Source organism: Falco biarmicus, chromosome 8 (genome assembly GCF_023638135.1).
Source record: "Falco biarmicus isolate bFalBia1 chromosome 8, bFalBia1.pri, whole genome shotgun sequence".
Taxonomy (NCBI): domain Eukaryota; kingdom Metazoa; phylum Chordata; class Aves; order Falconiformes; family Falconidae; genus Falco; species Falco biarmicus.
In genome coordinates, this window is record NC_079295.1 from 20,541,509 (window position 1) to 20,613,597 (window position 72,089).

At 39.5% G+C, this 72,089-nt stretch overlaps 1 protein-coding gene across 5 annotated transcripts; it reads left to right on the forward strand.

Annotated features, from left to right (window-relative positions):
- The first annotated feature begins 7,188 nt into the window (after nucleotides 1–7,188).
- On the forward strand, nucleotides 7,189–44,179 carry SP3 (Sp3 transcription factor). 5 transcript variants are annotated; one of them, XM_056350439.1, is made up of 7 exons: nucleotides 7,192–8,085; nucleotides 8,410–8,534; nucleotides 8,713–8,829; nucleotides 19,170–20,532; nucleotides 32,906–33,098; nucleotides 39,937–40,133; nucleotides 42,420–44,179. In XM_056350439.1, exons 1-7 carry the CDS (start codon nucleotides 8,079–8,081, stop codon nucleotides 42,734–42,736), a joined length of 2,319 nt encoding a protein of 772 aa, XP_056206414.1. In that variant the 5' UTR covers nucleotides 7,192–8,078; the 3' UTR covers nucleotides 42,737–44,179. The 5 variants fall into 5 exon arrangements, with proteins under 5 accessions (XP_056206412.1, XP_056206414.1, XP_056206413.1 ...); XM_056350438.1 differs by lacking the exon at nucleotides 7,192–8,085 and having other exon boundaries at nucleotides 8,325–8,534; nucleotides 19,170–19,260; nucleotides 19,366–20,532; XM_056350437.1 differs by having other exon boundaries at nucleotides 7,189–8,534.
- The last annotated feature ends 27,910 nt before the right edge of the window (nucleotides 44,180–72,089 follow it).

The window sequence follows — 72,089 nt, forward strand, 5'->3', positions numbered from 1 at the left end:
TAATTAGCAGTTAAAAAAATGTCTGTTGTTGTTTGTCAGCACCATCACTGTGTTAATTATTGTAATTTTCAAGCCTCAAATGTGCCTCTTTCAGACTTAAGCTGAAATAGACTGATGATTCTTTTACTGAGGCATTTCTTAGATTAATTTTAATCACTGTCTTCCCCCCCGAAAACAGTTTTTTCTATGACCAGCCAAGAATTGTAAAATCTCACTCAGTTTTCTTTTCCTTAGCATTTGTGATGCAATTCCACTTATCTGTGGTATCGCAGAATGGTAAGGTGAACATGTTACCATGGTCTTGCCCAGATTTTAAATTGGGCAAACACAGACACAGAAAAACCTGAAATGAATCCCAGAACTTTCCACCTCCTCTTTTAAAGTTAATAAGTAGAATGGCATACACCTCATTTGTTCCGTTGCTCTTAATGCTTTTGCCTACTTAAATGAAATTATGCTTGTAGGAAAAGCCGCAAAGGCTTTATGTGCCACCATGGACACGCCAGAACTCTGCTCCCACAACCGGGGTTCCTCAGAGGGGAGTGAGAGTGGATCAGGCACCTCGGGGGCATCCAAGCCAGCCAGTCTAGAGTCCCCTACTGCCAGCTGAAACAAAATGCTGAGAACTGCTGCAAGGTCAGGTTGCTCCTGCAAACACCTCCTGGGAAGGTTCTCCTGCCACACATGGCCCTCAGCCCTCTTCTGGAAGTCGCTGCCCACAACTCCTCTTTAATAAAAAAGAGCCTGTCAAGGGTTTGTTGTTGTGTTGGGGTTTTTTTTAAGAAACAAAAAACCTCCCTCACCTAAAGATACCTACGAATTTAGAGCTGTCATCCAGGTTTACAAATCTCCTTAAGTAGACATGCATTTGATCCCTTGCTGCTCAGACCACTTTAACCCTGTGGCCTTTAGGCTGCTGGAAGGAGGCTTGCCAGCGCGGAGCAGGGATGTGGTTTGGACTGCAGCCCCAGCCTTCCTTCTCCTAGAGGGAGCCACGGAGTCCTGCTTGCTCTTGCTCTGGTAATGGGAATTCCTTCCGAGATTCCTAAAAATAAGTCACTTCACCCCTCTAAAAATATTTCCTTTCAGAATATGTTAACTCCTGCTATCACGTTTTCAATTTTTCAGTAAACATATGTGCATGTATGTAATTTGCCAGTCTCTTTCATTTCCACAATGCCCTACTTTTTCTATCAGTACTATTAAAAGTAAAATGCCAAACTGGGAGAAAGACAGAATAACGCTAGACAAGAGTACGTAACAAGACACATTGTTTTTTCTTGCAGATGAACTTATCTATGTATCTAATTATTTCCATTCCCATTTTGTGACTGGCTATGGAGAAGGATCCTTAGACGCCATATTACTGATTTTGCGTGTCATGGTTATGCACTTCTTCCTCTCAGCAATTTTTCTAACCTTACCTAAAGGATCTATGATTTTTTCAATTATTACTATAATTAAACTGCATCTGTTGTGATGACCTTGAAGGGTAGGAATTCAACATAAACAAAGAGGATACGGAAGGGGCCCAAAGGCAGTAACTTTTAGGAAGCTTGAAAAAGAGAGATACTTATTTCTCATTTAAGCGAGGTGAAATGAAAGAGCTGTCTACAGTGATTTACCTGCTAAAGGGGAAGTTTGCAGCTATGTATGTGTCTGCTTTTTCTTGCCACCTCTCTCCAAATGAGAGAGATCGGATGAATTTGTTTTCTCTTTGTAAGAAACAAGATTTTCTTAATGAAAAAAGTTCTTACTTAGATGGAATAAGTTGCCAATTGAATAAAACCCACGTAAATTTTACAGGGAAGATATAACTAATATACTCTTTATTTATTTGTATACACAACTAAACACAAAACAATACAATTAATGGGAAAAAAACCTTGTGCAAGTACACTGAAATTCTTCCCCTCTTAGTCACGTAGTCTAGCATGAGAAAGAAAACCCAGCAGAATTAGTTTTCTCTAACATGTTATTAAGGAAAGAGCCTGTTTACCAGTTAAATATCAAGATGTCCCCATGGAATTTGACAATTTGCAAAATATACAAAAATATATCACCCAGGGAGAGTTGCAGCTGTAACAAATGAGGAAGAATTTCTGACTAAAAAGGAACATGACTTATTTTGCCTCAATTGCTTAAAAAAATTCATAAATACAATGACTAGGCTAGAAACAATGTTCCAGTGGACTGTCCTCACATACTGGCACGTGTAGAGCTTGGGCAGACTTTCTGTTGGCCCCATTCCTTGAAGATCTGTCATCTGTATTGGTGAAGAGTCACAGCCTTTAGATTTGTGCGCAGACTGGGCTGTTAGCCTACTTACTCAGACGCTCTTCCTCTTACTGTGGCTAGGTTGCATATCTCAGACCTCCAGTCAAGTGCAGAAAGTGTCTGGAGCTGGCATGTTCCTGCTGTGACTGCAGCGCTGCCCGTTAGTTCACTAGGCCTTTCTTTATCCCATGAGCAGCTTACACTGGACATGACCAGTTCAGTGGAATCAAATGTCTCCCTGCTAACAGCTGGATCCAGGTACCAGAGATTTCTTTGACTTCCTTTAGTGGAGCTGTTTCAGGCAGAAACTAGTATTTTTAGAATTGCTTTTCCATTTAAAACAGAAAAATTGCTCTTCTGCAACCCAGTTTCACTTATAATACATATTGCCTTTTATATCATTACACTTGGATAGCATCGTATTTGTGCAGCAGACTATACAAATGCCTTCGTATTTCAGATGCTCTCGAGTACTGTTTGTGCTCTAGAGGCTAGAAATCCCAGGCTAGTGCCAGGCACTTTACACAAACATAGCCAAAAGCAAGTTCCAGTGCAGTCTAGCAAGCTTGACACCCTGAATTAATCTACTTGCTGCTGCTGAAGGGAGTCTTACCTCTCCTCATCTGCTCCCACCCATGGAGCCCGGTCCCCCGCTGTGTCTAGTTTGACTCAATTTAGCTTGCAATGTGGGGAACAGTACTTTTGCGGGGTTTGTTTTCCGGCAGTTGAGTAAGTTGATTAAATTATGGTGAGGTCAATGAGCTATTAGGTTGGCTCAGCTGCTTCTGGTCAAACCACACCCACTGCTCAAGCCTGCTCCCGCCTTGCAAAATTTGTGCTCTCATAGCCACTCATCTCGGAATAGGGAAGTGCTTTCTGGGGGATGACAACATGATGCCTGCCCACACCTTTCTCTGACCACTGCTGCTTCCTTGCTGATTTTACACCAGGTAAGGACTAATTTCTGTTATTTCTAAAAGGATGAACTCAAGTCATGCAACCATCTCCAACTGCTGTGGGCTGATGCAAGAAACCTCACAGATCAAACTCCTGTCAGTCCTGCCCTACGTAAAGATCTCCCAGTATCCTTGGGCAAATAGGCACATAGGTGACGCAGAAATGAAGAGTGCAATGGCCAGGGCTAGCAGCTAGTTTATTTTTCCTGTTTCCTGAGACTTAACAAATTGGAAAGGAAGACAGAAATTCATAATGAAGTTGAATTCTTGTAAGTTGAATAGGTCTCATTCAGAAACTTGTAATTATCTTGGCTTTTGTACTACCAAGTAAATGTTTGGCACCTAGAAACCAAAACATATGGCCCTCCAGGTTCTACTGAAATTTTGAACAGATGACTAAATTAAAAGGTACCTCAAATTTAAAAGAATACCTCCTCTGAATTGTTGTCCTAGTTGCTTTTTCAACCATGAGATTTACAAATAATTCTGTTTGTTGCCCCTTCAGTAAAGACTGCATTTTAAGGTTGAATCGAATCCCTACTGATTCTTCGATGACATTTAATACCCAGCCTTTCAAATTAAAGTAACCTGAATCTGCGTTTTCCCAGTGGTATGGAACACACCACCGCAGAATGTGTTCCTGCCCGTCTTGTCCAGTTGCATTCTGGGCTTGGCATGGCAACACCACCACTCTACAGAGGAATAGAGTAACATGGATGTGAAAACTGAACCGGACCACATACCAACGACCCTTAAATAATATGTTCCTTTAAATAAACACAGGGTCAGCAACAGAAAGGGCTACAAAAGACAGAAATAATATGTTTTTAAGTTAGAAGTTTCAAAGGAGTATATAGACAGAAAAGACATTTCCAAGTGTAGCAGGCACTGTACTGGATGGAAGTTGTGTCAGGTGGTGCATTTCCTTCTGAATTTGTACTGAACCCATATCCTCACAGATACTGAGCTCCAAGACTTAAACCAAGGAGAGATAAAAGTTACAGTGACCAAATGCAGCATTAAGCTTACAACTGAACTACAGGGTCGATGTTAAGTTCTAGCGTTCTTTACATTTTACTTGATCTTTCAAAACCTTCCCTGAAGCTTCGTCTGAAGCTGTTAGGTGTCACTGCCTCTCCTGAACTCTACTGCTACTTACTGCAAAGGCAAAATAGCTGTGTTTTTCTATCTGGTGGAAGTAGTCTCATTATGTATAGACGAGTGTTGCTTTCTCTGCATCTACATAGCTCAAATTACAACACATAATTTTCAGCAGATGGATTGAGAACTCATCCTGGGACCTGCAGTTTACCACAAGCAGCCTAGAAGAGGCAAAGCTCTTTAATAACGAACGGGTCATGGTTAGTTTATTCAGATTACATACTGATACAGTACATCTGGTGGGTAATCTCAAGAAAGAGGAAACAATGGCTCCTCTAATTGGGCATGGAGCTCAATCTCAAAGGGGAAATCAACACAGTGCTAATTCAGCAGGAAGACCAACACCTAGCAGAACTTCCATCCAGTATGGATACAACGATGTTCCCGAGATATCCAGGACTTTTCTATTGAATTTTGCTGTTCACGTGTTCTTGATCTCCACTGGGACATGGTAAATAAACACATTTTATTATTATTGATCAGTTTAAATTTAACATTTCTGACCGAGTCTCTTCTTTACACCCCTTTTTCATAATAGCGTAACTTTTTTGCAACTTTCTTGTAATTTATCTATTTTTCAGAGTTATTTTTAATAGTCTATTAATATTCTATTATGGTTTGCTTTTTTATCTGAATTTAGAATTACCATCACAGTGTCCCCCTAATTTTAGGTACATGACTAGAAAAAGTGCTCCCCAACTAGTGTTGCGAAGCCTATTTACATCCAAGCTTTACTGCACTGAAAAACTCCTTAATGTTTAAAACCAATCTCATTATTGATATTTCAAATCCTTCTGTCCTAAAACATTGCAGTTATGTCCCAAGCCTGCAATCAGATCCATACAGGTAAACTACTCCATTGACATCATCTCACTGAAGTCACAGAGCTCTCAACATATATTTAATTACAAAAGAAAGACCATCTTTCATATTTGGTTCAAGTCCTAGACATTATCTTCCTAAAGCAAAACGCCATTGATGATAATTGGCAATACCATGCTAATCAGCAAGGGCCAAGTTTTTAATGTAATTCGCACCTTCCCAGCATACGAACAGGAAATATTTCTCTTATGCATCAATCTTTATATGAACCATTTCTAGGTTATCTGAAGCCCAAAGTCATCTGTAATAGCTCTGGTTCCAGGATGACAGGCTATCATATATTTCACTAACAACCTGTGATATTTGAAAAATAAATCACAGACTTTATACCAGGATTGGTTTTTTTTAGATACTATAGTAGTCTTATGGATTGTGATCTTGCATTTTCATTTTTCTCCTGAAATTTGCTTATGTATATAAACTGACTCATTTTAAAGGTTTTACTGGCTAAAAATTATTTCTGGCATTATTATATTATGTCAAAATAAATAGAAATTCTGTCCCTAGTTACAAGTTCTGCTTCTCTGAGTGTTCTGTTATTAAAATAAGAAAAGAATTGCAAAAAAGTATTTTCTTTTAAGATTTAATTTCCCAACAACTGATTCTAAAGTAGAATCACAAGAGACTATGGAAGTGAGGTTTGGGTTTTGGTTGTTTTTTGGTTTTTTGTTTTGTTTTAAAAAAAACGAGTTGTGATAAACAGCTCTGGGATTAATTTACTATTTATTATTAAAAGTCACCTGAAGGCACTCTCAACACACCAGCAAAAGTAAATGGGCTTAAAATAAGACTATACCTCACACAGTAAGAGCAGTCTTCTATGGACAGTAGAAGATATTGCAGTCTTCCTCATAACTTCCTGATACTAAATTCACATTTTCTCAGTCCATTTTTTTCCTGTTCTGTAATAGTTTCTAGGCTAAGCCTGGGCACTTACTGCAAGGTCATAGTCCTGGACTGATTAAAAAGCGCTATTTATCCTCTGCTCAGAGAGGCTCTTGAAAATCCTGACCGTGTTTCTAGGTTTCCTAGTTACTAACTTCTCCTGGGGTTTATCTGGGCAGCCTGTGCCCTCAACTACTTAGGACAGCTATGGACATACAAGACTAGGCTCCCCGTACCTCCTAGGTAATTCTCAGTGACAATCACATTACAGTTACTGGAAAGTAGGTTTGAGTTCTTCAGTCCAATACTTTTCAGCCTCATTCACAAACTCGCTGGAACACCAAACAGAAGGTAACTCAGAAAAATTCATTCATCTGGGGGCTTTACAAGCTAAGGGCCAAAATCGCCACCTCACCCTACGCATACCGGTCCTGCCGCCCTGCACATGCCTTTGGATGCAAGGACAGGCGGCCGTTCCCCTTCACCGGAACCCTCTGCAGGCCCCGTGGTGTAACAAAGAAACAGGTCCCACCAATAACCGTTTCTGTATCTTGTATATAATGTTTTAAACATATTTCCTGTCTTCGTTTAGCAACCCCAGGGCTCCAGCTTTCATTTGTGTTGCATAATGCGAGGGCCAGGGCAGCAAGCCGGTGGTGAGGGGAATCTCAGTAGCTCCCCTTAAGAGGGCTAAAATAAAACCTGCTGGCATAAACGCTCGATCCGTGCCAATGCTTGGCTCCCCGGCCCCGAGCACAGCACGTTGTCACCACCGACACTCCCGTCGGAAGGCCGGGTCGCCTTAAAATCTCACTTGCGGCCTGACTCTCCAGGGGTTTTGTTTCAGAGAGGAGGCAATGGCGCTTTTCAGCCTCGGCCCGCCGGGGCAGCCAGGTGCGAGCCCGCCGCAGCCAGCACGTTACGCAACGGCCGCGGGCCGGCCACCGAGGCGTGGCGCCGGGCCGGGACGCGCCGCCAGCCAGGGGCCGCCGCTGACCCCAGCCCCCGTCCCGCACCGGGGGGCGGCCGCCAGCCACGGCCTGCCCGGGCGGCCGGCTCCCCTGGGGCAGGCGCGCCGACATTTTAGCGCCGGCGGGGACAAAGCGCGGCGGCAGCGCTGGCGGCGGGCAGGGCTCTGCGCGGCCTCCCCCCCGGAGCCGCGGCTGTCGCCACTCGTGAGTGATACCCCCGCCAGGGAGATTTCAAACGAGCGCGGCTCCAGCCCGGCGCCTCCCGGGCACAGGCGCACCGCGCCGCCTGCGCGGCGGGGGAACGGGGGGGGGCGGGGGAGCGCGCCGCCGCGCAGCTGTGCCTCTGCGCTGACCCCTGCGGCGCGGGCGGGCGGCCAGGCCCCGGCGACCGCGTCGCCCCGGCGCAGTGGCGGCGGCGGGGTAGCGCGGCGGCTGGGCCGCCTCCCCGCGGCGCGGGGCCCGCGCGGGCCCGGGCCGGAGCAGGCCGCGGGCTCTCGGCGGGTCCCGCTCATTGTTCCTCGCACAAGCCCTGGCAAACAGGAAGCCGCCTCGGCATGGGGCGCCCCCACCGCCCCTGGCGGGTGACTGGCAGGCCCGGCGGCCAGTGCGAGCGACGGCGGCGGCGAAGCGCAGCCAATGAGCGCGCGCGCGCGCGGGCGTAGGCGGGAGTTCCGGGCTGGCAGGCGGGCGGGCGGGCGGCGGTGTCGGCCGGGCCCCCTCTCCCGCTGCAAGCCCCACCTTTCGGCTTTCCCGCACCGTCAATCAAAATAGGAAAAAAAACCCCGGAGTAGGCTCGGGCCGCCGCCGCCGCTTCAGCCCGTGAGCACAATAAGCATGTCCCCGGCGGCAGCCGCCTAGCCCCAGCCAGCAGGGCCTGTGTGCGAGCCAGCCAGCCTGCCTGCCTGCCTCCCGCCCAGCCAGCCAGCCGGCCGCTCGCACTCACACCATGACCGGTACGTACGCACCGACCGAACCGCCCCGCGGGGCTCCCTGCTCCTGCTCCGGCCCTGCGCGTCCCCGCTCCGGCCCCGGAGCGTCCGTGTGCGAGCGAGGCGAGAGCGGCACTGAGAGCAGCAGCAGGAGGAGCAGGGGGAGGAGGGAGAAGAGGGGCAGGGGCAGCAGCACGGGGAGGAGGAGGAGGAGGAGGAGGAGGGCTCCGTGCGGGAGGGCGGGGGGAGCGCTGGGGTTAGGGGGGGGGGGGAGGGAGGGAGGGAGAGGGAGGGGGGTGATCGCTCCCGTCAGTGACTCTCCCCTCCCCCTCCCCGCTGTGCCCGCAGCTCCCGAGAAGCCCGTGAAACAAGAGGAAATGGCTGCCTTAGACGTGGACAGCAGCAGCCACAGCGAATATCTCCAGCACGGCAACGGCGCCGCCTCGGCCTCCGCCGGGGCGGCCGCCCCCCAGGTAAGCGCAGGCCCGGCCGGGCCCCTTCCCCCCCTCCCCCGGGTGACACGTTGTGAGCGGGTGCGGGAGCCGGTGCCGCCGCCGCCGCTTCCTGTGTGCGCGTCTGCGAGGAGCCCGGTCGCTGTCCCGCACTAACCGCCACCCACTTTCTCTCCCTGAACCCGCCCATTGTGGGTAGGACGCTCAGCCGTCACCGCTCGCTCTGCTGGCGGCCACCTGCAGCAAGATCGGCCCGCCGTCGCCGGAGGAGGATGAGGCCGCCGCCGCCGCCGCTGCCTCTCACTCTGCCGGAGCGGTGAGTGCCCGCCCCGCCGCTCTCGCACGGCCTGCCGGGGGGAGAGACAGCACAGCCAGCCAGCCCGCCCGCCCGGGGGGAGGGACGGGACACGCGGCACTGCCCGCCCGGGGGGAGGGACGATAGCAGGGCCGACCTGCCAGGAGAGGGGTCCCCGGGCTCCCCTGCCTCTCCAGGAGGAGCCGGGCTCCCGGGAGGAGGAGGGAGCCTAGCTCCCCCCTCCCCCGCCATTGGGAGCGGCGCCTTCATTTACTTTCAAAAACGGGGGGGAGGCGGGAAACCTCCCTCCCCCGGCTCTGGCACCGGAGCGGCTCGCTCGGCACCCGGCGAGGCTGGGAGGCATCTCACCTCCACCTGAGCACACCCCCGGTATCCTCTCCTTAGCTCCCAGCCTGGAGCTGCGCACCCAGGCAGGAACACAAAATGAAGGCTGGCTGTAGGGAAGGATGTAGTTAGAAGTAAAATGGCTGTTTAGGAGCGAACGCGGTGGTGGAAAGCTGCTTCCTCTGTCGACGCTGTTTTTTCTAGGTGCAGTTATCGTGCAGTCCCTCGTATTGCAAACCTAATTTCTGTCCTCTCTCATGTGCTGTCGGCTCTGAAAGGAGCCTTGATGACCTTGTGACCTTGTGTGATGAGATGGATCTTGCAGACTAGAAATGTATTCTTGTTGAAGCGAGTTTAACAATCTCCATAACAAAAGCCTAATGGAAGCTCACATGTTCCTTAATCGGTCTAGCTAAACTCTCTTGTTGACATATGCTCATAAAAATAAGAGATGGTGCGTTTCTAAATAACTGATACCTAAAAATATCGGTATTTTAAAAGGGAGTTCCAAAATGTGTTTTAAAATGACATGATGAAGTCTTTTTTTGGCCTTAGTCTTAGATGAAGTCTTTTTTGGCCTTGGTCCTCGGGAGAGCACATATATTACATCTACAATTCTATTTATTTATGTATTTTTGCAAAAAAGTTTTAAAATGAGCAAAACCACCCTGTTTCTTGTTTGTTTGTTTGTAAATCTTGGTTTTTAAATTTCCTGTACAACCACCTTGTATGCTTTTAGGATTCTGCAAATAGAAAGAAAAAATGCAAAGCATTGCACTGGTGGACAAAGTGGCTTTGGCAAGCTTTTTAACAAGTGTCAAAAGGTTAATGTTAATGTTAAGTTCACTAAATACTTGACTGCTAAACTTTAAAATACTTTGCGTCTGTACATTTCATCTTACTTTACATAAAGGGAAGCTGAAGCGAAATAGTTGTCTAAGGTCACGCAGCAGGTTGCAGACTAATGACAGAGCTCGAAAATTATTAAGATTCTGACCCCCTTTCAAGTGTCTTTTTTGCGGAACACATTTATTAAGCAGTATGTTTTTAAAAATCTTTCCAGACGTTAAATGCCTGATACCTCTAAGATTTCACTGGTAATACCAGATACATACAGTGCTGAAAATTGGAATGTTGGATCTGTCTCTTGCATAAACATACATACTGAGAAATGAACAATGCTTAAATGATAGCTTGCTTTCCTATTTCTGCCTTAAGGTTCTTCTTGTTTTAAAGCTGGAATTGTGCATCTTGTGGATGGGTTGGTCACCGAGCATGAGCATTGCTAGGTCTGACAGGGTACTTGGGTGCTAGTACAGGACAAATGGTTCTTGATAGTTCAAAATGGACAAAGTGATTTTGAAATAGAACTTCTTTATTACTGTTAAATTCATCTGTTGTAATGTTTATTTATAAGGGGCTTTTCAGGGCAAGGCGGAAGCAATTCAAGAGAAGCCAAAATCTTAGTTAAAACAGAATATGAATATAAACTCACTACTTTTCATACATACAGCTAGGCCCCTCCTACATATCTGCTGTGAGTTAGCTTATAGCATTCTGGTAATTTTTACACTCTTACAACATAGCTCTTGAATGATTCAGAGTATTTAGGGTGGAAACTAAATATAAATTTTAGAAGATACTTACAGTAGCTGAACTAGACACTGGAGTTAAGATGACCTTAATAAAGGGAGGGAAAGGACTTAAGTCCCTGAAATATATTCCTTGTGAAAAACAGAATGCCAAAAGGGATTTAGTGCAATAAAGATATTTTTTTTTCTGGTCCTGTTAGTGTATCTTATCGGGGGGTGGAAGAAGGAAGAACTAAAAAGGTTTAAATTGGAAGTACCTCATAACTCATATGGAAAATGAAATCTATATGCCTGGACACAGGCATGTTGTCTTCCTGGGGTTTGTGATGCTCATCCCTTTCTCAGGAGTATAGCTGAATCAGTGTGATATTTGTGTATGGGTGATGGTGCCTAATGCAGTGATGGGGAGGCGGCCCTATCCCAGTATCTTCTATACCCAGATTGCAGTTCTGACTGCTGAACGTCTGGTAGAACTCTCAATCCATATAAATGGATAGTAGAAGTTAAACTAGGCATTTCCTTTTAGAAGCGTTTGAAGAGCTTGCATGTATAGGGGTAGTGATGCTGTGTTTTTCGGGTTATTTTGTTAATGCTTTACTGACATTTGCTTGGTAGGAACTGGCAGGGCTGGAGCCAGTATACTAGGCTAGCCAGTTATTGCATATTGCTCTCCTGGCTGAAATGGTATGCTGCAGCTGCTCCCCAAGGACCAGCAGTATGATTTAAAAGCAACAGCAACAACAAAACTCCCATAGGAACACAGGGAATATTGCATGTCTGGGATTTGGGGAAGAGCTGGAGCAAATCTGATTGTGTTTGCTGCAATCTAGTTGGCCCTGCTTTTAGCCCAGGGGTTGGGTCAAATGACCTTCAGAGGTCCTTCCCAACTGAAATTATTCTATGATTCTGTGTTGGTATCTGAATGCAAGCCTGCTGTTGAAGTGGATGCCACTTTATGCCAGTGAAAGTATTAGTGTGAAAATAAAAAGAGTAATGAAAGTGGCAACTGCTTGGTATGGAAAGCAAGTGAAAAAGGCTGTTGACAACTAAACTCAGCCCTCTCCTTCCTTCCATCCTGTCAATGAACTGGGCGGGCTGCCTGTAGTCCACAAGGTTTTCAGCTTGGCTGTGGATTCTAGTTAGAGCTGTATTTACTTTTGGATGACAAAGTACTAGCAGCCATTACTGCTGATGTCATCTATGTATGTTGATGGAGATTGCAGTCTTTTAGCTTAGGCTTTGACACAGTGATTTATTTGCCTACAATTACCTGACAGGTGCTTTGTGTTTTGCCTGCTGGTGTTTGGTTTTAATGTAGGTGGCCTTGAGTTTATGGCTTCCTTAGCTGAGAATCTTTTCCTCAGTTGCCATACTGCTGCATCCATGGTTGGTTCAAACACTTGCCATGGAAACTTCCCCTTGAATATTGCTGCCAGATGTTATGTGTTAAAGCCTTGCTGGGATGATATGACCTAGAATGACTGCTCGTATGTTTTGACTTCTCTGGATGGCTTTCTTTCTCTTGGGAATTTAAAGTCTGAGAAGTTTTAGTTTGGGTCTTGCTTTTTCATTGTTTGCCATTGACTAATAATTCTACTTTAAAGTTTCATGTTTAGGATTCTTTTTCGTCTAGTTATAAATATTCTGTAGTTTCATTCCAGTTTAAACATCAGCAAAGATTTTAGCATTTGGTAAAAAGAAGCAAAGCAGAAGATGGCAGAGCTGTGCGTAGGGGAGAAGACAGAAGAGGAGGATTCTGAAATTTAGGTCAGAGTCTTGATGGTCAGTTATACGGTTGTCTCATGGTCAGATGACTGTTTAAGAAGCTACAAAGTTGAGATGATAATCAGTTATTTATGTTCTCTTCATTGCAATGCAAAGCTAAAGACACTGTCTTAACTATCATGCTCCAGGGGCCATTCTTGTGCTGGGCATGACTTGCATAGGTGAGGATACAGTGCAAGACTCATGTGAGGATGGGGTGGGAGGGCTGGAAGGCGGGTGAATTGTGAAAAGTGGCAGGCTGGCTGAGAAAGTCGAAGAATGGGAACTGTCAGAAGTGACTGCCCCAGTTGTAGTATGTAGTTGCATCTAGTGCACTGCAGGCTGCACTGATTCTTTAGTCTTAAAAAAAAAAAAGTGCAAAAAAAGCAGGGGGGAATGAATATTGCTTACCAACTATATGTGGAAAACATTTGGAGAGGTTAATAACTAGCAATGCGCGGGGAAGATGAGTATCGTTTCTCTGCTGTAGACAAAGCATTTGTATCTTTTACAAATAAAGGTTGAGTGTTGTAAAACTGCTTTGGCATATCTGGAGCTTTAGAATTTAGTTTCAGTGCTTCACGGAATTTAATGAAAATGTGGGATTCCAGTTTGTTTATGCTTCAGAACAGTGCTTCAACCATCTGAGATGCAAGTAGCTTAACCTCAGTTTAGGTGGAAATGGTAATAGTGCTGATAGGACAGAGAAGTATGAAGGCATTTTAAATTCCATGTTTTCTGCTAGGCAAAAATATGGATGAATGCCATGTGTCAGGGTTGTCCATACTTCTCAGTTCTCTGGCCTGTATGATGGTTTTGAGGAAGCTCAGAGTTACTCTGACATCTTTTTTCTCCTTTATGGATGATAATACAGCTTCCTGATGCTACATTTCTGGATGTGAACAGATGCACCAGAGTGTGTTCAGCCACCATTGAAAAGTCTGCCTGGTATTGTCTTGCTTCTCTGTTTTATACTTTTGCAGAACAGAGAAGTTTCAGGTTGAATGTAGTGCCTAAGTATATTTTTCCTGCTGCTGTCCAGAAGCTCACCTTTTAAAATGTTCTTTGATTTTTGCATTCCAATTATGTCTTCCTAGGGCTGGATCAGAACCAAGTGTAGAAGTTCTTTTACAGGTGCTTTAAGAATGTCCTTAAAAATTTCTGTTTCATTTCTTGTTACAGTTTTAGAGAAAGTAAGAAAATATATGTTTTAAAACACTTACGTATGTAAAGACAGCATAAACCAAAAAGTTCTCTTTCTGATATTTAAACACTAGTAAGTGTAAGATACCATGGAACAGTTGAGGCTAGTAAGAATCTCTGGAGATTGTCTGGTCTAACCCCCTTGCTCAAAGCACGATCAACAAGAGCAGGTTGCTCAGGACTTTGTCTTGTGGGTTTTGAGTATCTCCAAGGATGGAGAATTCCACAACCTCTCTGGGCAGCCTGTTCCAGTGTTTGATCACCCTTACTGTAAAAAAAAATAATAAAAAAATTTCTTCTTATGTTATGGGGGCAGGTTCAAAAGCCTGACTAAAGTAGTAGTAAATAATATCCCCTGTCTAACCCCATCTACCAAGTCAGTCATCTCATCGTAGAAGGTTGTCAGGTTAGTTAAATAAGCATTATTTCTCCTTCCCAAGTCTAGGCTGACTGCTTCTGATCACCATCTTTTTTTTCTTTTTTTTTTTTTTTTCCCCAAGAGTTTTTGGAAGTTATTTTCAAGGTTATTTGTTCCATTGCCTTCTCAAAGATCAAGTTGAGGCTGACTGGCCCCAGGTTCTCTTTCTTGTTCTTCTTGATGATTTGGTAGAGCCTTCTGCATCTGACTTGAAGGCACAAGGAAAATGAACCATTTCACACAAAACTCTATGCAGAATTATAGTTTGGTATGCAGTTATATGGGGATTAATACACATATATAGATTAATAATTAATAAATGAAGTTACTTACAATACAGTTAAAAGTGCCCCCTTGTTTTCATGTCTCATTCCTTAATATTGCATCTTTCTTGTTTCTACTAATGTCAGGGATGTTTTATAGTCTTAATTTATAGACATGTTCTGAACTTCTGATTAAAAACAAGCTATTAAAGTTTTGGGTCCAGTTGTCCATCTCAAGCAAAAAGATGTAGACATTCCTTAAATGAGACACAACTAAATTTTAAATATATTTCACTGGATTGGAATTGTCTTGTAAAATAACATTTTAAGCAGCCCCAGGTAATACTTTTTACCTGAAACATTCTTTGATTCTCTCTAAACTTTTGATTTGGGCAAGTGTATTTCTCTGAATTAAGTGGCTTCATTGGCAGAGGACTGAAACATGCAACAGAGTTAATTTGCCTTAACAAGCAGCTTTGTGTCATCTGAACCACAGTGACTGATCTTGAACATGTTTTTAACTTGTGGCAAATACAAGATAGAATGTATTAGCTCATACCTTAATGAGAGAGTTGAAGCAAGTGCATTTTATCTTACATCTGTAATGACCTAAGAATGCACAGATAGTTTACTGTAGCTTAGTAAACACATGGTATTAAACTCATGCATTAGAGCCCTAACTCTTTCATAAAACAACAATTTGGATGAGACACTGGCCAATCTTCTTCATTAGGTATGTGATTTTTAAATGTTTAGGAGCTCGTGACTCATTATCTGGCCACCTCTGCTTGTTTTGCTGATGCTTTTGCTCCAGGACTAAATGGGGCAAAAGTGACTTTCTGAAAAGTGCAGCAAAAAGCAGTCCACAATAGACCAGCACAGATAAACGTGTGGTGGTTCTTTAGCAATAAAATACTGATGGGTAATGGCATGTGTCCAGTTGATCACATCTGGCATGTTGAAATGTAGGTGCCTACAACATATACCAGTTCTTACAGGGGTGTTTCTCCCCTTTCCTGTTTTGCTTTGGTGAAGGATGTTTTATTTTTTTCAACTCAAGTCTCATCCCTCAATATGGTTTAGATCACTTTTTAAAGGTATTTTATCTTCTGTATGCATTCCTCTTATATCCTTCCACATTTGACTTAATGTTGCTTTAATTTTCTCTGAATAAAGTGAAAAAGACAATTACTAGATTTTTTATTTATCATGACCCCTTATTCTTCAGGGATGGGAATTTTGGCTTAGAGAGATCTTATTTTACCCACTGGAAATTATACAAAGCCTGCTAAAGAATCAAAAGACAGGCTGAAGGGAGGTGGTTGTTTCCACTCTTTGGTGGTACTTAACTGTTCTTCAGGTGGTGGTATCATTTGATTTTAATTCTTCCCATGCCTTGTGCCAGCTACTCTCTTTGCTTTGCTCCCGTCTCTCTTGTTTCCTGATACTGCTTCCAGTGAATTCCTCATTGCTTCCTGTTCTGTCCTCCTTGGCTGAGTACTGCTAAAGCTGAACTTTCCTCAGATCTTTGTCCCCTCCTCTTGACACAGAGCCTTTGGATTGCAACCGTTAAGCCATTTCTTAAAGGAGCAGTTTCCAACTAACTGTTGTCTGAGTATCAGTTGATAAGGAAAATAGCTGTTGCTTTATCTCTGACCTCTTAAGTATTTTTCACAGATGGCTGGGAGACAGCAAACAAACTCTGGTCTACTACAACTGTGCTTTAAAGATCAGTAAGTGAGTGGGCTGTAGATGTTGCTGCTTGTACATCAGTGGTAGAACTTCGAGTTGCTACAGCAATGCTTAATAGCTTGAGGACACAGCGAAAGGTTACTGCTTGTTTTAGTAGGAAAAGGAGTCTAAGAAATGTCCTACTAGCTCAGCAGACTTTGAGAAAGAGTGTAACAGTCAAGCTTGTTATGACAGGTTGATGAGAGTTTAGGTTGAGACCATCTTCAAATATTCATTACCATACAGGGGTTTTCATGCTTTAATACTAGTAATTTTGATAGCTGCCAGATAGCTTCTTGGAAGACTCACCCTCTTTTTGCCCCTCCCTTCTCATGATTCATCTGGTAGTGTCTGATACAGCCAGCTGTAAGAGCAACATGTGAGTAACAGGCATTTCACGTACCATGTGTAGCAATAGCTTCATATCCACATGCATGACTACCCTGAACTTCTCCATGGACTGGCAAGTGCATGTACTAAAAGAATGGTCTGTTGAGCTAAAACCCTTACAAAGCATGATTTGAGGGAAGATGTCATTAGATCATAAAAAGGTGAGGAGAGATGGGTGTCTGACATGAAAAGGGCAAAAGCCATTGAGTGGCAATATGGAAATCAACATGTGTTTGGGGAGGGAGGACAATAATCATGTAGGTCTATCATGAAGGAGACAGGTTGCCTTTGAACTATTTCTGTGGAGGATACTCATGTATGTATGAGTAGACATACTATTGCGTATTAGGTCAGTCCAGGTATAACCTAAACATTCAGCATTTGCTTGTACATAGTCTTAAATCAGTGAGAAATTACATCAGACTTGTAATGGTTCCCATTACTTTCAATTTCTCTCTTGTTCTAACAGATACTATCAGCAAATTATATTATACATTTATAATGACACACATTAAGCATACAACAATCACATTTTTGCTTTTGGTATTTTCTGATTGATGTTTACCCATGACTTTTATGGGTCTTTTGATACTTTATAAAACCTTCAGTTAATAAGTATTTATATACTAGTGAATTGAGTACTTAACGAACTTTCTTAGCAGCATTTCAGCAACCAGTACTTATGTGTAAACAACATTAAACACAAGTGTCTAAAGCTAATGTGGTAGCAGAGGAGAATGGAATTTTTTGCCTTTTACTAGGTAAGATGGTATGATATGGAATATTGCATTTTTTTCTAATCTCATAAATTATAAGATTGAAAGACTGAAGGATTTAAATATGTTATTTAAATCGAAAGGCTAAAGAGGAAAAGAAAATAATAAAATGGAATTACTGTTACTCCTTTTTATCTTTCTGATCCTTGAAGCATTAAGGCCATACAATTTGTTTTGTTCTGGTGATGCTGTATCTATTCACTAATAAACTCTAGCTGAAAGATTATATCTTTGAGGGCAAAAGAAGGCTAGCATGCTTTTTTTATTTGCAATTTTTATTTGTACAGCTTTTGAGAGGAATTTAGAACCAAGATATGTGTTTCCTTATTGGAATTGAAGCTTGCCAAGCACAGTAAAACTTTCTCTAATTAAGTACTCAGACTTAAAAAGAGTATTTTTCTTGTACATGTAAACATTTTCATGTCACAGTTCCTAAAAGGAAAGTGAAACTAGCAAAGTCCCAGCCTACACTGTGAACTGAATTCACTCAGATGCATGCCTCAGGATGGATTCATTCAGGCTGGTTACGTCTCAATGCCATGTTAGGGAAGAATAAGCTGTGTGCTGTATTTTGCATATCCAGGTTTTATTCTAAAGGAAGTCAGAGTGCGGAGTGCAGCATCAGAAGGAGGCTGCGATATGCTCCTGTAACTTCCCTGCCAGGAGTGATCACAGGATCAGTGCAGAAGGACAAACTAGAGCTTTTTCGTGTGTCCTGTGGACTCTGCCAAAGAGCCAAATCTGTTTCACAGAGCTGAATGAGTTGTAAGACAAGTTACTTAATTGTTGCTAAATATCAAGTTTATATCAAGTATATCAAGTATTCCATTGGTTTACTGTAGTGCCGTTAAACAGATAAGGAGAAACTTAACTACATCTTTTTTAGATTGATGGTTATTTACAGTACGAGGTTGGCTGACTACACAAATCTGTGCTAAGCATTGGAAGATGTTAAATCTAATTCTTAACACTCTATTCTGAAAAAGCTTGCTTTGGTAAAGAAAGGTAAGTGCAATTTACCTTTTCTTTACTGAATAAGAAACAAGCATACTACATCAGTCCTTAGATTCTTTAATCTTTAACCGTCTGGGGGGTCTATTCTGAAACATTGACCTTTTCTATTGTTCCAACTTAATGAAGATAGATTCCTGACCCCCCACCCCCCCACCCCCCAGGTACGTATGACTAATACAACTGTGTAAAAATCCTTCGTTTAGAGGTCATCTTCTGTAGTGAAACAGTAACTCATATAAGCTTATAAATACTAGGACTTTGTATTATGCGTAACTTAAACTGAGGTATCCAGTCTTCCCAACTGTGTGACTAAGTGACCTCTTAACACTCTCTGTACTGCTGAGAGTCAGTACATATCTATACCATATATGAGTCAAAAGGCAGTGGAGCTCCAGGAGATACAGGTGACACTAACTTCATGGCGATTCCTCCACTTCTGTGCGATAGGTGCCAGGCTAGGTAAAGAGCATAACTGAGTTTCAGGGTAACCTGGTAATGAGAGCTCCAGCAGCCTCTGCCAGCTCCCTTCTTCCCACTACCAGGGATTTGGATTACCCAGCAGCCCCCACACCAGAATAACCCTGCTGCTGGTCACCTGACGTAGCCATGGCACAGGAGCTGCATTTGACCTGCTTGTGAGCAACATGCAGCTCTCAACCCACAGGTTGGTTACCCTGACTTAGGCGTTAGCTCGCTTACAAAATCCGTATTTCATATTTCTAATCCAGTTGCTGCTGTTCATATGGGCTCCACTGCATGTTTTCCAGTAGTACATCAATCTCTAGCATTGAATTGCATGACTGTTCTAGCATATAGTCTGTATGTCTCATTTTAATTTTCTCTTGTCTTTTTTCTTTTTATTCAGACAGGGGATTTGGCTTCTGTGCAATTAACAGCAACTCCAAATAGATGGGAGGTCTTGTCTGCAGCTCCTGCCACTATAAAGGATGAAGCTGGTAATATAGTACAGATTCCAGGTGCTGCCACAGTAACTTCAAGTGGGCAGTATGTCCTTCCTATTCAGAGTTTGCAAAATCAACAAATCTTTTCTGTTGCACCAGGATCAGATTCGTCGAATGGTACAGTGTCTAACGTACAATACCAAGTAATACCCCAGATCCAGACAGCGGATGGTCAACAGGTTCAACTTGGCTTTGCAGCCTCTTCTGATAATAGCAGTATAAATCAAGAAACTGGTCAAATTCAGATCATTCCTGGCTCTAATCAAGCCATCATTGCCTCTGGAACACCTTCAGCTAATATTCAGAATATCTTATCACAATCTGGTCAAGTCCAGGTTCAGGGAGTCGCAATTGGTGGTTCATCTTTCCCTGGCCAAGCACAAGTTGTTGCTAATGTCCCTCTTGGACTGCCAGGAAATATTACTTTTGTACCCATCAATAGTGTTGATCTAGATTCTCTGGGACTTGGCAGTGGTTCTCAAACCATGACAGCAGGCATTAATGCAGATGGGCACTTGATAAATACTGGACAGGCCATGGATAGTTCAGATACTTCTGAAAGGACTGGTGAGCAAGTTTCTCCTGAAATTACAGAAACCGCCACTGATAATGACTTATTTGTGCCAACATCATCTTCATCACAATTGCCCGTTACCATAGACAGTTCAAGTATATTGGAACAAAATGCAAACAACTTGACCACAACTAGTGGTCAAGTTCATAGTTCTGATCTTCAGGGAAATTACATCCAGACATCAGTCTCTGATGACACACAGGCTCAGAATATTCAGGTCTCCACAGCACAGCCAATTGTACAACACATACAGCTTCAAGAGTCTCAGCAGCCAACCAGTCAAGCCCAGATTGTACAAGGTATTGCGCAACAGACAATCCATGGTGTGCAAGCAAGTCAAAGCGTATCTCATCAGGCTCTTCAAAACCTTCAACTGCAGCTGAATCCTGGAACTTTTTTAATTCAGGCACAAACAGTGACCCCTTCTGGGCAGATAACCTGGCAGACATTTCAAGTGCAAGGAGTTCAGAACTTGCAGAACTTGCAAATTCAGAATGCACCTGGTCAACAAATAACTCTAACCCCTGTGCAGACTCTCACTCTTGGTCAAGTTGCAGCAGGTGGGGCGTTGACGTCAACTCCAGTTAGTCTAAGCACTGCTCAATTGCCAAATCTACAGACAGTTACAGTAAACTCTATAGATTCTGCTGGTATTCAGCTGCATCAAGGAGAAAATGCTGGCAGTCCTGCAGGTATTTATTTTATTCATTTTTTTGCAGAAAATTTTGTTTCATTATTGCATGTAGTTGGTTTAGTGATAATTGTAACATTATTGTCTTGCTGTGGAAGCCTACAAAATACAGGGGGTTAAACATAGTGATGATAGATTTTATTTTGAACTACTATTGCATTAGAAACCACTGTAATGGTAAAACGTAGTCCCACCTCACTTCTTTTAGTGTAAGCTCCTGTAACTCCCAACTGGTCATATTAGTTAACAGCACTTCTAGTACAGGGTTTATCAGCACTTATAAGTCTTACCATGCAGAAGATCTGCATACTAAATAGAGAAGGGGGAAATCTATCAACTACCAGTCTTCTAAGGCAGCAGTATCATTAGCATTACCTCATTGTTCCCAGTTCTGAATAGATGAAGTTTTCATGGAAAATACAAATATTTCTGTTGATACCATTTTTTTCCCTCTGAAGATGTTCAGGCCCCCTGAGGTGGTATTCATCTGCTGTTTTGTTAAATTTGTTTCCGACTGAATTAATATCAGTGTAACTACAATGTACAAAATGCATAAGTGAAACGAGCATGTAAATATCAAAATGGAGGCTGTGCTTAAGAACATATGTGAATTTCCAGTACTACTTAATTACATTGCGTTTCAGAATGTACTGCTGTTAATGATAAACTTCACAGTGTGTTTTATCTCTGTAAGCAGAGAAGAAAGGCAGTTTTCTTAAAGTAGGTGTTTCTTAGTGTAAGAAAAAATAAATGTGCCTGTTTATTTTTGGTAAATTTGATACAATGCATTCTAAATTTCAGGGCGTAGCTACCTAAAAGAAAGAGTAAGGGGTGATTGAGGTTCAGGACGTTTTGCTGTACCAGAAGCCATTTAATCTCATCATTGTTGGGTTGTGCCCAGGCTAGTTAGAAGAGGCTGAGTGAGCGGTAGAGGTGATTTGGGAAGGATCTGTTGAAAAAATTAGCTTGGGACTGACTGCTTTACTATAATCATGTGATCCAAGGTTCTGGTTCATTAAGATACTGAAGCATAAATGTTTAAGTAAAACATAAATGTTTTGTATTGTGTGCCTATTTAAGCATGTAAGAGGAATGCAATGTTAAGTGAAAATGCCTAGAGGAGCTGCTGAATTGGGTTTGTTTCAAAAGCCTACTGATTATGATACTTACATAGATATTGATACTGGTATATTCTATGTCAGGAAGCTTGCTTTCCCTTTTGAATTTAAAATAATCTGGGATGTTTTTTTAGTTAATCTTGTTTTGAAAGTTACTTCTGTATTAGGACTTACCAAGGCAAAGTTACCCAGACCTAGATCTAGATAAGCCTGTTCTTCATTGGCTTGTAGGCAACATGCGCACCAAACAGATGAGTTGCTGCTCACAGCATTTGCTCTGCTGAGTAGTCTGGATTTTTAAATTTTTTATTTCCAGTGACCACAGAACATCTGGGTTTGTTTCCATCACGTGTTGTTACCCGTGAGGACATCATTAGGTAGGCATAGACATCAGTAACAAAAAGCATGTATTGTACATGATAATACAGCTAAACTCAGATACAGAATCTAACTCTTGGAAAAAGGGCTCTGCGGCTAATGTGAAATAAGAGATTGAGAGTTTCTTATTTCTGAGATTTATATTTGGTGTAGGATCATGTAACTGATTTTATTGCTTGTGGAGTAGCATAGCAGAAACTTAAGAAGAAAGAAGGAAGGGAAAAGGAGAGAAGAACCAAAAGATAAGATGCATGAAAAAGAAGTTGAGCTTGTTGTGTGTATTAGTTTGTCTGATGGTCCTTGAGAGTATTTTAATGGTGGTTCATAATAAAATGCAAGGGAGTTCCATCAGGCATTCCTTAACTGTATTTTCCTGTGAGGAGTTTCACATGGGAAGGGAAGAGAGTAAATGGAATATATGAAGTGTGATTAAATAGGCAGAAGCAGTAGATTAATATCAGAAACTATTGCCTGAAATGAATAGCTATAAACACCTGGTTGTATTAAAGATAGGGTGGAGATTTATAGTGACATTTTTCCTACTTGTCTAGGAGTAGTAAATGGACTGGAAGGTATTAAAACTGCCATCCCCTAGATTTGGGGAGAATTTAATTGGTCCCTCCTTTATGTTACAAAAAACCTCACTTTTCCAAAGTAATGATCAATGTGAAACTGCTTCTAACTAACAGAATCAGACTGAATTTTCTTGATTGACCTTCGGTGTCTTTTCCATATGCATCTCCTATTTTGTCTATATAGAAGTTGTCTGAAAGAATCTTTTTCAGTGATGTTCCTCCCCTTTTTATTTATAACCCCTTACAATATGGTATGGCACCCTTTCTTCAGGTTGAACAATAATTATGCAGTTGGAAGCAGATAATGAAATTATAGGAAAATCTTTTGCAGTCAAAGGTACATTGCTCTTCTGATCTGCAAATGAGGAAAAACAGTTTAGTCTTAAACTGAAAGAGGAAGGTATGCGGAAGGGACAGCAGAATGAGAGAAGTTAAAAGCTAAAGGCTGAGAGGTAGGCAAGGTAAGAAGGGTTTCCCTGTATTTTCTCGCCCCAACCCAGATAATGCACTTCATAACAAATACAGTTGGGTTGTATTTCCTGTTTTCATTTAGCAAAACTTTTCTACCTGAGGCAAAAATAAAAATAACATATTCCTAGTCTTGGGTCAGAGATGGGTCCAAATACATAGATTGCTGTGTTAGCTGTGTAGCTGTGACGACTGTGTGTTAGGTTTTAGATTTTGGTAGCTACAGCCCATTGTGTGAGAGGTGTTCTTCCAAACCTCACTTCTGAAGTAAGCAGCAGAGGATATCTTTACTGTTCTTGTGAGTATGTGAGAGGAAAAAATTTCTTTACCTAGGTCCTACATTTTGTTTACATAATGGAAAGTCATCATAACCCTAATACAAAGCTAATAGCTTTGTCCAGTAACTGTACAGTTTTCTTTGAAAAATGTCCAGTAATTGTGCTTCTACCAAATTGTCCGCTTTACGAGGTGGACATACGCAGACTTCCACTGCACTGAGTTTGTTCTGAAAAGCATTGGCTGAGCTTACCATAGAATGTTTATTAGACTTCATATTCCTCATTGTGCTTAGTGTTGTCTTGTGGTGCAGGGAAGGGTATTGGTTAGTCATAGCCAAAACTTTCTTCAGCATTGTTTTTCAAAACGAAAAGCTAGATCAAATAGTATCTAGGTGTTAAACATGGGCAAAGAAGTATCTTTCTCACCTGTGTTCTGGCTTCAGTCATCTGTTCTTGAGAGGAAATTAAACCTGAGAAAGCTCTCTAGTAATCTACTCCTCTTGTTGGCATTTTGTAATAAAATACTGCATTGTGTGTGTTACAAAAAGAGCCATTACACACATGGCTCACATCACTTTTTAGCAGCTTAACTGTTCAAGAAAGGTATTTAATTTTATTAGCAAGTCTATAGATTTCTTCTTCAAACATTTCATGTAAAATAGCATTCCTTTTGGAGAAATACAGGGTACTGAAATGTATTGACTTGGTTTTCAGGTGGATTCTGTAAGTTTTGTCAATTTGAAAGAACTATTAAGTTACTGGATTATTTTTTTCCCCTAAACTCATTGTCCAGACAAAAGAGACTTAACAGTGTTAATCAAAACCTAATTGTAATAGTGTCTCAGCTAATTTATTACTGTACTGAATCATAATTTTGGATTGATTATTTCTTGAAAAAAAGGCAATTTTACCAGGTCTTATCTAGGTTGCTTAACTTTTTATAAGATGCCGGATACATTATTATTTTTTTTAATACTACTTTTGGCTATTCCAGTAGCATCTGAAGAAACTAGCGAGTGAACTGAAAGAAGGTAGCATTGGCTCAAGAAGGGGCTTTGCTGCTTATCAACCTGGAAACACTCAGCTGGAAGATTCATTTACTTAAAAATAAAAAACCCTACAAACACTTTTACAGGTTGGTCTGCAGTTGGAATAAAGTCAAAGGGATTCCTTTCAAGAGTTGACGCGATGTGCCACTGCAAAATCGAGGATTAATTCCTAAATCTTTATTCCCAGCTCCTCCTCTGCAGGAGTATTCACAGCTACTTAATGGACTCATGGGCCTGCTACCACTGAAGTTTACAATCACGCCTGCTGATCAACTTATACCAGCTTATGGACAGTGGGAGTGGTTGGTTGTGGTGGGGACTTCATACCATTCCTGCCATAACCTGAAGTCTTTGTCATGCTGAAGTAATTCAGCTATTCTAAATTTGGCCAAAAAATTGGCTGACAATTTTCAAGGTAAATAGTTGCTCAAGTGACAGCTTGTCTTTCATCTGCTGGCATCTTGTGGGGCTTTGGCCTGACATCTGTTAGGTAAAAGTCTAAACCCCCAAACAAACAAAATTAAAAATGGAACATTTACAGTTCTACTTGCAGGGCTGGTTTTTTCAATGTTTTAATGCTTCTGGGAAAGTAGTGCAGAATGCTACTTAAAGCATAGCTTTCTTCTGCCATCTAGAACTTTATAAAAGTTTTGGCTGGTTTTCAGTATTAGACAACTTAGTTTTTTCTCTTTCTTTCTGAGTTCCAGTTTTTAATCTTATTGATTTTAATTTCAGGTATGCAGCTCTCCCTTCTAAGGCATTCTTTATACCAAGCTTTTGAGAGAAGGGCATGGTATTATGAAATTGAATCTGATCATTAAATAAAGTCTTAGGAAATGCATGAAGTAAACTGAAGCAATGATGTTATGTAAATATTTTCATTTGAGAACATCTGTCTTGCACTGTCCCATTTACACCTGAGGTTTAGTTTGCATGTTGTAAAGTAATAATAGTTAAAAACTTCCCCAGTGTTTTATTTTTGATACAAAAAGTTAAGTTGGAAACTGGCAAATTTTAAGTGAATGCAGAGATTAGAGCTATTTATGTACTAATCTTGTGTAAACAGTTTGCTCATGCTTAAATTGCATTCCTTCTCTTCTCATAATTTTCAAAGGAAGTTAAATTGTGGAAGAATTAGACGATCATGCTTGTATGCATTTTGCAATCTTGCTTAGAACAGTATATAGTAAACTGTTTTACTTCAAGTGTAAAAAAGTTTGCATAACTTTAGTTACCTACTCTGGTTGGTTTTTTTTTTTAATGCAGTATCTACTGCTGTGGAATAGAATTGCATTTTTTTCTTCAAATTCTTGACAAGGTTGAGCTGTTGCATCCTCCCTCTGTGTCTGTACTTCATGTGCTTTTCTGCTCTGTGTTTAGAAACAGCTCATTTTCTTACAGCCCATGGTGGTGAGCAGAAACTTTGTTGTATGTATGTCATTCTTCAGTGAATATTCTGTCAGATATGGTTAGTGTCTGGTGATGCAACTTAGATTCTCAAGGTTAAGGAGGTTAACCTGAGTTATCTTGGGCTCAGATATCCTCGGTATGTTCACAAAAGAATACATTATCCAGTTTCAGGTACTCATTCCTTTTTCAATTTTTCAAATACCCTTCTTACAAGATACTCCTGAAGCAAAAGGAAGACTCTCACACCTGTGGGGATGTATGGCAAGTATCCATGAAGTGAAAGAATCAAGGGATTTTATTTCCAGTACAGCTTCAACTTAAAAAGAAGGCTGGAAACTCATCTTCTGTCTTTCTGCAGTCTCAGCACTTTAGGTCCATTGTTTCAGGTTCTGTGCAGTTTTTTTGCCTTTTGAACCTCCTGGCAGGATCAGGTACTTTGGTTCTGATCTCTCAAGCTAACTTCTCAGTGTATCTCGCTCATAAAAAGTATCTGAAGTTTCTACGAAGGACAGGGCAGTCTTTTCATAATGCCAGGAATGCTCACCAGGATCCTAGCTGTGATTGCCCTCTTGAAGATAAGGCTGGGTTGTAGATGGGTTGTCTTTCACGGCTTGTAGAAGACGTTTTTTTCAGAAGGTAGTAAATTTTAAGGACAAAAGGGGGAAAAATAGGTATCAGTGACATGTCCTCATTATTTATCAGGCAGAAATGATGGTTCTCAATCTGCATTCAAACTTCGTGCTAGTTCTTAATCCATGTATTCCGCGTATGTTTGTACTTCACTTTTCTTAATCAAAATGTTTTACTGTATCCTAAGAAGTCACTTGCTGTGCAGAACTTTCAAGTATATTATATCAACAATGATGTTGTAATTGATTAAAAAAAAATACTTTTGAATCTAATTGTTCCCATAATCCCATTTTGAGTGGCTTTAATTCTTTCCCTACTTCTTTGAGTCTTTGTTTACGCTTTTTCAGTATTATCACAGTGCTAGTTTTCACTGAGCATTCACATGGTCAAAGGCTTGCAGCATTAAAACTGCAGAGAGCTCTTCAGCCTTCTCTTAAAATTACTGAATGGAAATTACCCTAATCTGTTGATTTATTAAGTGTTTATTTCAGTAGCTGTTTTTACATCTTCCTGACTTACTGACAGTGGGAAGCTTTTCATTCTCATCTAGTGATAGGACCATTATTTGGCTTTTACCTAAATAAACAGAGCAGAAATACTTGTTTAACAGTTCTGCCTTCCTGAATTACTGCTGACAATTCTGTTGTTTGACCCTAGTAGCAGTCTAATACTCTTTTATGTAGGAATACTTAACCCTGCTGGTCACAGAATTCTGTGTCCTCTGGCTTTCCTTACTTATTTCTGCAGTTCCTGGCTTCTTCTGTATTGATCGTGATCCATCTTCTTCTCCCTTTCTAGTTGTCCCCTCTTATATTTTCAGCTGTAGTAGAAAAAAGGAAAATCTAAGGGCATGCTGTGGCATTACTGTCCATGAGAATACAAAACCTCGAGAATCCACAGACAACACATCTCAAAGAACTGCAGTTCCTGTAGGGTAAATAACTTTTTTGGTACATAATATGTGTTGTGGTAGCACTGCCTTAAGTACTTCAGTGATTCAAATTTTTAAATAATTGGCTTACAATAACGCATAGGATTTATCTTAGAAATAGAGTATGTGGCATTTCTTGCAAGAAAAAAATACCTATAGCTCTATTTTTAATCATTTTTCTTGTTCTGCTTTAAATATTCAGTACTGTGAGGTCCTGCTCTTAGACTTGTACACAACTGTTTTCGTCAGAAACTTAAAGTCTGATTTAGAGCTGTTGAAACTAGATTACAGTGTTTCTTCTGAGTTGAGGTTCACAGGTATTCCAAGATGACATTCTGTAGTGTATCTTCTGTTGCCTTGTATTTTATGACATAATAAAAATGCCTAAATTCACATTCACGTTTTGGGGGGCAAATCAGAGTGGAAATCGTTAACCTTTTTGAGTTTCCTGTCTGCTGGACCTGCACAGGTGGCCAGCTAGTAGGGAGAGTTTAATTTAGATAGTTTAGTTGAGGAAGTTTAGTTAGATAGGAATGAACAAGGACAGTGTCTTAAGAAATGTGAACATCTTTATTTGGACATCTTCCTCATATCCAGAGACTAAGGCAAGATGAGTCAAGATACTGAGGAAATGTGGGTTGCACTGTAGAGAAAACTGAAAGCAAAATTAACAAGAGAAGATGGAAGGGAGATGGGAATTCACATCTGTTTTCTTGGGAGGGGTGGGAAGGGAAGCATGTACTTGCAAAAATAAATTAATAGGTATGGCTGATAACAAGATGTGGAAACTATAGACAGTCAATTTGTGATGCTGTGAGGAAACTGGTGTGCAAGTATGTGCAATGCTGCAAATCTGTTTTCAGTTGAAAGACCATATTTCTGCTTTTCAGATCAGGAACTTGTAAAACTTAGCTGAGTAAAAAGGCAGGGTAGCTTTCAACATCTAGGAAAAGCCGCTAAACTAGAAGCCTGCAGTTTGGAGACAGTTACAGGTAATGCTGTGAGTGCCTTTAGGTGACATTCTGCAGAGGCAGACATAAAAAAAATTGGTAGTGGTGTAGTCCTCAAATGAAGCATTTTCGCACTGCATCTTCCTTCTCAATTTATCCCTGTTTCTATGGCTGTTGGGTAAACTAATAACTTTTGTCATAGTTGAAGAAAACAGCGTTTTCTTAAAAGTCCTAGTTGAAACAAATAAAGGTAGAATGTAGAGCTTAACTGATGCATTCGTCTGATACATGGTGGAGTAGGTAAATGACCTGGCTGTATCAATGGGCAGCAGGAATTCTCTCCACACCAGATTATAGTTGAAGAGTACTCAAAAATAGTTTAAGCTGCATTTGCATCTGTATAGTTTCATCCTGTCAGTTTAGTTATTCTTGTCTGAAGTGCTTTAAACAACTATTTTAGTTGTTTTTATTTGCCAAATACACTTAAACTTGCTTCATATTGTAGCCAGATCTGGGATTTCTGTCACTGTGAAATACTACCTTTGGAACAAAATTGTACACCAAGATCCCAGTTTCTATCCTTTAGAGGAATGCAAAACCTAAAACAAATCTAGCTCGCTAGACACCAAGAACTTGAAGAGAGTGTATGGTTTTCAGAATCTGTAGGTAGTTTGAAAGAGTATCTTAGTCTGAATTTTCCCCTTCATACTTACCTAGTACTGTCTTGAACTTAATTAAGAAGTAGGGGTGTATATAATTTGGAAGTGTGGAAATAAAAGAGTAGTAAAAACAACGTAACCTTCATTTAGCCTGTGTTTAGTTGGTAGAAAACAAATACTGCCTCAGATTTTCCAGTGTTTGCATCAGCTTGTAATGATTTTAGGGATTATGTAAAATTTTTTTAGGCCCAATTTTTTGCAGAGTATGTATGAAACCTAGTATTCTGTCAGTTGAGACTGAATTAGAACAGAGCATGCCCAGAGGAACACCAAGGGAGAAGAGTGGAGTCATTGCTATCTGCATGAATTTGCATAATCTCCAGTTCCATTGCATTGGAGAAGACTTATCTTTTTCTCTTCTCCATGGTTTACCTCTTCTGTTCCTTCATTTTCTTATTGTTGTCTAAATTACAGTGGTGCCCCCTCCTCCCTCCAAAAATAGTGATGGAATTTTCTCTCATCTTTTGCACTAATGTAAAACCAACTTGGAGGGCAACAGGGTCATTGCTGCTGAGGACCTTGTTAAGACAATCAGATTCACTATGGGATTTCACACAATCCACTCTCCGCTATACTACATCCCTGAAAGGCTAGATAAACACTTTGGTTTTGATATTTCAGATTTTGTTTTATTTAAAGTATAATCTATGTAATTAAGCATTAACAAGTCCTGTCTGTAAATTGCCAGTTTGCATTGTACTTTTCTGTGTGCCTGAAGTAGAGGATAGTCCTTCTGAAGAATACCTAAAGTAATAGCTGCACTTTATGCCTTACCAAGATAACCAGGAAGCACAGCACAGACAGTACTACTTTGACTTCATTTCAGTTTTGCACTTTTTAAAATAACACTATAAACTATTGTATGTCCATGCAAATTGTTATTTTCTCCAGTATCCTCAACTCTTAGCATTTTTTCTGGCCCTCTTTTTTTTTTTTTTTGTCCAAGTAATTTGCTTATTTGTGCCTTCACCATTATAGAACTATTAATGATGGTGATTGGGAGGGACTGGGAATACAGAGATGCTGATGAAAAAAGTTTAAGGAACTCACAATGAAAGTTTGTGAGGTGGAACAAACATTGCAGGAGTTGAAGGTAGGAAGTCCTGGATACTGGCATGCAGTAATAGATATTCCGGACATGTTTCTATTGTTAGATGTATCTCTGTTATTAGAGTGTGACTTTGGGGTGTCAGTGTAACAGGAGAAAGCATATGTTACATGGAATGTTTGACTTCAGTAGTGGAGTTGGGTCTTGGGAGCACAGATCCATACTTTAATTTGATCCATTCATCTTTGCTAGGACATGTTGATACCTCTTTTGAAGTATGTGTATGCAGTGCTGACTGGATTCAGCTATTGTCTTTACAAACTCACTGTAAGCTGTTGTCTAATGTTAGTAAGATCATAATGAAATTAGCATCTTACTACAGTGTTTTATTTTTTTTAACATTACTCTAAACCTTATTTTAAATAAAATCAGAATTTATACAATTACATTTTGTGGAACGTGATTGGTAAAAGAATTTTGAGTATGGTGTGTAACATAGCCAGTCCTAAAGAACTGCTTGGAGGCTTGAATTGGCTTGTGCTGGCAGCCTTGCCACTTTGCTGTATTTAAATTCCTGTTACGTGCCCTGTTGTGTAAATCAGGCTTTTGCCTTTTTCTAAAGTCACTGTGAATGTATTAGTGAATGAGTGAATGTATTAGTACACTTAATATTATCCAGTTTGAAAGATTAATTCTGTAAACTCTTTGTATGCTGTGTAGTGTTTTAATATTTGCTTATGTAAAATGAGTTTTATATAAAACGTGTATATACAAATTATCATGGTTAATAAAATTATTTCATAGGTGAGTTTCAGCAAATGACTTAATATGATAGGAAAGATAGTGGCTAATGCAGAAGACTAGAAGTCACCACAGGTTTTCTAGGTTTCACATGAAAGATATTTTTATGTTGCTCTCTGAAATTGTGAGCTTCTTATGGTGGCAGTGAACTCAGTGTGCAGGTGACTTTGGACAAGCTTCCCACAGCAGTTCTGCTAGGTGTTACCATATGCACAAAGAGTCAGCAAAAGCATGTATGTTAGCTCCTGGATTCCCATAGCTCAGAGTCTGTCATAGAGATACAAACCTAAATTTCTAGCGTTCACTTTTGCAGCCAAACCAGAAAAATATTCTAGACTTCCCTGTTTCTGACCTAGAATTCTCTTCCCAATGCAGTGGTTTCCTAGAGAATTATTTTAACCTAAGTTAAATTGACTTAAATTGATGTAGTTTACAGCACAGTCCCACAAATGGTTACGCACATGCAAGTAAAAGGAAGACAAACTGTGGTGTTGGGAAAGACTGGTCTGAGACTTCACTAGCACCAAGTAAATTTTGTGTGTAACTACATCCTTGTTATCCAGTAGATGAATGCTGGAGATTATTTGGAAGGGAGACCAGGTAACTATTAGTCTTTGCATGTTTTATCTTAATTTCTTTCCTGATCTCTACTGGGACAGGATGCTGTTTATGATTTGATTCAGCACAGTTTTTCTTATATTTTATCATGCAATCTGTGCAGCTTTGTCTTCATTATATGGATGATGGCTGATGCATTAACTCCCAGAAAGAATTTAGGGTCACCACAGTGCTCAGTTAGGGTTTCAGTGTTTGAGTTAAGGGTAAAAATCTACATAACTGAGTTTGTTCTGCAGAGAAAGCAGTGTCTTAAATACATCCAGAAAAGGACACAGCTTTTAGTTCAAAGCTTCAATAAAATAAAAAAATGAGAAGTTGATGGTTTGCTTATTAGTTTCTGTTAGTGGCTAATAATTTTCACTGAAAAAACCCAAAGTAAACTACTCTGCTGAACCAAAGAAGGGGCTGGGGTTAAGCTTTCTAAAATGATAAATAGAAACTTGTCTTTTTTTGAAATCCAGACTTACAGACTTTCAGATCCTTGGGAATCCAGAATAGTGTCTGAGGGGAAAAATGTTATTAAAATGTAAATTTGTTTAAATAGCTGTTTAAATAGTTTAAATCACAGTGTGCTATGATGCTGTAATTAGTTCTTGGATTAGATAGAATGGGTGCTCTGTAGGGAGAGGGTACACGTCTTGCAAATGTCTGTCCTAGGATGGTAACTTAAGAGGCATTTTTGCATCCATGAAACTGCAAAGACCTATTTTGACTACTGGCTCATCAAAGTGTTAAAGTGGTTCATGCAGTGCTTACCTCTCTCTAATGCTGAGTAACATTCTTCCCTAAATGTTTTCTTCTGTGTGTAGTGGAAAAGGCATACATTTGAGGTGGGAAGGAGAAATTGGAACAAAGACATGATTTTTTTTTTTTTTTTGTTTTCCTTGGGTATTTTGGTCTTTCTTAGGTCAAAACCTTTTATTTAATTTATTTCTCATAGTACTTTATATATCGCTGTGTACTGAACCCATTGAGAATGGCTGTTTCTGCTACATGTCATACTAATTGAGAAATCCCTTGGGAACATAAATGGCTACTCAGGATCATTTGAAACGTGCGCTTACGTCTTTTTCAATGTCTGCCCAACCTCTTGTTCCTCAGTTTTTCCCAAGTTTCAAGCAAGCTGTATTCTCCTGGTGACAGCATTCTCTACCAAGACAAGTTCAGACTTAAACTTTAATACTTTGTTATAGCTTGTCTTCAACTTTGAAATGTATAGTAACGTAAACTTTTTAAATACGTTACAGGTTACAAGGGCACAGAAGCAACGTCAGTATGCAATAAAGGATGTTGACTTTTGACTGACATAGTGCTCTCAACAGTAAAAAGATTTGATCATTCTGGTTTCCTTCTCTCTATTTAATGGGCTACTTATGGATCTGTGTTTGTTCTTTTCCTCAGATATTAGGATTAAAGAAGAGGAGCCTGATCCAGAAGAGTGGCAGCTCAGTGGTGATTCTACACTGAATACCAATGATCTAACGCATTTGAGAGTACAGGTTGTAGATGAGGAAGGGGACCAACCACATCAAGAGGGAAAAAGGCTGCGACGAGTAGCTTGTACATGTCCCAACTGCAAAGAAGGTGGTGGAAGGTATGTAATGTTCAGTGTCTTATAATGCGTGAAATGATGAAAACAAATAACGACTGCAGAAAAAAGGAGCCTTAGTTAACAGCAGTTGTCTGCAGTGAGAGAAAACTAGATGCTTATGCAAAAAAGCTTATGCAGTAAAGGACTGCCACCTTTACTTCTGGGTTTGCAGATGGACAGGCAGATTATTTCATCCTCTGGGAGTTACTTCATTGAGATTAATTGGAAAAATCTGGAGTTAGATGTCACCTAATACAAGTGAGGGAGATAGAACATTGCCCTAAATAATGCGAAAATGAAATATTTTAGAATATGCACATTTGTGATTGGCTTCCTATCATATGTCGAGGACGTGATTAAATCCTGTGTTCCTGCACTTCCTCACTGATTGAGCATTTTTTTCCACGATTTGATTGCTTTACAGTGTTACGAAAATACAGTTATCCTAGTTTTCTTATTTGCTGGCTTCCTAAGAAAACCAAGGTTTGTATCATAACTCTAAATACTGAATTTTGAACTGGTTGATTGTTTTCAGTTGAAGTTAGAGGAGGTTTAGCTAACAAAGAGGTACACTAAGTCCCAATTCTTATAAAATTTCAGGGCTGCATAGGAAGCCATGTTTTATTATTCTACATCTCATGAAAGTATTCTTCAGCTTTTTGTTATTATAAAGATTTTATTCTATTACAAAACACTACATTTTAAACATCTCTGTTATGGATATGAGAGGAAATAGGGATGATAGGCTGCCTTTTACAATGAAAATATTTAGGTGTGTTTGTGTTTGGTATAATTGTGCAGGGGCTTCTTCCCAGTACACTAAAATTTATCTATTTTGATAGTAGCTGCTTTTCTAAAATGGAAGTCTTTATTTATGTGAGAGCTATAGTGTAAATTGCCAAATTCTCTTTAAAGAGCCTGTCAGTGTGCTATGGCTCTAAGACTGCTAATACTACAGACTCAACATGTCTACTGTAAAGTCTCTTGTGGGATTTTGCTGTATGTTCTAGATATCTTCTTTGCAAACGTGGAGAGGTAATACCATAGGCAGCTATGCCAAGTACATGTTAAGTGGTTAAGACAAAAACCCATACATTTACGTCATAAATGAAGCTAGTGATAATATCTTCAGTTAAGATTATACAGCATCTTGGTCCATCATCTTCCTCATTCCTATGTGTATTTCACTGAAACCTGGCACAGATGTTTCTGAGCTCTTGGTGAACCCTGGCTCTGCCATGAAGATCTGCCCAAAGTACACCCTGGATTGAGATTTGCTTCAATCTGGGAGAAAACTGAAAATGTGATTTGCACTGTGGCTGTACTCTTAGGAAACACAGAGATTTCATACATTCCATCTTCTTGTGCTTTATTCCAAACTACAGTGGCTTTAATTTAGAGACATCTTTACTTTAAAATCCTCCTCTTTCTAAGAGGAGACCAGATCTTAAAGTCAAAGCCCAAGAGAGAAACTTCTTGAGAGATGGTTTTGATCAAGTCAGGAGAAGGGTGTGGTCTGATGGAAACTCAGATATGGGAATTTATAAAGCAGTTCAGATAATGAGCTAGAACAGTTTAGATAGGTGAGAATCTGAAATGCACTGTAGAGGAAGGACTGGACACATCAAATGTGCAGAGTAAGTAGGGAAAGTAGGACAGGAAGTCAGGATGTGAGAAGAATTAGAACTGGAATAGAAACAGGATAATGAGGGAGACAATGGTGGGGAAACAGAAAGAGTGTGAAAGTGCCTACAGTTGCTAGAGCAACTTTCCCACCAGAATGCAGAATTCCTTCAGAGCCTTAACAAAAAGCAGTAAGCCTACTTGGAGGAATACTTCTCTTCTCCTCTGATACACATTGGTCATGTTCCATAGCTGCTACAGTTACTTGTTTATCTTTAGTGCTGTAAATCTGAGTTTTGATTTGTCTTTCAAGTCTGCCGATGTCTTGCGGAGTTTCAGATAATAGGACATTTGCTTTTATAAATTTTTTCAGATAACGTTCACAATTCTTAAAATGATGTTACGGTTCCAAAATTAAAAACTTGGAAGTTGTCAAATGCTGCAGTTAAGATACACTGGGCAACTTTAATTTAATCCCTTGTGTATATGCATTATCATTCGGTTTCTAATTACATGACTGCATACTACTTTTTTCGTACAACCCCAGTGCCATTCAGTGGATGGGGTGGATGATGCACAGGGTTCGAATCGGTGCTGTGTAATGACTGGCATCTATTTCACCTACTGCAGAAACTGGAAAGCATTTAGGGAGCAAGATATGGGACTGCAGCAACAAGGCTCTGAAGTTTTAGAGGTGTTTGTCTGTTCACCTCATCTTTTCCACTGCAGAAGTATCAAGTTCTTTCCTGTAAACAAGTCAATTGAGCTGAATCGTTTACATCTACAGTACTCTAAGAAAAGAATGCTTCTGCTATGATGAACTTCACACCTCAAGCTGGTGGATGTTTGACAATTTTGGCCTTAATCTGTTTCTACCTTATATTTGGATGTATGAAATGATTGTACTAGTTCAAGTTGACTACACAGGAGTGTTGCAAGATGATAAATTCAGTAATGTTTGTGCATCGCTTAGACACTGAGTATTGTGAGTACCCATGATGAGGACAAAAAAACCCTGGGGAAATGAATAATTCTGTATTTAAGAGAGTACTTAAATAATATGTAACTAGTAGGACAAGAAAAGCACATTAAATCAGTATGAAAAAGCTGAGTAACATTTCACTCAGTGAATACTATCCCTTCTATGCACTGAAGGGGGTAGGAAGAGGTAAATTCATGGTTTCACATATGCAAGCTTCCTCATAATTTCATATTTTGTGTAGCCTTAGTTTTGGCATTTCTTTTCTGTTTTCTGGATGCAAAGGAGGATGAGGTGTTCTTGCTGGGTTTTATTGGGGTTTTTTGACTCTAGATACAGAATTAGACTACATCGCAGTCTTTAAAGGATTTCTATTTGCACCAGTCCTATGAACCACTGTTATCTTTACCTTACTTGGCAGGGAGGAAGGTAGGAAAGGAAGAGGATGATTTATTAGATATGTAAATTAAAACTTTGTAGCCTCAAGCTTATATAGTAAATGGAGGATAAGCAAGTGTGTGTATGTGGGGAAGGGGAGTGGGGGAGAGAGGTGGACCTCAAAGGATGACTCTGATCCCAAACAGACTGTATTAGGTTCCTGGCTAGGCTGTCTGAAGTTAGGTGGAAAGTTCATCCTTCTCTCAGTTATATCTGGAGGTTTCACCCTTCTCTCAGTTACATCTGAAATGACATTGAGATGTAACTACTACTGTCTGGATCTGTAGAGGAACAGTGCTTCTGAGTACCATTTCAGGTACTTAACTCTAAAATACATGTTCTTAAAGTGACTAATAAGTGTATGTTTTGCCCTTGAAATACTTGATGTTCCCCCTGGAAGTACTGCTGGACTGGAAGTCCAGTTTCTCAGTAGATGGTGTCTCCTGCTTAAATCATTGCATTCTGCATGGTTACTGAGAAACATGGTTTCCAGTCTTTATAAAGCTAAAATGTACTGTGAAAATACTTAAATATTAATTGGAAGACTCCAGTCAAGGAGTAGGCCTGAGTCATATCCTTTACTCAGTGATGATGGTTATTGGCCAGTGCAGCAAGAAAGGCCTCTCAGCATGATGTGTTAGGGCATGGTGCCAGCGTGTCACAGATGCAAAGCATCCAGACAGAATTTGGCTCGCATCCAGTCTGTTTAGAGCACACATGAAGCAAACATGCAGATGCCTATATGAAGCTGTGTAGAATAAATACACATAGTTACTCATTCACAGAAGTCTTGCGGATTTCATTCGGTGAATCTCTTCACTTTCATCTCACTTTGAACTTCGGAGTCTGTTAAGAAATTTTGTCACCAGTTAGATGAGGTGCTTAGAATTATGTGCTACACCACCTATGCACAGTAAGCTGACCAAGAGTTGAACCTTGGTTTCTTTCAGTCTAGACTAAAGGTGCAATTAAGCAACTTCAAGTGATAGACTTCAGAATCTTAAAATTATTCTAAGGGAATTTTTATGTGATTTCATGTCACTTGTGTCACAACTATGTACTGTATCATGCAAAGTTACAAAATATTTGTGCTGGTTATTGTGGAGGGGAAGGCTATAATATGTTTGGAGAAGATGTGAGGATGAAATACCAAATACATAAAAATACTCTATATACAGAAATGTATTCTCAAATACAGAAATACATTTTGTTATAATAAGCACAGGCTGAGCACATCTTAGGGTTACATGGAGTTGGACAGGCAATTAAAGACATAGGATAGTGGGATCCTGTGGAGAATTCTTTCAGTTCCCAAGACTGTGTAACGGAGAAGAGCCATGGGTGTTCCTTTACCTTGCACTGCAATTGCTGGATGCCTTGAGCTACCAAACAAGAGGACCTGAGGAAGAGCTGTCTACAACTGAGTCATTAGATGAAGGTGAAAGCAGAGCCTGAGAACTGTGGAACTGGTTGCAGTAAGGGAAAAGGAGGAACACAGAAAATTTCTTCCTTGGAATCTGGGGAGCTGTGTGTTTTGTGCTGATAGATGAATGCTACTGGAACTGTTACAGGTACAGTGAGTTTTCTGTGGTGGCCAAGACATCTGCAGAGGCTGAGAAACTAGAGAAGGAAGGGGGCAAGCTAAACGCATTTTGCTAAATGCTGTTGAGATTGGCTGAATGTTCAAAAACTTGCAGAGTATTGGGCTTTTGTGTAGGTGGTATAGTATGATGTTAAATGCCTGACATTACAGTTAATTTTGCTTTTAATCTTGGCTTGAGGGAAGGCCATGGAAGAGTGTGAACCTGACAGTTTAGATAATTTATGTGTGTAGTAAAGGTTACCAAAAATGGATGTTTTGGCTGAGGTAGGAGATGTAAAAAAGGCAATGTTTGTCTTGGTCCAAAGTAGTAATACTCTTTTGGGACATTTGAAAAAGGAAAATTAAGTCAGAAGTACTCTTGCCAAGATTAATTGTGATGAGAGAGCTCTAGATGTCAGGTCAGATGTCAGAGAATTTTTTGCATGTAATTTATAAACAAGTTGGATAAAACAGGTGAACTTTCTGTGAGGCTAAGGACTGAGTGGTGGCAATAAAACCAAAAAAATTAGATGGATCAGACAGAAGATCTCTTCTGTCACTATATCCATAGGCTCATATGAGTCTACTGCTACCACAGCAGGGTCAAAAAACTTCTGGACTCTACTACTGCTGTTGAATTTGTTCTGAAGTAAAAACCCCATTGTCAGGACAAACCAATTAGAGTGTGTGATAGTTTTTTCTTCCAAGACAAAATGACTAATGAAGCACTAAGAAGATCACTCTATATTGAGACTTTTCAGAAACATTTTTTAGGACTTAACTGAATTTTATCTCCTTCCTTTTCTGGACTGTCCAGAATGTTTTAGGTGCATATGTACTTAGGTTGGAATTCCCTTTAGGTGCTCTGAGTTTTTAGAGCGAGTTAATTTCTGTGCCTGTTTAGAAATGCTTGCTCCAAGGGCTAGCTCCTTAAAGTATATGTGCATTTTCCCCTGAACACTCGTTAGAGGTAAACCAGAATTGTTCTGAACACAGGAATGAGAATCTAGGTTTAATAGCTGCTTGGCAAATCCTTCAGCAACTGGACAATTAAGCAGAAGTTGAGCACCCAATTTAAGGAAAATAATTGCCCTGGGGAGGCAACTGGAAATTGTATAATCAGTCATGGAGGATGGAGTGCCCAAGACTGTGATTTCAGAATCCACTTAAGCTGTTCTAAGTTAACATTGCTGATGAATAAGGTGGCCTGATGCTTGGCTGCATTTTCCCATCTCCTCCCTTGTACCAGCATTTGCCACTCATACAGCTGCGTTGTCAGCCGGATCTGTTCCCTGGGGTGCCCCTTTCAGCAGCAGCAAACACTTAAATTGGCTAAAATCAATCATGATGCCCTGTGCTGGCCAGACTGATCTCTTTCTCTGGGTCTTCAGAGGCTCTTACCTCTGGTGATTTTATTTAAAAAAAAAAAAAAAAGAAAAAGAAAAAAAAGGTTAGGCTTTTTTTGTTGGATGCTTCCCCTGAATCAGCACCTGCCATTTTGGTGAGGCAGCATCTTAAAACAGGCATCAGGCTCAGTAGTCTGGATTATACTATCTGTGATCTGTGTGTTCATTTTGATGGATTTTTTTATTCCCTGAAATACCAAGGAATTAATTTAAATGTCAGCAAAATCGGTTGTTTCATTGCCACTCTTTTAGGGGAAATATCAGGTTAGTATTCTTGTCCTCCAACACCAAATGGTTTCTTAGGTTTCCCCAAGATGCCGGAATTCCCATCTGTTCTCTTCCTAGTTGCCAAAACCCCCAGTTTCCGTTTTGGCAGTTGTAGTCATTTGTGGTTTTCTTTGCCAAAACTGTCTTTGGTATGGTGGAAACTGGAACTGCGAGAAATTTAAAATATGGGCACTTCAGCATCAAAGTAATACAAGCTGCTGTAATGACTGTTATTTCCAGCTTCATATATGTGTATGCTTGCTAAAGAGTACACTTCTGTCTTTTAAATTTCATATGCTGTTGAATTTATAGGTTGTTGCAGAATCAGGATAGCATTATACAATTTAGTTCCAGCTTCTTATGGAGTGTACTGGATTCTGATTGTATTTGAAACAAAAATGGGAAGCTGCTGAGGTTTGTTTGCAGATCTGTTGGTATATGTAACCCCACTTATATGTATGACCCGTATTTAGGAGGAATATATTAAAAGGAAAAACTTTCTCTCTCTCTCTCTTTTTTTTTTTTTTTTTTTTTTTTTTTTAACAGAGGCTCCAACTTGGGAAAAAAGAAGCAACACATTTGTCACATACCAGGATGTGGCAAAGTATATGGGAAAACTTCACATTTGAGAGCTCATCTCCGCTGGCACTCTGGAGAGCGTCCATTTGTTTGTACTTGGATGTTCTGTGGCAAAAGGTTCACTCGCAGTGATGAGCTTCAGCGACACCGAAGAACACACACAGGTTTTCAGTCTTTGATTCTGGTGCATTTAACTAAAGACATGTCACAGAGAGGGCTTCAATAAATAACTTTTAAGAGGAGAACAGGTCTTGGATTGATTTCAATGTTGTGTGACTTTTCTAAAATTGGCTGATACTTAGAGCTGTGTAATACACTTTGGTTTCTTTGGCAGGTCAGTGGAGGAAAAATAGCCACATTTTTTGATTCAGAACTGACATTTAAGCTAATAATTAATATAGCTTAAGTAGAATACTTCGATTCAGGAATGCATTTAATTTGTTTGAACCAGATTAGAACTGTTGTTCCAGCTTAAAACTTCAATAGTTTTCTCTCATTTTAAAAAAGAAAAATAGGGGGCTAAATAGCCAAGAGATCAGAAGTCATTCACAAAATCAAGGAAGAGCATGTGATGGTGCACTGTTCTGCATCTTCTAGTTTCATGGTTAGACCACCTGTTTGGGAGTCCAGGTTCACGTCTCTCCTTTTGTGTAATACAAAGAAAAGAAAGTAGTCTAGACCTTCCACCTTTCCAAGGAGCGTTTTGTTTCAAATCTGTTGTCTATATTACCTATCTTCTTACAAACTAAACCCTTAATTACATTCTACAGGATGCTTAACTTCTAAAATTAGACTATTTGAAAAACCCAGTGACAATAGATTAATTTATATGCTTATCAGTATTTACATTACTTAGAAAAATGTCTTTGCAACGCCTGTGAAAAATATCTTGTTTTGTACCTAATGGTGTGTCTTTGTTAGATGTGTTGGATACTTGAACCCAGGCTGGGATGTTACAGTCTGTCTGGATGGACAGCCAGATGGGTTAAAAAAAAAAAAAGAGGCCAGTTGAATGATCCAGCTCAGAGGGTATTACTAGTGACTCCTAGTCTGCCTGTGTAGTAATAAAAAGTAGAGAATTGCAGGCATCTATTGTTTGACCTGTTTTAACATGTTTATCACTGACCTGGAGGAGGCAACAGAGTGCACTCTTCTTGGGTTTGCAGGTGGCACCAAACTGGGGTAACCAGTCAGTGCATTTGAGGGCAAGGCTGCTATTCAGAGGGACTGAGGCTGAAGGAACGGGCTGACAGGAACCTTATGAAATTCAGCAAGGATAAACACTTAAGTACTGCACCTGGCATGGAGTATGAACCCTTGCAGCAACACAGACTAAGCACTGAGAGTCAGGAAGCAGCTCTACTGAAAAGTACCTGGGAGTCTTGATAGACTTCCAGAACCATGAGCAGAAGCCAGCAGGCAAATATGGCCAGGGTGGTATCAACAGAAGCAGAGACGCTGTTTCGAGGGAAATGATTATCCCCTTCTTCTCAGCACTGGTTAGACTGCATCTAGAATATTGCATCTACTTTTCAGCCCCCAGTATAACAAAGACATTGATCAACAGGGATAAGTTCACTGAAGGGTGACCAAGATGATCAGGAAGCTGGAGCTGTATGAGGACAAGCTGTAGGAACTGAGCTTATTCAAAAGCTGCACGAAGAGAACAGTTAAGGGCAGGAGGGAGCTTAACAGCAACCCTCTAGTACCTGCAAGACCACCATTGAGAAGACAAAACCAGACTTTCCATGGTGGTGCATTGGTCGGATGATGAGAGACAACAGACGAGAGGTTCAGACAGATCCAAATAAAAACTTTTTTCATTGTGAGGACAGCCAGACACTGGAACAGGATTCCCAGAGAGTTTCTGCAGTCTCCATACTTGAAGTTTTTCAAGACCAAACTGGATAAATTCCTGAGGAACTAGGTCTGACCTCATAGCTGACCCTGCTTAGAGAGACATCAGACTAGAGTCCTCCAGGGGGACTTCAGACGTGAATTACCCTATGATCTTGCCCGTCAGTCTCAAGTGTGGTCCTGCAGGAGCTCATGTAGTCTTCCCTGTCCAGCATTTGCAACTTTTGTTTTCCTCTTAAGAGTTATTTATTGGTAATAATTGCAGTGAAAATTAGCAGCCTGAGGATATGAGATGGCAATATTCTTTAGCTTGCCTGAAAGATCTCCCCAAACATTGTGGGACACAGAAAAATAAATCAGTTCTCTTAAAGGATTTATAGGAGTGTATAGAAATTTATATGTAGTGTATAGTTTATAGATTTATAGGAGTGTGTAGAAATGTAACACACATGTTTATCGTGTTGGATTGCTTTTTTCTTCAGTATAGATGTTAGAATTCTGCCTCTTAAAGGCAGTAAGTTATCCCAGTTTTTTGTGTGCATGTGGTATTTTTAACCTTCTTGAAAACTTTTTTTTCTTATCTTCTGTGACAGGTGAGAAGAAATTTGTCTGTCCAGAATGTTCAAAACGCTTTATGAGAAGTGACCACCTTGCCAAACACATTAAAACACATCAGAATAAAAAAGGTATTCACTCTAGCAGTACAGTGCTGGCATCAGTAGAAGCAACACCTGATGATACTTTGATTACTGCAGGAGGAACAACACTTATCCTTGCAAATATTCAACAAGGTTCTGTTTCAGGAATAGGAACTGTTAATACATCTGGCACCAGCAATCAGGATATTCTTACCAACACTGAAATACCTTTACAGCTTGTCACAGTTTCGGGAAACGAGACAATGGAGTAAATATTACACAAGATACCTATTAATTGTGGTTATTTTTATACAGTAGTGAGAAGAATATTGTTCCTAAGTTCTTAGATATCTTTTTATTGATGTGCAAAAATTTTTGGATTGACAGTAACTTGGTTATACATGACACTGAAATGCCTTACTTTGTATGATATTCCATAGTATATTAAAATGGTAAAATTGCATGGGTTTTGTAGGTACTTTTGGAATCTAGAAGAGATGAAATTTTACCAAGTTATATTAAAAAAAAAAAGAATTTAATGATGGAAATGGTAGTCTAACCAAATGCATCAATCCTGTGTGGTTTAGTGTAAAAAAATGAGAACATGTTGGTATTTATCTATTGTAAGATAAAAGAAGTTGATGGGTGAAAAGAAATCATGTTATGATAAAAGAAATTTTGTAATTTTCTTGATGACTGGAATTTTTATTATGCATAACTGACAAATCAAGTTTCCAAGCAAATGTTACATAGTGTAGGCTTTACTTAGCTCATCAACTTGTCATTTTGAAGCTAATTATTTTAATTAGGTTAACTATGTACAATATTTTAAGCATTACTCTTGTAAGATTTTGAAAACTACATTTTAACATGGAACTCTAGGGATAGTCACCTTTTAAATCCTATTGAAAAGCCATGTTTAAGATTTAATTTGCCAAAACGATGTCTTGTTAATATTCTTTCAATAACCAAGGTGGGCAATATAACCAATGTTTAAAAAGCTTAAAATGTTAAAAAAAATAAGTATGTATAGGTTGAGGCATTTGGGTGGTAAGGCAAATGTTATAGTGAAGTATATCCCTTCTTTTGAACATTGGAGGACCAAAAATAAGGTGTATTGCGTCTCAGCAGTGATTTTTATCAGATCTTTTTCCAAAAACATCTGTCTGCCAGGGCCTTAAAAGCCATCGTGTAAATTACCAGTAAAATATAACATATGCAAATACAACAGAAAAATCACTTCCATATTGACAGTACTCCCAAACATATGGATATAGTCATAGTGAACTAGGGGTTTTATGAGGCTTTTATTTGTTTGTTGTTTAGTTTTTGGTTAGTCAATCTGCATTTAAATATCAGCCATCTTTCCTTTTTTGCTTCTTCCCTTAAAAATTGTATGTATCCAGTACATTTAACTGATAAACATATATGTTTTTTATTATGCTGAATTTTCTTTTTATTTTTTAATTACTGTTTATATTTTCAATTATAGAAAAATGTACAAAATGAAGTTATATAGCCAGTCTGTAAGTGCTATACCATTTTCAAAAAATGTACAACAATAATTACTGCAGTTCACCTATTTACAAACATTTGGAAATCTGTTCATTTGTTATTCTTAAAACCACCTCAAATTTAAAGGCTACCTTATTGTACGTTTAAAGTGTATTATAACAGTGTGGTAGTTAATAAAACACTATTTTTTTTTCTTTTGACTTGAGTTTACTGTACTTCTTGTTAACTAACAAGGTGTAATTTCATAATACATCTTGATTGCCTGAGGTGTTTTGTTATTTTGCACTGGATGGTGGGAAGTAGAAATTGTGTTTCTTTTCCCTGTGGGCAAGATATATATGTGGTAATATCCCACCTTGCTCTCAAAAAACCCCATTTATATGTGCACAGGCATGCATGTGCTATATACTGTGTTGGTGTAGTGGTAATTTTTTTGGCCTTATGCTGAGCAGGGCACGGAGGAAACATAGGCCCTATCATATAGAATATGAAAATAAAGTTGCATTTAAGTCCTGTGATACTTGCATGCCACAATACAGATGGTCTTGATAGGAAACTGGATAAAAGGGATGTTTTAGATGGAGTAAGAAAGACCAGTGAGAATTGTTGAGATTAAAGAGTGACGGTTGTATACGATATTCTAATGAAAGTGAAAAGCTTTTATTTGTGAAGTTTAAAGTCTTGGAGTGTCAAATGGCCAGAGGACAGACCAGGATAATTTACGATAAGCCAGGTAGATTTTAGCTTAGAAAAGAGAAAACTGGAAAAAGTCAAGGGAAGATTTTCCATGTTTGCAGTTTAATGGAAAAAACATTAATGCAAATCTTTTGAGATCCAGAGCACCAGGAATTGACAGGTAAGAAAAAAGGGAGTTAAGTCACCATCAGATTAATCTTCTACTTAAAATAAGAGAGTGAAATTGGTTGGGAAGTCACAAGAGCAGCCGCTTGGAGGGAAGACAGTACTGCTTAGACTTGCACTGTTCCATGGATATTGTCAGTATTTTAACATACTCTTGAATCCGTTTCCTTTAGACAGGTAGTTCACAGAGTGTGTTAGTGTAAATTACTTTGATTTCTAATACTTGGGTTCTGTTTCTCATCTCTAGCTATTTGTTTTTATTTATATTTATTTATTATATTTATTAGCGCATTATTTTAAGAGGGAGGGAAGAGGGCTACTTTCTTAATGAAACTGCTTTTCAAAGTTTTCAAAGGAACAATACATGCATCTGTAGATTAAGGTGTTTTGGTGCCAAAGGTTTTGATGCCTCGTTGCTGAAGATGAGATTATTTTGAACTTTAATGTTCAGTACTGGTTAATTAATGTTTAGGCTTTTTTTTTAAAGGATATTTTTGTTAAGAAGCTTCAGAAGGTAGAAGTTTTGGAAGAAAGTAACTTTGGAAATGTATAGGAAAAAGTCTGATGGAAAGCCTGCAGTCTAAGGGCTGTCTGCCTAAAGGCTCACAGCCATAGCATTTCTGTTATTTGGGAACGCTGCTGCATGTGTTCACGTTGCGTGACAGTGATTTTTGAAAGATCTCTGTTCACCTCCAGGGCAAAGGTTCACAAGCCCAGGTATTAGATCTTTGGTATATCTAGGACTGTTGCTACTTCATGGCTTACTTTTGTGGTCACTGCAGCAGCTCATACGATACAAAGACAAAACTGTGCATTCTGTAGAAGGCTTTCTGAGTTTTATGTGGGAATCAGTTCTTCAAGGGTTGCTTGATGTGCCTCTTGCTTGTTATAATCTGTAGCATTTTACACATTTATTTTGACATTGGGCTTCCTTGCTTGTATGGTTTCGTGCTGTGGTAGCCATTAGATCCTTGGGTGGTTGGCATCTCTTGCAGTCTGATGTAATCACTAATTAAGAAGACCTTAAAACTGGTTCTGCAAGAGAGCATGAGCTTCAATGCAGCCCATGTTACCAGTTTTAACAGCCAGGGTACTTATTTTCAGTAAGTACAAGGCCTGTATGTATACTTGCTATAATCTAAGTGTTCTTGGGATGATTTGTGAATGAACTAATGGTTTGATCTCTGCAAGTTAAAAGCTACTTACTACCCATTCTTGCAGAGAACAAGAGGTTTTAATCATCGCTGCTTAGGAGGCCAAGGGGCAATATGACTAAGGAGAATGATACAATCACTGAAACACTTGTGAGGAGCAGGATTTCTGGTTTGAAGATACAGATTTTCCTCTGGGAAGAGACTCCATAGAGCTCCTCTTTCAGCTTGTCTGAACAAGAAATATCAGGCTTTGGTTTGAGGCATTTTGAGATGCTGGAATCGGTAAGATAAGCCTTCCCGAAGGCTTTAGGAAAGCTCTGATATGTTCTCTAACAAGTTGTTCTGGGCGTTGGGGAATGAGGGAATGGAGCTAATAGTTGCCTGTCAAGTGGTTCTTAGTTCTTTTAAGTTAAATAACTAATGAGCAGGTGGCTGTCTTTCCTCTAGCTTTTTACTACCGCCATTACCACCAGAAGTGTGGAGCAGGCACTGTAGAACAGGGAAGAAGAAGCTGACGCGGCTGACTCAGATCTTATCTGGCAGGTGATATTTTCTATAAAAAGACCACCTCCCTTTGATGCTCCAGAATTGCTGTTCCTTACTACTTCAGTGTATTCTGGTACATTGTTCCTATAGTCCGTGTCTGTTGGACGTCTGCTAGAATTTTAGTCAGATGTGTAGGTGCTTTATGCAGTCTCAAGTATTGCTCCAAATGTAATTTATCACAAGAACCTGCAACCACACCTCTTCCTGGCAGGGAAACAGTGGTCTGTGGGAGCCTTCCACCCCTCTTGTCCAGGTATGTTGGTCCTTCACAATTCCTGAGATGTCCAGTAGGCCACAGACATAAAACAACAACAGCAGCAACAACACCCTCAAAAAAAACCAAAAGAAACCCCACCACCACCCCACCACCCCCCAAAAAAAATATTCTTGAGTGTGATTTTGGGGTATTGCAGCAGTCCAAAGTTTCAGGTTGTCCCTTTGCTTAGAATTGTGCTGCATGCCTTTTTTTGCAGTGTGCCTTTGTGCTTGGAAAATAACTATAAAATTTGTACATAATTTAATTTTTAGATACACAATACGTGATGTTCTGTGATGTATATAGTATTTACATACATTAAACTGTATCTGTTGTATGGGGAGATAATATGTTATTTGAAGATTCTTCATTTTCACCTAGAATCCAGAAATGTTCTTGCCAGTGAAAACCTACCCTTCACATCAGTGGTAAGTCTCCGCTACCTCCAACAGTCATAGCTAGCTGCAAAGTATGTATAGTATCCCATAGTTTGGTGGTCATTGGGACCTCAAATTGCCCAAAGTTTAATGTTTGCATATTTTGAAATTAAGGAAAACATAAAACAAAGGTAGTAAGTTATAATACACAGCTCTGCTTTGAGCACCCAGCAGAGAAAGACCCTGTGCTACCCTTAGTGTTTCTACTAGACAAGAATTACATCTGTTTTCCACAGTGGTGGTTTGCATCAGTTATTCTGTGCTCTAGTTTCTGAAAGATAGTTTTGAAAGGAAACATTTTGTACAAGGGCTTGTACGTATGTTTCCTTCTTTAACCTTGAAAGTAAGGAAAGAAGAGTAATTTCTGACTCAAACCAGAGTCTCTGCCTAACTCCAGAGCTCACTTTTGCATCTTGACACTGACCAAGCCCCTGGCCAGACAAGTTGGTACACATTCTCAAGCCCTATCATTGCTGAGTAGGCAGAAGTATGCTCTGAAAATTACCTGTAAGGAAATAACCTTCCCTCCTCTGCTATGCTTTCTCTTTAGATGAAAAGTCTGATTACACAGATTTTGAAATCAACATGAGATGAACACCACCAGGAAAAGGTTCCAAAGCAAGACTGGGAACTATTTGTTGTTTGTGCACAGCTTTCCTGTTGCCTCTGAAAGCTCAAATCTTGGGCATGCTGGTGGCCTGCCTACAAATAGAGCAAGATTTACTTCTTTATACGTCTTAAAGCGTATTTGCATTTTCACAAAACTGTTTGAAGAACAATACCTTTGTAAGGTTTATATGCTGCTGGATCACTGTAGCAAGTAGTTTTCAAGCACCAATGATTAGTTGGTAAGTGGCATCATACAGTCCGACAGACCTTTCTCGAGAAAGGTCTTTCAAGTAAGGACCTCTTGGCCCCTGACAAGAGAATTATCAGAGAGATGGTTGATCCAGGCATGGATGAAATATCACTGAAATCTTATGTTATCCGAAGGAGTTCCTGACTTTCACATATGTTGAGCTTCCCACCTACCCACATTCTTAAGTTCTCCCTTCTGTTTCTATAGCACTTACTTCCCTGTGCAAGGTATTCACAGAATTTTATTAATAATTCATGCACAAAAGCCACAAATGGCTGCTTCATCACAGATGTTTCCTAACTGGGATTTTTTTCCTCCATCAAGTTGTGTTTTGATTTGACAGACAAACACTTAGAGGAGAGTAACAGTCTACTCTGTTATATTGTAAGCAACCATTGCTGCTGTGTTAAGAAATGGCACCACAGTAGATATTTGCATGGAAAATCACTGAGATACTCTGCATGGGTTCACCCCATGGTGGAGAGGTCATGATGGTGTTTCTGATGGGTCTGATCTACATTTACTGGTTAAATTGATTGCTATCCTCTGTGTCCAGGCCAATGCATGAGTCATCATCAGTACTAGGGAAGGTAGATGAATACAAAAAAACCCTATTGCTTCTGCTCACTGTGGGTTTTGGAGACCTTTTTTTTTTGTATTCTGTGGGACCATTGTTTTCCCTGGTACTAGAGTCTGGTTCTAGTACTACAAATCATAGTGCTGGAAGGTTTAGTGGTGAAAACAATGGCTTCTGAAAGGGAAGAAGCTATGTCTTAATTGTTAGCTTGACTGCAACCTGTTCTGGGACCTTCCACCAGCCCTTCTACTTCTGTGAGCTCCTGCTGTTTCTGGTCATGCTCTGCCCATTTCGGAGGTGTTGAGCACAAGCTGATCTGGCATGGCTGTATCCCTTACTGTGCAAGCCTTGGATCCCTGTTGGGACCTCTGCTACAGCCTTACATAAAGAAACAATTAATGTTCAAGTGTGGTTGGAGCCAATAACAGGGCTGTATAGCAGCACTTTGCCGTATTTTTTAAGAGCAGCACTGGGGAGTGGGTAAGAAGAGCTAAGTGAGCTGGTAACGAGCAGCTTATTAGTACCGGACACTAAACAAGCAGTTAACAAAAAGTGTGCTCTTGTGGCACAGCTTATGGGCTGGTAAGAAGACTTGTGAACATGAGAATGAAGTGAGGGTGGTGGGAAAAAGGTAGGAACAGATGGGTTGGACAGCTGACCTGGGGCAGGGCTGCAGAAGTCTGTGGAGACATGTAACGGTAAGAGTTGATATAACGTATGGGGTCCTAGTCGGTGGTCTCCCCACTGAAACCTTTTTGGGTCCAGGTTCACAAGAGTGAATGCAGCTGTTCAGGGGGGCTGTAGATGGATTGGACGAGATGTGGTAAAGTGGGAAAAGGGGGGCAGAAGGCTAAGTTTGAGTGCTGCATAAAGCTTTCAGGCATTCATGGTGTTTTCATAGCAGTCCTCACTGTCTTTTGGTTCTTTACTGCTTTGTACGCCTCTTTCCTGTCATAATTCTCCCCAGGTCACCAGATACTATAAACCCAACAAGAGAGCACATGCTAGACAGGTTTGCCATGGAGATGCATTATTGCCTGAGGACTAATAAAGCTTGTATCTATCTGGCAGTATGCACTACTGAGACTGATTTATGGTGCAGAGAAAGAGATGTACACTGAAGATTGAAGAGTGGACTGCTGTTTGGGCAGTGTCTTGGCTGAATCCCATCCTTTCATTTTAAATGCAGGGACACGAGGGTTTGGGAACTGGATTGGAAACTAAGAGAAAATGAGAGAGGAGCTTGGTCCTGTGGCAAAATGAGGCTTGTTTGCCTCTTCGCTTTCACGGTTCTTTGGCATGTTGGCTTTATTTGCTATGTGAGGAAGAGGTTATTTCTCAGTTCCCCAGCCACTAAGCTGTGTTTGCCTGCTGTGGTTAGAGCCGCTCTCCACAGCTCGCTTGCCAGGCGGGAAGGCCGCAGCCGGCCTGTGTGGGTGCTGTAGGCCCAGGTCCCACAGGGACCCTCCTGCCTGGTGGAGGACCCACAGACCCCCACACACCTCCAGAGCCCTGTGGCTCCCCAGCCAGCTGCTCCGCTGTGCCTGGCCCTGCAGGTGTGCACACACACACAGAGCACGATTTCAGTAACATTATTTATTTTGGAGACCAGTCCAAAGGGCTGGCGCAGGTCCCGCTTGCAGCGGGTAATCCACGGCCTAGCGGTAGGGCAGGCGCTACGGCCCCACGCTGTTATGAGGCGGCACAAGCGGCATGTGGGGCTGAGGGAAAGGGCAAGCAGGTGCTGGAGGTGGCATGCGTCTGGTGGGGGTGTGGGCCAAGGGTGTGAGCGTGTGGCCTTGGGCTTTGTTTTTAAGCAACCTTTGGTCAGTGTTGGGCTTTGTTTTTAAGTGACATTTGGTCAGTGTGCTGCCATGCCCGTGAGAAGTGAGGAGGGTCACTGCGGCTGTGAGGGGGTGTCATACACTGGTCAGTGTTTTACGTTCTTGGCTTAAATCCGTAGTTCCATTTGGGGTTATTTGTGCCAAAGCTGCCATCTGAGATAAGGGATTTAGTCATAATTTTTCCATGTACATTTGTAGATGTTTTTACTAAATGTAATGTATCCTAAATACGTAATTATTTAACAGCTTGAAATACTTCCAAAGGAACTATTCAAGTCTTTCCTGTAAATAACACATCTTTTAAAATTATACCAATACTTAATGTCATTTGGGAACTTCTTTTACATTTGCTTAAAACAATGACCCCCCCAATTAGTATTTACCTGAAGAATTAGAATAGCACTATTTTCCATAGTGCTAATTAGCTTTTTTATATGCCCAATTATGTATTTGCTCATCTGAGATTTGGAGCGGGAGGCATTTTCTAGCTTCCCTGGAAGTCTTAACAGTCCTCAGAGGAAGGAATAGAAATAAGAAATATTTCAAATGCAGGATTGTAGGATCTGGCATATTTTACAGTTTTCCCCCTCAGTACATGTACAATGCCAAACACTAGTGGATGGGAATACAGAGCAATCATGGATGAGCTCCAACTTCAGCAGCAGAGTAATGGAGGTGAACTGTCACTTCCCAGTGTTAATCCTCTCACTGCCTTAGTTTTCAGCCTCACATAACGCACACCTCTTCTGCAGCTCTGCAGATTTCTTAGAAGCCCCTTTGCTCTTCCTGCCTCTTTGAGCGAGAGCAGCAGATGTTTCCTGTGTGTTTATTTGTGGGAGGCAGACAGCTTTGGTGTACAAATGGTCAAAACTTTGTTCCGTCCTGCTTATGAGAGAGACAGTGTGGAAAAACAGAAGACCCTGTTCTTGAATATTGAACATGTAAAAAGGGAGCAGAGAGTTAACTGTGGCCTGATGTCACTGCAAGGAACCTTTATATCTGCAAATATAAAGGTAAAAGCTATTTGTGAATGTCCTTGTCCTGTCATCACATAGGGTTTAAAATCTATGCAAGATCATATTATCCCATCTATATAATTCCATACAATGAAGCCTATATAATTAGAAAAAACCCCCTCATTCTCACTTTTATAAAAAAATGTAGTCAAATATTCATATTCATAAACAATTTATTGCTCACAAACAAGTTTTATGCTTTTGTTTTGGTAAGCCTCACATCTCCTTTTGTGACAAAAGCAACGGATTGCCACAGGAAAGCTTGGTTCAGTGTTACACTACAAAAAATGAGTCAAGTGAAACACTTATATTGAGTAAGGGCTGTAAATTTTCACCTGATGTTCATGACTTTTTTCATACTTTAGAAACAGGCTGGTTTTGAAATTCATTACCAGATACTTATAAGAAGGTTGCAGATTTCAGGACCAGAGCATATAAACAGCTGTAAAAGATTGCAACAATTTTATAAAAAAGTAATCAAGTTATGTAAGTTAAAAAGAAATATCACCAAAACCCCCATGCATTTGACATGTCAAATATAAACAGTCTGCAACCTCTATTTGAGTATATTTTAACCTGTGCTTAATTGAAGGAACACTTGAAGTAGCAATAACTGGAAAAGATCACAGAGATGGAAAGTTTTCTGCTCTTTTCTTGTTTAGTTTCTATGTTTGGCAGCACACTTTATGATCTGTCAGTTTAATGTGTGCAGAAGATTTGTGCATAGCAGACAAGCGAAACATGGTCCTGAAATCCCAAGACTTAAAAAACATCTGAAATACAGGTATAGTATTTGATGCTTATGGGGTAATGTGGGGCTTCACTCTTAAAAGAAAGAAATTTTGTATCCTTCACTATATAAATCCTTTGTATATGTAAACTTAGTGAGGCAAAGAAATATTATTGATTGTTATCTTAAGATTCCTACTTTTTGGAGCATAAAAATTTTGCATGTTCTGAGGAAGACAAAGGTAGTGAAAGGGTCCAAGACTAGTCAGAAGCAAGCATCTGAGCTAGGAGAACATGCTTTCCTGCTTCTCTTCAGCCAGGTAAGCATAAATACTTGCATGGAACTCGTAAACTATTTCCGTGCTCGTCTCTCATTTTTTTCATTTCAAGACAGACTACAGAAAGCATTTTAATGGCAGTCTTAAACATCTATCCAGTTATTTGGTTTTACCTCAAAGATTGGGTGGAATCTTGTCCCCCTTGATGTTCAGTGGACACAAAATTTCGTTCAAGGTGTTAATTTGAGATAGCTGCTTTAATGGGAAACGTCTGCCACATTTGGGTCAGAAGCAGACTGCTTCTTTCAATCATTTCTCTGTCTTAACATTTTATTTCTCTATCCCCTCTCTATTCTTTATCACACATTCTCTTTATCTCTCTGGAGTCCTTCCTCTGTCCTCTCTCCCTGTTATAGAAAGTACAAAATATAAATTTTTAGCCTTTCTGTGCAATTTTTAGCTCCTAGAAATAAAAACTGTTGTACAGTAGATTATTGCCTTTTGCTAGACTCCTCTTGATGCAATTTCTGCTGCTACTATCTGGAACTTCACCAAATTCTGGAATAATTGTCTTTTCCATTTTCAAAGTCTCTTGTACGTTAGAATGTGACATGAACATGAGAGCATATTTGAGAATGACATGGTTCAAAATTTCTAGCTTACAGTGCACACTACTGAAAATCCAGGTATTATCTGTGAGAGATCAAAATCCATCTCAGGCTAAGCTTGGCTTTCCAATTACTCAGCTGTATGAAATGGCCATTAATTTGAATGTTGTGGTCATCTACGAGAAGAGAGATGGCTTTGACTGCCATAGACTTTATAGTTGGAAATTTGTTAAATAAATAAAGCTGCACAGAGGAGTACTGGCTACAAAGGCAGCCCAAAAAAGCAAACTGTAAGCTACCAGCTTAGAAATCTGCTAATTACTGTTGCAGAATGGGGCTATTTCTGAAACCGTGAAAGCACGATTGGAGGTATGGCAAGCAAATAATAGATTCAGTACTGTTTATGGAAATAATATATTGCTGAAATGGAGGCTTCTGTAGCCATACAGAAGAGAATGAAAAAACAGGAAACTGCACAATGATAGCAAAACTCTTTAATTCGTTTTAAAGGAAATCATGTAAGAATCCTAGTCTTCCCTGATAGAAAGAAGGAAAAAAAGCTCTAAGGTTTCTATATGATTATTAAGAAAGAGAAAGTAAATTGAAAGGAAAGTACTCTTCTGTATAATTTTGAATTCCTTATGTAAGAGGGTTCTTTTGGTGTTTTTTTTTTCTTTGTTTTTTTTTTTCTTTCACGCTATATCTTAGATTCAGTTATGTTCTGACTTCCTTACACTTGGTTTGGCCTTGCTGGAAAGAGGTTAAATGGCATGGTCAGCCCACACATCTGTTATGAGGATTCACTTAGACTGGAGTAGAGGCAAATAGCAAAAATCTTCTGACGAAACCTTTTTAGAACGTATCAGAATGGTCTTTGAAAGAAAAGGTGGAGCTACAGGGAAGACAGTGTTTCTTTTGACAGCACTGATGGGAGGGAATGTTTACAAAATCTGATGAGAGAAAAAATGTATCAGCTTTGTCTCTGGCAGGGAAAATGGGGAAAAGAAGCTGATAGAATAAATTGCTAGATTAAATAAAAAAATATTTGGCAAAGAAGCAGAGGAACACAGATTCTGAAAGAACTCTCAAGCAGCTTACTATCCTTAGAGGCCAATTAAACCTGAATCAGTCAGGAAAGACAGAAAGAGCCCTCCTCAGGCTTAATGAAAATTTATATCAGGCAAAATAAAGCCCTGAGATTATTGGCATATAAGGCGTAGAATGCTAAAAGAAACAAGCTAGCTTGGCTATTAATGATACCAGGGTGTATTTACATTTAAAACAAAATATATTTGTAAAGTCTTTGAAGGTTTTCTGTGTCCATCTGTATATTAACAAAAAATCAGCTCCAGCTGACAAAATAATGTATGTAATGAAGCAAATATGCCCCTAGGTTCCAGCTGCCCAAATCACCATTTGAAGCCATCTGAGTAAGAAAAAAAAATAATAGAAAATATCTCCAGAAAAATGCCAGCTAGCTCAAAGATCAGGTCTTTTAAATACTTCTAAACACATTATTTAGCAACTTGTAATAGCAATCACTATGCTTTTAAACACAGGTCAGCTTTTGCTTTTGGGAGTGGATGCATTGCTTTGCAAGAGCTTGCTAAAGCATCTCTATTAAACTTCACTGTTGTACAGTATATTAGAAGGATATAATAATCATATTTAATCTAGTTGATAGTAAGGGTGCCAGTTACTTGAAATGGTAAAGAGAAGAGAGACAAAGTTATGCCTCTTGCCCTTTGTCCCCATACCTTGGCCTTCCTGCAGCCATTGTAAGTGTGACAATTGAAGGCTATTTTACTAGTATACCAATTTCCATTAAAAGAAGTTTGAGTAGGCAATCTGTGTTTTCAGTTTCTCTATAAATCTCCTGCAAGAGTAAAATAGAAAAATACATTTGAGAGATTTGTAACTTAGGATTAAAATCAACACTTCTCAAATCCCCAGTTTTCAGACATATAATTTTAGCATCTTCAAATGAAGCATATACCAAAACCCACGTGACTGCCATCTGGGCTGTCTTGAAAGTCAGTTGTAGTCTTGGTTGGTAGACACTACCGGCTCTCTTCTTTCACAAAGTACTCATATTGTGGTGAAAAGTTTCAAATAGGCTCTGCATTTAGAAAGCTTAAGTGCGGGATCTAAAACCTCCAAATTACAAAAGGTAAAAGGAACCAAGTAATAATTCAAACTTGATCTAAAAAGAAATATCCAAACTAGATTCCATATCTCATTGCTTACCTTCCTTAGGGGTAGGGAAAAGCCTCTGGATATGGGCTTAGTAGAGAAGATGAGTCCTCATTCACAGGATTTTTTTTTTTGTGGTTTGCAGAGGATTTCCCATATTTGCTTATTGTTTTTTTCAGAATTCAACTGCAGGATTTTGAAATATCTCTGCACCAATTCCTGAATGCTTTGGAGTAATCCATTTTATCCCTGTTTTTCTATATCTATCTGTTGAAATACTTCCTGTGGATATACAGTGTGCTAATTATTTCCATGCTGTACAGTTCCTGATGCCCGTAGAAGTAATATGTAATTTCAAAACTGTTTTTAAAGATTGAGAATGTAGATATATAGATATATATGTATCACTGTATACAAGTAAAAAATTCAAAATTGGAATGAATTTTATTTGTTTCTCTATTTCTCTACAGCAAAAAAATGCTATTCCAATCCTTTTTTCCTTTACTGGTAAGAACTCTCAAGTATGTGAAAGTTCAGGGGGAGGCCCAGGTGCGCTTTAGGCTCCTGTTAGTATGTTTGATGATCAGCAAAACTTTGTTCCTAATAACTGAAGCTGTTTCTCAAACTGTCTTAAATCCTTATAGAGAACACTGAATCAGCTTTCTCCTTTTAACAGCTGGCTTTCCATATGTAAATACCTCCAATAAGCTGCAAGTCAATATTATCACTGGTGGATATTTTACTTTCAGCCCCAAATGCTTCTGTCTGTAGGAATTTGACAGGGTAGATTCGTCCTGCAATAAGGTATATCAGCTAATGACTAAATAATATGGACTTTGTATGTCCTGTCACAAAACAGACAGAATATACAGAATATTAATTGACTCTTCATATGTGAACAGCTGGAATGTGAAGGGGAGTGTTATCTTTGTCTCTGTACAGTTGTTGTAGACCTCTCATCGCTGAAAGGTTTCTTTCAGAAGTCTAAGTATTCTCCCCCCCCCCCTCCCCCCCATCTCTCAGATTCACATTTTAGAACCTCAGTTGTTTCTGTGTGTTTGACTTATTGACAGATTCTACTTGATGTTTCTTCCAGCTGAAACAGTTACGATGGCTGGCCACACACAGTGCCTGAGGATGTGAAAATGTATTTTCAAAAGCAGCAAAGTAAAGTAATCTTGAAGAATTAATGACAGCAAGAACTTACTTACCCTTCACCTAATAGTTGGGAACCATGGATGGAGCTGAAGAATAAGTACTCATTCTGTGTGCTGTATCTGATTATCAGTGTCTGGGGAAAGAAATGGATGACAAGAAGACACATATGAAATTCTCATAATACTTTTTTGTTTAGTTTAGTGAAATCAAAATATAAGGAAACTGTAAGAGTTTTTTCCTTTACTTTGTTCTCATGATGACCAGTAATACATGGCAACTGTACTAAGGGTGTGTCTGCTATAATATTGTATTATAAATATGAAAAGGCAGAAATTTTCCTATAGAACTAGAATAAGGAAGTGCATATCCAGATATATATATATGAAAAGTATATAGAGAGTATATATAAAGAACTTGAGTGGCAAAGACTAATTTTGTTTAATAAGATATAAATTTAAAAGGGCAATGCTAAAGAGCTGTTTTTAGACCATTTATTTTTATGATCTCATTAGAATTAAAATACCAAGTGGTAAGTGGTTGCAAAATGTTCAGATCCAAAACAGATAATTATTTTTATCTTCTTCACCCCTCCAGAATTCCCATGCTTGAATTCAAAGGAAGAAGATTCCAGTTTGGGTCTTGTTTGTCTTACTCTGCAGTATAAACGGTTCACCTTTCTCTTAGGCCTCATCACAGAGTTGCACAAAGAATGTGACACGAAGTTGCTTGGGAAAAGAGAAGATGCAGAGGAAGACAGCAAGTACTTAGTCAGGGGAGGCAAGGGTTAAGGTCTGGGACCACAGAACAGCTGGAACGTGTTAGTTTTAGGGGAAGGCAGCCCGTAGAGGGAGTGCGAACTGCCAGCAGGTGGCTGGGGAATGGCTGAATAACTCAGTGGTGGGACTGGAAGAGAGCTCTGCCTCTTACTGTGATGACTCGACCAATTTCAGCAAAAGCCTGTTTTTCTTTGTAACAGTGGACCTTTGTCAAAGCCCATTAAAGTAAATTTAGCATTTCCTTTAAATATAATAGGTTCTGGATCTGGCCCCTGCTTGCTTTGATACTGGTTCTGTTTGGGGGTTTTTTTCAGTATCTCTTGAAGGTTTACCTTATTCCTTCTCTGATGAGGGAAAGAGGGCTGGTTGACTGCTAGACAGGCTTCAAAGTGTGAGCCACTGATGTGTCCCTTGGACAGACTGCTTCCAAGTCAAGCAGGCACTGTTTTGTCAAAAGAAGCTGCAAGCAGACAAGTGTGGGAAGAAAGGTCTGCTGGGGTATTTCTCCCTTCTGTAGTAAGGAAAGCTATGCTGACAGAGACAGTTGCTCTTACCACAGTGATGCTTTGCTGTGGTTTGCAGTACTGGTTTATGTTCTCCAGAAGTCCTGTTCACAAAATGGCCATTGCTCTGGGTGGCACTATAAAAGCACAAGAGTCTGTCCCTGGCCTAAAGTCCTTGCAGTGTAGGTGTAAAATGAGAGATGACAGCAGGTGGACATGGAGACAGGGAAGCAGAAGGAGCCAGTGACAGTGCGGGTCTGGGAGCATAGCACAGCAGTTTTCTCAGCATTTTATTGGCACCGTGGTAAAAGAGAGTTTGAAGGAAGGATTTAGATAACAGGATCCTGCACAGGTATTTCTGTAAAGCTCCTCCCAAGTGTGAAGGGCAGTGTAGGGTAAAGTGTATGTGGGTGTTCTTATTTGACAATCTAACAAGGTGGCATTTGGCAGAATTGGAAGAAACAGTACTGGAGTATCCAACATGTGAGATGATGAGAGCTTGGAGAAGACTTTTATCTATATGGATGGGTGGGAAAACTTTACCTCATGCACTAAATAGCAAGGGTCTGTAATAGTAATACACAGCTATTAGGAGAGGTCCTATAGAGATGTCTAAGTTGAAGATGACGTCTGGATCATGTGTTTGAGCAATGGGCAGTATTATCCACTGTGGCTGTGACAGGAGACTTTATGCAAGGTTAACTTGGAGAGAGAGGAGTGGGGAGAGTAACATCTCTATTTCAGCCACACTGATCATCAGCTAGTGATCAGAGGGAGCTGCCAGAGAGTGGATGAGAATGTATGGACAGAAAGATGCAGGGGTTGGGGCACTGAAGTAGTTTGTGTTGGCATGTGTGCACTAAAGGGAATTGTGTTTGAAGTAAAAAGAGGTAATGTTGGGGGTGGGTGGGTGGGTGGTGGGAAGACTAACTAAGCACAGAGGCCCAAAGAAGTTGCAGTGTAGGTGTAAGGTTAGAGACTTCAGATGCAGACATGGGAGAGCAAAGAAACAAAATACCTGATAGAAAGCTGGCAAGCTGAAGGGCACTGTCACAGGGATTTCTCCATACATCCCATGCAAAGGCAAGCAGATTTTAGAAGTAATAGAAAATGTTAAACCTCAAGTCAAGAAAGTCAAGGTTATCAAGAAGAGCGTTGCCGACTGCTGGTGCCAACTGAGTGAGTCAGGGACTGGTGTACCTCAGAAAAATTTCAGGCAGAAAAGATGGAAACAACTTTAGAGAGCACATACCAACATTATGTAAAGGTAAACATGATGAGGGTTGGTGGTAGTTGGGAAAATGTTCAACAGAGATTATGAGAGGGTTTTTTAAAGACAGGAAATCTTAAAATCTGAAGGAACAAGCTGCAGCCAGAAATCCAGTTCCCTCATAACTGAAACACTGATCACTAATGAAGTCTTCTGTATTTCTTTACATGGCTATATCCTTGTTGTCATATTTTGCTGTGTCTTTGTTATTTTCCCAGAGTAGTATGTAAAATGTTCAGATTTGTGCTGAGACTCAGCATTTACGAATCTTGGTGTTTTGCTAATAATAAACCAGCTTTTTTTCCAGCTTTATATTCTTGTAAGTGGACAAAAGAACTGTCATCTGAGAATTAATAAAAGTGGTTAACAGAAAATATGGTTAAGAATTTATACTTATTTTCATTACAACTAGCCAAAATTTTTGTTCCAACATACATTCCATTGAAACTATGGCACTGTACTCCAATGAAACTATACTAATCCAATAGATGCATTGGATTGGCTATCTAATATTTTAAGAAATTCCGTACAGATTGCTTTTTAAGAAAAAAAACCTGTGACCTATTACAAAATAATTTTGGCAAATGCAAAATAATAACTTGCTTGACATTTCTGATCAGGCAAAATACTGCTTTAAACTCATGTATAGATAGCAAACTGGCAGTCTGCATAGGAGCTTTCGTGACAGTAAGATAATAAACACTGACGTGGATAAATTGTCATGAGTTGAAAACCACCCCACCACCCCCGTCAAATTATCATTTGGATGGGAATGGTGCATTTGGTTATAATGAAAACAAATGTGCTGGTGGCTCCTTGCAGCAGTAATTTTGCTGTCCATGATGACAGAGTTAGTTCTGAAAAACTTTTTAATTGTTTTATCCACATAATGGCATACTGCTCACTTTTATGTCACTGGGCAAGGAAATAATCTTAACAACAAAAGCTAGATTTCATTCCAGAGGTACCACTTTTATCTTTAATTCTTTATTTGTGGCAGCATAAATAAAAATAATTGTGTAACATGATGACTGGCACAGTGGGATCCATATTGCCTGTGTGTTTGAGCTGGACAGGAGCCAATACAAAGAATATGTACATATACATGACTTGGGTTTAACATGAAAATGTTTGCAGGAGCCCTCATAGGGTGGCTATCTAAAATATTTCCCCTGAACTGTTCAGAGGGTCTGCAAAAGATAACTTTAGTTTGCCAGGATTTCTGCCAATGTTTCAGCTGATGCTCATTGCATTATTAATAATGCAACGAGCCACCTATCTCCCTTAGCCCTATGGATGCAGTTGTATGAGTCAGAGCTTCATTCCCAACTTTATCAATCTCCCAGAGTCTCCTGGATGAGGAGTCAACGTGGCTGGATGATGGAGCCACATCAATGTTTTATGTATTGTTGGCAACAGAAACAGGTCTGCTTGAATCATTGTTTGATAGCTTGATTAGATCTGGTTAAATCTTTACTTCAGGGTTTCACTGGGCATCCATAAATGCAGTGCATGAAACATGAAAACAGACAGTGTCTGTTTACTTCAGGTTTTTGTGAGCTGCCCTACATCAAATAAAGAGCAGTGACTTGAAGTGTGTAGCCTGTTGATCATACACCTGAACTGAATCTGGTACATTTTTATCACAGTTGAAAAGTTGAAAGTTACAGACGTTCATGCAGAACGTAAGAAGAATTAAATTACCCTAGTTTCAAAAACTTATCTTAAAAATTAAGGAAGCTAAGAGGCATGGGGTTTTTTTATACGATGTGTACTCATTTGGAAAACAGGAAAATATTTTGGAATATATATGAAGAGAATGTATGCATTTTGATACCTTGCTTCATTAAATAGTTCAGATCTTTTCAAAACCACAGGTGATTATATTTATTTGGTTTAATTTAGAAAATTTTGTTTTGTTGATGACATGCCTTTCTTTGTTTTTACGAGTATCAGAAGCCAAAAAGACCAACCAATTTCTTTGTCCTTTAAAATGTTACATTACTACTGAAACTTTCCAACTCTGAACATTTCACTGATCCCCTTTTCTCTGCCATCTGTCTGATCTGGCCTCTTTCCAAATAATACTGCTTTCCCAATGGATGTGGTTGTCCTGGTACAGGAGATTTTAGTCAGGGTAAAGAAAATTCACATGATGTTTAGTTGTTTCGTTGATAATGCATATAAATATTGAATGGCCATGTACACTTATGGTTTGTGGATTCTAAGATGCACACCAAAAAAGTCTGTCAGACACTCTGACTTGTGCTCTGCTTCATTGAAAACCTGACACTCACTTAAAAATATTTGTGTTCTCTGTCATTATGTTCTGTGTTAGTTTGTTTATTTTGACAATTACTTTATTACAGTAACTGTATAATCTTCAAGAATGGATGTTTTGAAATCTGGTTGGTTTGTTAAAAACAGTGTCAAGTTCCAGATTATGCACAGCTTTGCAGAAGTGGTAATTCAACATTTTGGAAATAGTTGTCTTATCTTAGAAGATCAGCATTGAATGTCTTGGGAAAGACAGCATATTTTAGAAGCTGAACACTTAGACATGTGCCATTTAATGGACTGTGAAGTTGGGGACAAAATCACTAATCTCTTCTTGACCAATATCTTCAGAATTTTGGTTTTATTTAAATTATATATTGTGGTCATATATTGATTTAGGTATTGCATCATATCTAAGGGCATCAACAGGGAAATTACATCGCATAGATCTAAGAAAATGCAATGCATCATTAAAAATACATATGAAAAAGCATTGTATTTTTACATGCACAAGTGCATTAACTGTTGAAAAGGTGGAGAGGTCTCATTTCCCCTTCTTTATGCTAGAACCACTTTCATGCTAGTAATTAAATAGTGCGTTTTATAGTGAGCAATTGTAATAAAAACCCATCAGACACTGACAACTTCCTTTAAGAGGAGCATATTACATTATATGCTGAACTATGTAGATCATCTCTGAACAGTGATAGAATTTCTTACCAAACAATTAACTCTGTCTATCCCAGAATCTGTCTCACACATTCCTTTACTTTTTTTCTTTTTCTCCGCCCCCCCCCCCCCCTATTGTATGCACTCTCACATTTAAGGGAGACACCACTCTTTTTTTTTCTTTAAGAGGTGAATATTTTAGGTTATCTGTAGTCCTGTTACAGGACTTCCAACTTAAAGAATGAACCTTTGGCTCTCAGGATTTATTGCTGTGTCACAATCACCTCCAAACTCTTGACTAGGAGATTGAAACAACTGTCTTCTCAGGCAGCCAGCTCCAGGGTTAACTCTTGAATCCTGTGTGTGCTGGGACAAGACATTGGGAGTTCAGTCAATGGTTTAAGGATATGCAGGAGGGTAACTCAAAGGTGTTAGTACTATTTAAGTCTTCCCTAGGCCTTAATTTGAAGAATCGCATGTTGTTTACACAAAAGCCCTCTTCCAGTGCCCTGGCAGTACAAATGTTGCATTTGCTTAGCCTGTTCTGGACTGGAATTGTGGGAGTAGTGCATGTAAACCTGTGTTCATCTTTTGACCTCTGCTGATACACTGAAAGAATGGTTGGTAAAGTGGTAGGAGAACCAGGAGTGGCTGAAATCAAGGCAGCTGAGGACAACAATTTCACTCCAAAGACAGATATGATCAATAAAACTTGTATGTTAAATAGCTTCCTACTGAGTCTCTACCTTGATAATTTAAAGAGGTCTCCCGGGAGAAATAGAAAATATAATTCTTTTTCTGTTTTTCAGCTGGAATTCCAGAAGATATATTTCCTGCACTAGTGTAAGTTTCTATAACAAGAAAGTTCCTCCTCCTCTTTTGGTGATGAATGTGTTCAGTAGAAAAAGTATTTTACAGTTTATTATTTTTTTCAACATTGCTGGGAGTTATTAATACACTATCTGAAAGTTTTTAGCTCTGCTCCCCCCCCACCTCCCCCCCAGTGATTTGCATTCAGTGTAACCTGCTGGAATCCATTTTGTGCATTATGATACTGGTTTACTGTATTTTCTTTACTAAACAGACACTCGGCACCTAACTCATAGTGCAGGGTGTAACTTTACAACCAGATGATACTTATTATTTTGGAAAGCTATTTGAAAAAAAAAAACAACAACAACCCAGACTCTAACTTGCATGAAAATGAACATATTCTCATGTAAATTCCTGAAGAGGAAGCTGGCAGAATTAACAAGTATGAAAACAGAGGGTCTGCTCACTTCACCAAAGTTTGCCCAAAGGCTGGGAAGCAGCTGAATTACTGGGTAATATTAATATCTTGTTTTTACTGTGAAACAGATGTACGCTGCCAGATCTTTTTCCTGTGGAAAAAAACCAACAAACCAAAAAAAAAAACCCCAAAGCAAAACCATAGCATGTTATATATGTTAGGTATAAATAGAGTGTGATCAGTTCCAAACTTCAGCTAGCAACTTTGCCATCAATTCCTGTGCGACGAGAATCAGGCCTTGTATTTAATAAGAGATTCATTGTTATTTAATTACACCAATGTGGTCAGAAAACAGTCTTACAGACCAGAATGTGGAAATAAAATAGGATTGTGAAGTTAACTATATTGTTTTGTTGCGAGCGGTCTTTTTCGGATTAGCACTGTTGACCCTGAACCCTGTTCTTGTAGACATTTGGTTGCTAGAAATAGGCTTATGCATGGAATTTATTTTAAAATGTTTTGGTCTTTTTTTTTAGGAGATTTGGATAGAGATATTTGGGGAGTGGGAAATCTGGTTCACAGTACTTAAATGCGAAATGTTTATCAATACTAGCTGCTTTTGTAGACTTAGTTTCTAAATTAATCTGAGAAGTGACTAGTCTGTAGCATTGGATTTATCTCATTGTTCTGTTGCTTCTGGCAGTGCTTAGACCATCATGCCAAATCCCAACGGGAAGCTGTGGCTGGAGGGCAATTACTGCCAGTGATTCCCATTTTACTGCCTCTGCAGACCTGGGTGAATATACTTGCTCCATGAAGAGTCTGTGTGTGAGGAACTACCCTTTGGAGGTAGGGTGTTCTTCTAGTAGAAGATATGATGTATGGTGGCTATAATAATACCCTCTAAGCTGTAGTCCTGAATGGTCTTGTTTCCCTGTTCTTTTCTTTCCCATGCCAGCATCACTGCTGTTGAAGCTCTGCAGAGCACAGCTGCAGCATGACCCACAGTGACTCTGCCTCCTGTGTTCGTTGTTGCCCTTCCATGGCAGAGCTCAGAACCAGTTAATCAATCTGAGGTGCATCAGCAAAGCTGGCGTACCTCCTAAAATCTCACTATACAACTGAGCCCATGCCACATGCTGTACCTTTCGCATATGAATAGCCCCTTCAAAGTCAGCAGGACCACTCAGAGGGGCTAAAGCTCAGCATATGGGTCAGCATTTTTAGTATATGTCTTCCCCTTTTGAAAATGGCTATGCTGATTTGTGTTTTGAAACGTTGTGAAAGAGAAGCCTCTCCCACACCCAGAGCCACCCACAAAAATACTCTGAATAGCAAGGGCAGCAGAACATGTCAGTCATGCTACCCTTGTAGTACATGGACATCTGTGAAAATTTCATGCTTCCGTGAGCAGATTCTCCGAAGGGCTGAATTTGGCTGTAAGTCTTTCAGGGAACACTTCCATTTTCCCTTCCTGTGCCTTTTTGTTGTATGTTTTAAATTGTCCTTGGTATTAAAAAAAACCCCACAAAAACAACAGCAACAACAAAAAGGACACAAATAAAATATATAAACAACAGGAGGGGGCAGGCTTAAACTGACAAAAAGCAAGAAAATCAGACGAGCTGTAAACCTGGAAATGCTGTTCTCAACTCCTAGCGTGTGCAGGAAATGCAGCACATATGGCACATCAAATCACCTGGAGCTAGGCCTCTTTGTTGCACCTTGGCATAGGAGAGCAGGAAAAAAGCAGAGATGCAGATTTTAATTCTCAGTTGTATTGTGTCTGGTAAGGATCATCTTAAGCCTATTCTTTCACTTGGCTTCCAGATCACAAATATGAGATGTTAAAAATAGAATCGTTACTGAATAATCTCTTCTGTACTTAAATGTGGATAGCAGTGCATTTTTGTTGATTAAAAACTTTTGATATCATTCTTTCTAGTGTTTCAGAAATACATATGAATGTAATTGTGCTTTTTCTTATAGAAAAGTTGAATTTTATTATAATGACACTTCATTTATGATGCTTTTTCAGCTGTGCCTGACATGATGCTTTTAAGTGAGCATCTCAGTGTGCCTTGCAATCATTAATGAATCAGACTTTAAGTAAAGACGGTATAGGCAGCAGTATATGGCAGCATATCATTATACAGGGGACTAGAGTGAAGCATGAGGATGTAAATATTTACTACATCTTGACACAGAGCAAGGTCTTAAAAAGATTAATCAGGATGAGTTTGGTACAATGCTTTGGGTGATGCTCTGTTTGTGTTGAGAAATAAATGTACTCTGAATAATTAGGAAAGATAAACTGTATAAATTACCTGACTTTTCACTGAAAACTTCAGAGCTAGTTTGTCTGGTGCAAACCGGCTAGCTCCCCAGTGTTGCACGAAATCAATACCTTTGCTGCTTAAAGACAAAATTCGTCTCTGAACAGTTACTCCATGCCGTTTTGTCATCAATCTTGCACGATGTTGAGGAAAAGATAGCTCTAAGGGTAGGAAAATGTTTTCACTGTTCATAGTGTACTCATCATAAAAATGATCTTTGAAAAATTCAAATGATTCCTAACTTTTGCTCAACATTGGAAAACATTTTTACTGGGAAAAAAATGAAAGTAAATTTAAAAAAAAATCAGAACATCTGATATTGAGTATTTGATCATAGGGGTTTTGGTGGATTTTATTTGGTTTTTTTTAAGTTGAATTGCTCAATTGCTCTGTTTTGAGAAATTAAAACCAAAAAGGTTTCTGTTTTTCCTTCTTTTTTTGGCATGGCATTTTTCATTTATTTGGAAAAAGGAGAAGGATAAAAATCTTCAGAATGAAAGAAAATAATTTCAGGTTGATGCTAATCCATGGGGTTTTTCTACAAGAGATCCTTCTCAAAGCCCCAAATGCTGCTGCTTCTGCCTCCCTTCCTGCTCTAGAAATTTGTTTCATTTATTCAACTTACTCTACCACAGATCTCCTTGATACCACTAAATATGTACCCAGACTGTCATAGTAATGCATGTACACTTCAGGTCAGTTTCTCAGTCAAGGTTTATATGTCTCTCTGTACTTCATGCACTTCTAGAACAAAATGGGCATTAATTTTTATACATTAAGCTCTGAAGAGCAAAACAATTTTTACTCATTTATTTTACAGGGATATCATCACTATCACAGGTTGATATTGCACAGCTATATGATTAACCAGAATTCTGTATTTTGAAACATAGAACTGCAAGATTTCAAGCTTATGGGAATAATTATATGTATTTTTAGAAACTAAAATATACTTATGCTGAGATCTTTCAAAATAGACCTAGAAGAAAAATTGAAAATATCCAACAAGGTGTATGCATTCAGAAGTTTCAATAAAATTTTTTGTACTTAAGAGATGACAATTCCTTAGAGCTCTGGAAAAGGGCGAAGCTGTTAAACAGTGGGACTTCGCTCCTGCACTGGTATTTTCTCAGTTTAATGAAGTTTTTGAAATGTTGCTGTATAGTGGGGTAGTGTAATCACTTTAATATTTAAACTTAATACAAAATTAAATACAATTTTATGTCTTATATTTTAATAAAAAGCAGTGGACTAGGAACATAGTGCAGTCTATGTTGCATGAACTGTCAGAAAAACCATGTGCATATTCAGTTGAGACAAGGAAAGCTAGGATGTTTTGGCTGTAATTAGCAATTACTGTGGAGAAGGAATCTACTTTTGAAAATGGTTTGTTTGCAGCAGTTAAACTCTGATTAATCAACATTGTCCCATAATCATATTGTTGCTATAGTGTGTTTTTAAAAAAATAGCTTTAGTACAGTGAAATTAATTTCAAAGTTATCAGGAAAGAAGAACATTTAACTATAAGCAAATGAATCAAGGTATCTCTGCCTGTGTAGACTGATTTTAACAGACACAAGGTCTTCTGAGCAGTGGACAGAAGACAGCTTCAGTCTAAAGGCTCCACAGCTGTTTTAGTGTTTCTTTTTTTCCTGAGCTAATATACACTGTGATAATATGGGGGTTTTGAACCAAAGCTGAATTGCACTGACTGTCCTGAAGCAGAGAGCAGAAGAACTTGTATCTGGAAAGCAAACAGTTGGATTTTTAGTGAAAGTGTTTCAGTGAGGACTGAAATTCTTGAGTCTGACCCTGTTGCAGTCTCACTTTTGTGTCTGCATGGAGCTTGTGACCTGGTGCCAAGTAATCCTTTCTTTGGCAGCATAAGGTTACTACATTATCAGGTTTGCATTCTGTAGCACTCACCTTTTTTGCTTTTTTTATTTATTACAATTAGATTTAAATTTTGTACATGTGTTGGGGACTGCCTAAATTAGCAAAATGAATTTTGATAGCTTAATGAAAGAAAAGTTATTGAAGGACAACTGATATCTTGAAATTGCTCACCTGAAATCCCAGGAGAAGAGTGGGAGAAAGATTCTCAGAGAGGACACTCTCTAAAGGGGGCAAATATGGGATAAATATGTGACTTCAAATGCCTTCAAATTCCTAGCTGACTGCTCAAGTCTTTATATGATAGAAGGTACAAGGAGTAGGTTGCCAACACTATTCCTATTTTACAAATGGCACTGAAGTAAAAGTTTTGTAGCTAGCTCAAACTGTTTACTAAGTGGGCAGTTATTTTTGGGTTGTCTCAATATGCATTTTTTAGCAAACAAATCTATTTCTTGTGTATAAAAAGCAAAGATACCTTCCAATGCTAGTGGCACGTGAATGAAGCCACTGACAGTGACTAAAGTAAGTTTTGCTGAAGTCACCAAAAGTAAACATTTTATTGGTGAAAGAGGAGGTTAGAAGAAGCTTTGATGTTTCAAACTCTTCTGCTGCTCCCTAACACTTTTCACACCAGCTACTGACCCTCTCAGATGGAGAAAATAGGGATTGGAGTCAGAAAGGAAAGGTGTTCAGTGAAGAATTTCAGTGCATGAAGGAAGAGTTTCGTGGGCACTGGAAGACTAATGTGGAAAAGTAAACACAGCCCACTGGATTACAACAGGTTAGTAAATATAAATGTTGTAACATTTCCATAGAGCTCTTTCTGTAGAGGCAGTTATATGTCTTCCTTTTTAGTTTGCTTTAATTTCAAAAGTTGTTTGAAGTTGGTGAATAGCAACACTGAGAAACATCAAAGTTTCAAAAAAATGTGGAAAAGAGGTGTTACAATTTAGGTAAATAAGTCATTATCAGGGTGTGTTGGGATCTGGTGTTTTTGGCTTCTAATGTGCATTTAGAACACCATCTTGTGGTCTGTGTCTCCTGTAATGCATTAAAGTTGTGAACCATACTTGCACCTCGCAATAGCGCTGGGAACTGAGACACCTCTAACTCCCATGCACTTTGTGGCAAAGCTCCCACTGAAAGTAGTAGGAAGGAGAGGAAGGCTCAATTACTAGCTTTTGTCAGGGACAATGAGGTACTGATGAAATGTTCTGTGTCAGTCTGAATTGCTTTTGTTCATTAGGCATGGAGTGATCCCTGAGGAGAGAGAACATAAATGGAATAGTTATTTAACGTCAAGATGCTGAAAATTAGGTAGCACATTGTAAGCACATAACTGGCCTTTTGCTAGGGCATTGACATGCTAACTTCTCCTCATTTCAGCTTGTCCTTCTAATGTTCCATTGTTTCTTTTTACAAATGCAAAATTGTCAAAATGTAAACACCTTTCTATTGACAAGATACACTAATGCCAGTGGTAAAGGAAGGGTTGACATGAAAGACTAAACTACTGTGGACAAGCATTTCTGAACTGTTCTAAATTATTCCCTTTCTGACTACTCACAGGTATGGACTGGCAGATAAATCCCACTCATTCACTCTCACAAACAGCATCTTCTTAGATCTTTCGCAGAGAAGTTGAGAAGAGAGAGTCATGTTTTTCTATCTGCTGTCACCATCTTTGAAGTATTTCATTGTGTCTTGTTTGAGAGTTCTGTAAAATGGAAAAATATTTTCTTAAACCCACAATTGTTCCTCAAGGAGAAGGTTAGTGCAGTTTTCTCGCATTGTCCTTGGTGAATTTCTTGTGACTATCTCTGCGTAAGATGACATACAAGGACAAATGAAGGAGCTGAGGGTAAAAGATTTATAACCCAAATAATGCTAGCACACCTACTTCCACCTATACCAGACTATGCCATGCATTAATAACTTGGGCTTCTTGTAAAAAAAACATCCAGACTTTTCTGTTCTTACACGTTTAACTCTCAGGACTGGTAGGTTGACTGGGAGGCCAGTCAAGTTAATATACATATGTGCATACTGCTTTTATATATGAGTATGGTGCTTAGTTTTGTTTTTTCTGAAGGATGAAAAGAAATCTTTTTAGTTTATTTATGTTTTCATTTAACAACAAAGTCTTCATTTGATTTCCTTAGTATGGTTATCTCATCCGTGATACTTCAGCCACTCCTGTACCATCACTGTGTCTTTTTATTCTAGTGAACCCTTTACTGATTTTAGCAAGGCTGCTTTCAATGTTTGAGCATCTGTGAATTGACACAATGGCCTACATCCTCTTTTGATACCTTTTACTCTATAGATATTTGCCAATGCAACTTGTAATAATTCCTATGAAGCTGTCACAATCTGTTCTATCAAAATTACTTACAGATCCTGTTGTTCAGGGATCATTGAAATGATAGATTGCTATGGTCTCTCTTGATAATGTGTGCTTAGGGAGTCCTTCATTTACACGATAGACTTATTCAATTTTTGGTGAAATGTGATTATTACTCTTGCACAGAAGACACATGCTTAATCTAGATACAGCTTTCTTATTTTTAAAACAAATTGTATAAAAATACTTATCCTTCTAGGAGTGACACAGATTAGGAAGTTAATCCACAAAACTTTACTTTTAACTTACAAACTATTTGCCTTTACCTGGCCGTTGGAAGGACTGAAGATTTCACATAGCTCTGGACTGTTAGTAAGGGCTAGCAAGAAGCCCAGCTGCCACAGAGGCAGATTGAGGCATGACTGATGGCTCATGGTGAGTGGAAATCATGGGAAGCTGACTGGGAAGCTCTGGGTCTACACAAGTGAATTCCTTTCGTCACCAGTTCAGCTGTACTTATTACATTCCCAGCTATACAGCAGAAGTGTGGTTAGAACGGTCCAGTCCTGGTTGTGGAGCTGTGTATAAGAAGATTATAAGCATGCAAATGTTTGGAAGTACCAGGCACCTTGGAAAACTGTAGTCTAAATCTGATTTTTATCCATAGCATTTTTATTCAGTTCTTTTTAAGAAGAACGGTGATATGATTTAAAAATTTTTTTCTTACTCAAATGCTCCTTTGATGTTATTATCTGAGTTATAATGCTATTTCATGGTAAATCGTTGGTACTGTAACTGAGTAGTGGTGGGGTGAGTATCTAAAACAGAGGCAGAAAAATTAAAGTAGAAAATTTAAAGTGTAATCTTGCCAACATTTTTTTCTGTCTCATTCCCTCTAATGGGACTGTCATGGCAGCAGGCTATACCTGCTTAAATAATATTTCATAAGGTAGAGCCCCATGCTTAAGTCAGAAGCCTCCTAGATTGTATGAACGTGTAGGAGAACATGAACTGAGGGATGCAGCGAGGTCTTGGGAGCTGCTTTTTTTGTAAACTCAGCAACTGGTATCAGGGCTGTTGACTGCACCCTGTGCAGTATCTGTTATTTAGGGTCTTGTATTCTCAGTTGTACTTTTAGCTTCAACCAGGCATGTGAAAACACATACCTTAGAGAAAGAAACTAAATAAATGGATTGTATCATTCAATTCCAGTGGATTTATCCACCCTATCTTGTAATTGTTACTTACATGAATAATCTTTATTTACACATTCTTAATTTGAATGCGATTACTTGCATTAGTGTTAATGTGTGTAGCAGGTACAGGATTAGTTCCTGTATTTGTCAGTGGTGCCAAAAGCGATAGAATATACAATAATTTGGTTACACTTTCAATTATAATCTGAAATTAAAGAGCTTTATTTTGGAGCTGTTGCTCTGAATAGCAAGTATTAATACTTGTAATTGAATTCTGAGACAGAACTTTCCATACATTTGTAATGCAGGAAGCTCTCTCATTATGTCAGATTCACTTGGCAAATGAATGGTCACCACTTAGGAACAATATTAAATCCTGCGTTTCACGAGTCAAAAGGATTAGAATCTGCTGCTAAGGTAAAGTATTTAATCTATTTCATATCTCAAAATTCTATAGTCTGAAATAACTATGTTGAGAAACATTTTGATAAATACTTGAGTATGTGCTGTGATTAATATATATTAGAATTGTACGTTAAGTAGTGTAATTTATGTTGGTATGATCACCTGGTGAAGCAGGCCCTGATCCTGAAAAATGCTCCAGGCAGACCTCCAATGAAAACTTAGCTGCCTTGAATATTTTTCAGGACTTGGAGCTAAAATTTGACATGGTGTGAATAAGGGTGACAGAACAAAAATAAATCATGCTGCAGCTAGACTGTTTTGCACACCTACAGGTTTGGGGTTTTCTCTCTCTTTTTTTAAAAAAAATTTTTCTTTTTTAATTTTTGTACTTGCATAGCTTAATTTTTTTCATTTATTTATATTTGGTTCACGTGCAGATTTAGCCTTCATGTAATTAAATAGAAAATGTTGGGAAATAAATATTTTTGGCAAATATTCTTTTTTCAATGCCTGAGACTTTTGTTGCTGGATAAATGTTATCAACTTTTATAAAGCTTTCTTTCACATGCAGTAAATGTCTCTCAGTAAAGAAATGGGGAAAGAAAATCTGAAAAATATGGACAAATGAGGTATATCTCCTCAACCTCAACTAAAATAAATGGTAATAACTGAAAATCTGTTTACAACACAA

Excerpts from the sequence above, each read along its gene's own strand:
- SP3 (XM_056350437.1), top strand. The coding sequence starts at position 8,079 with ATGACCGGTACGTACGCACCGACCGAACCGCCCCGCGGGGCTCCCTGC. Across the intron at positions 8,535-8,712 it reads CCGGGGCGGCCGCCCCCCAG|GACGCTCAGCCGTCACCGCT; the intron begins GTAAGCGCAGGC and ends CATTGTGGGTAG. Across the intron at positions 20,533-32,905 it reads AAATGCTGGCAGTCCTGCAG|ATATTAGGATTAAAGAAGAG; the intron begins GTATTTATTTTA and ends TCTTTTCCTCAG.